Below are 67,267 nucleotides of genomic sequence, written 5' to 3' on the forward strand. Positions count from 1 at the left end.
TTCTGCTCATTTTGTTATTTTGAAGATGATCTCAATTCGTAAACCGTTTATGACACGTTACACCTATCGAGTGTTGGAACTAAAGCAAATGCTTGTATTCATTAACCATGCTGATTATCACTTGGCAGAACTATGAGAGTTAAGCGTAATGACTGTTTAATCTTATAATCGTAGAATGAACAAAAGCATAAAATTATAATTTTTATAGCAATGCGTGTCAGAAAAAAATAATGACTTTTGATCGGCCAATCAAACAAAATAAAGAATAGTATGTAACTTTTGCTTGATAAATGACTAATTATTAAATTTAGCAAGGAAAATCTATTATAAATGAATTATTATAAAATTATGTTTATTTTTTATCATTTAAAATTGGAAAAATTGGTTGTTCACTTATTTGTCACTCTAAAACCTTCAAATTTGAAAAATAGAATTTCAAAATTAAAAATTGTAATAATGTCATTCTAAATTTCATTAATTTTTGATTTTGTCACTTTAAATAATTAATAATTAAAATATCCTTCCTTCTTCTCCTCCCTTCTCTTCTTCTCCACTCGCCATGGCTACCACTCCAGGAGGTCACACACACTGCTTGAAAGAACCAAATTACGTTTTGGTGAATGTGGTATGTGTTCACTGACATGCTCAATGACATCAACTATCTCTTCAACTTTAGGCTGGTTTATAATCTCTGGACTGCACCGCATTTCATCAAGAAAAGTGGCAGTTGACATGATGGTGGCATAAAGATCCTGTTTAATAAACATAATGTTAATGCAAAAAAACTGGAATTGCTTTGACAAACTTTAAGAAGCTAGTGTTGCTGTATTATTTTTCAAGCAAAATTGGCTTTATTACTGATGGATTAAAGCATGATTGAAATCATATTGTGCAAAGTTCTCTCCATATTAGACTACTAAGCATTGAATAATGTACTCATTTTGTCAGTATAATTTTTCAAACAAAAGGAGGAGAAGAAGAAGACACCTTATACCCACATTCCCAACAGGATAATAAAATCCTTGCTAAATTTAAAGCTTGAGATTTCGCAAAAGATGGTCGAATAGATTCAAACATTTGAGACAACCAAACTAGTTACTACTTGGCAACTTGACGGAACCCCCATTCCTTCGATCTAAGGAGTAGAGGAATAGAACAGAGAAAAAGATCCGAAAAACCTGAAAATTAAAGAAGAAGAAATTAATTACTTGTTTCCCGTTACCCGGTCATTTTTTTTAATACCAAAAGTTTCGATTTTTTACACAACTGCCCAGAGTTTCGTTTTTATTTATTTTTTATTTTTTTATTTCTACCAAGACTGCTTGACACAGAGGCGGTCTAGATCTCTAGTGGACCGCCTGGGGCTGGGCGATCCACTGGAGACCTGACCGCCCACTGCCCAGGCGGTCCACTATGGATCCAATACTCAACCCGTGAAGCGTCTCCATCTCTCTCACAGCTTTGTTCGTCTCTGCGCCAGAAAAAAAAGAGCGAAAAAAGAGAGCGAACCCTAGGCGTCCTGTCCCGCGCTCGGCTCCGCCTGGCTGGCTCCGGCCTCTCCCTTGGTCTCTCTCTCCTTGGCACCCCGCCTCCACCCTCCCTCTGCCTCGCTCGCCCACTGCCTCCTCAGCCTCCCCCGCTGCCTCCTCGGCCTCCCCCGCCGCCTCCTCGGCCTCCCCCGCCGCCTCGCTGTCTCGCTCCTCACTTGAATGTGAGTTTTTTTTTTTTTTTTTTTTTTTTCCGATTAGAATTTAGGATTAGGGTTTATTTGTTAAATGTGATTTAATTGTTGAATTGGTTGAATTCCTGATTTATTGGTTGAATTATGTGTTTATTGGTTGAATTATGGATATATTGGTTGAATTGCAGGTTTATTGGTTGAATTACGGATTTAGGATTATTAATAAAAAATTAGGGTTATTAACAAAAATTTCTCAAATTGCTTGAATTTCACAAATTGCTTGAAATTGGTCGATTAAATTGCAATTGAATTGTGTAATTGTTGAATTACGGGTTTATTTGTTGAATTGCTTCAATGTGCGAATTTTTTTTTCGATTCGATTAGGGTTTAGGGTTAAATGCTATTATTCTGTTGAATTGTGTAATTGTTGAATTGCGGCATGTATAATTGTTGAAATGCGGGTTTATTTGTTGAATTGTGTAATTGTTAAATGTGATTAAATTGTTAAATTGTGTAATTGTTAAATTCTTGAATTGCTTGAATGTGATATTTTTTTCCGATTCGATTAGGGTTTGGGAATAGGGTTTTTAGTTAAAGGCTATTAATTTGTTGAATGGCATCAATTGCGGGTTTATTGGTTGAATTGCTGGATTTTGCGCTTGAATTGGTTTTAGATTTTCAATTGCTTAAAATAATTGCTGAATTGCGGGTTTAGGGTTTCAATTGGTTAAATTAAGGTTTGAATTTGGTTGAAAATATTTAGAAATTATTTGAAATTACGAATAAATTTCGATCGATTAATATATTTGTTTTTGTAAATGTAGTATGCCCAGGCGGAGATAGTGGGGAGTACGACCTGCTCCTGAAGCGGGTCCAGATGCAGTGGATCTGGCTGTAGCGGGCCCGTCCTCAACCCCTTCGATTGGAGAGGACCCATCGGTTGAGGATATGACTGGAGCAGGATTTGAGGATCTGATTGGAGCGGGTCCGTCGTCTGTCCCATCACATGATCCTGACACATTTAGTCCTCTTTTATGGACTCATCATATTAAGCACCGTGTGTCATTGGCATCTATTGAGGTTCATGGTTATTATACGTAATGTAAATAGTACTAAAAAAAAGAACACGATTTGAGTCTCACAATTGATAATAAATACAGGACGATGTGATACTTATGGTGAGGCACCGCACATCTGAGATTCCATACGTTCCACATCCAATAATGGAGGAGTACATCATGAACCTTGGGTTATATCATATTGCCATCATGCCGCAGAGTACGATCGATCAGTCTATGATGCATGGTCTAGCGGAGAGATGGCAACCGAAGCCCCATACTTTTCATCTCCCGGTTGGGGAGATGACAGTCACCCTTAGTGATGTGAGCGCCTTATGGGGTTTACGTATCGATGGCGACCCCATAGGGCAAGTTCCTGATTGTATACAACACGAGGACCGAAGTAACTAATGTCTGCCTCTTCAAAAACTGTGGTATCGTTGAATGTGGCAACCGGATGCCTATTCCCCCGACCTCTAATCGGAAATTTGTCTTCCCTGGGTAAACATGGTTCATCTGCATCACCATCTGATAAGTCATTAAATTCCCAAATCCCTTGGTATTCATCCCCCGTTTCCATTTCTTTTTCTGATATGGCATCAATCCCATCAACATCAATCTCAGTATCATGTCGATTGATGGGAAACTGTACCGGTTCTGACTCTGGTATGGTTGGATATCTGTGTTGGGTTTTGACGGTTCAAACTCATTTATTTGCTTAAGGTGCAGAAAGAGTAAAACAATAATTTTTACATCTAACTTAAGCTACGGATTAAATGAATCAAGAAGATCCGTTTAATCCTATTTACAGATCTACTCCATAATTGATTTTCTAAAGCTTTAAATCTATTTACCAATTAAATAGATTAATATAACAATTTATACCTTGTTTCCAAATCACAGTTGGAATGCAGACCGAGCAAGAAGAGCTACACCAGGGAAGAAATAGACTCGTGAATTCTGAATGCAGACCGTCGTTAGAAATAGGCATTCTGAATTAACATAAATTCTGAATGCAGACTGAGCGAGAAAAGCTAAACCCTAAACCCTAAACCACACCATCTGCTGCACAGGAAATTGTGGTAAAAAGTTGAAAATTTTGTGAGACCAAGTGCTTCATTCGGTCTGAAGGAAAGGGAAAACTGGAGACTGAATGGAGCATTCGGTCCTTATGGTTTTTCAGAAAACAGAAGTACTCATGCTGATTTCATAAAAAATGATTTGTTAATTATGGTTTATAAAAAAATTTCCAATCAGTAGGAATTTGGTCAAAGGTTGGCCTTGGTACATACAACCGTACAATGCTTCCCACAGCTGTAGCCAGAGATAGGCGCATAGCTACATCTATATATATTTAACACGGGTTTACATCGTCTAAAGTAACTACAGTTTCAAGTTTAGATCCAGACTGTCAGATCTGGTTTGACACGAATATTCAAGGTCTGGTGTTTGATTGGACGGTCCAGATCTCAATTCAAAATTTATGTTAATTCAGATGATCTGGATTTGATTGGGTTTCACTCGTGAGTCGTGACCAACTGATGACTTGACGCTGTGCCTACCGTGTGATGGTTGATCGCGTCAGTTTCCAGTTTCCCAGGAAATAAATAAAAAAAAAATGATTAGGTTCTCGTATCACTTCACAATTCACACCTTCTCAGATTTTGACTCAGGTCAGGTGGGCAAAATGTAGGCTGTCTTTTCCAAAATTTAAAACCAATTCATCTCTGCAGACTGCAATACTGTTTGTGGGTCCCGGATATTGCGAAGAAAAATTAGTCACATTTTGACTGGTTTTGTGCGACATAATTTGTGTTTCTCGTGACATGTTTTCATTCATCGAAAATAACATGTTACAACACATCATATAAACTGACCCAATCAAACTTATCCAACAATATTTCTTAAATTTAATTTATTTTGCAATAGTTACTTCTTTAATTTTTCATCAACTTTTTATTTTCCATTTTTCTATAAACTAATTGTTGGTGGCATTTATTCCTTTTGTAACGCCTTGTTTTTAATACTTACTACATTTTTATTTTCTACAATTTTTTGGCATTACTTTTGGTACAAATTATAATATCATATACAAATGATATAGTGCAGCGCATTTTTGTCTTAAGAGCAGTGCTCTAGTCCACAATATATTCAAAGAAATATTTTAAGAATTGATTTTATCTTATAATAATTCTAATTTAAAACTGAAAATTTAAATTCGTGTGTCATCCATCTTTTATGTATCGCTTCGCAGTTGTCTAAAGAAATATGAATTACGTTAGATTAATTATACAACTGATATAAATATTATCTCAAAAGAATTCTTTTGCACTATAAAATTTCACATCCTTGTGCAAAAGTAGAGTACAAAAGGATTACTGTTTTTTTTTTTATTCATAGCATTAAAAAAAAATTAATCGATGGCGTCATTTCCGAGACGTGTCGGAAAAAAAACACGTGTAATGATCTTTGTGGCTCACCAATCTCAATGATTCATCCCTTTTTTTTGTTTTGTTTTACTGAGCCGCTTATGCAGTGCTGCAGAAGCCTGTTGCGCAGAGGAAAGGGACGGGAGACAGAGGAAGAGAAACGCGCTCGTGTTACTCCGTCTACACTCTAAATCGGGAATACAAATTTCACAGTTTTGTAAGTTGATTTCTCCCTGCTACAATGCCGTCTCCCTTCCTTTCCTCTCTGATCTCCTCATTTCTGGAACGAGTAAACGAGGCGGACAGCTCCGGTCTGAGAGCGTCTCCCCTCTCTTCTCTTTAATGAGAGATTTCTACATCCAATTGGAGCACACTCTTAGTGACATCATTTTGAAAAATGTAAAAAAAAATAGCACGATCGCACGGAATCATTGCGGCTCACCAACTGCAACGATTTATTCAGACTCAATTTTCTATTTTACCGAGTCGCTACTATTAGGGATGTCAATGGCACCCATTTGTCTGTTTACTTGATCCGTCCGATCCGTATCGTATCCGAAAACATGAGTAAGAGTAAGATTTTTTTTTTCGTTAGCTTTTCGGGTTGTACAAAGATGATATATGATACAATAAAGTTTTGTATTTTATTAAATTTTCATAATATAAATTAGTTGTATTCATTATTATTATTTTTTCTTATTTTCAAAAATATTATATCAAAAACAAAAATTAAATGTTAATGTCACTTTTTATCCGTTTACCCAATTCATACTGTATTCGAAAAGACGAATAAGAGTAAAGATTTTTTTTTTCCGTTATCATAACAGACACAGGTATAAAAATGCCTCCACCCAATTCGTATCGTGACACCCCTAGCTACTGTTCTTAGCTAGCGGCTCCGTTTTTTTTTACGAGAAAGAACATGAGGATCCATCCATGCTTGGATTTGGGTTCGCTGTCGGATATGAGCATCTCTTCACCTGAACCTGATGATGTCAAAAGTTGTCCGAGTGAGGATGATGTGTTCAACTTCAATGGAGGACTCGAGGCGGGCCCATCTACGACCCAGTTTGGCAATAGTAGACCTGATGTCGGCCCCTCAAACCCGTTTGACTACTGCAGTACAACTGCAACTGGTTTGGGTGGCTGGTTGCTGGCTGCAGATTGGTTTGATGATAAATGATATGTTCTGGTTTGTGATATGAAATGTCATTTTAGAATCAAACAGTATCTAGGGACAAAGCATGGTTTTAACTCTTAATTAGCTAATGTGTTTTTGAGAAGAAAATTTGTTAGCTTTCCTGTTTGATGAAATGTTTATCCTTTTTACTGCTTTTATTTTTGTTTTTATTTGAAAGGACTTGGGTTTTTAATTTTCATGTTTGTTGGAGCTTTTGAATATCGTTGAAGTTAGGATTGTTTGGATATGAGAGATCAAATTTCCATATTTCTAGTTCAGTATTAAAAAAGAAAAATTCAAGTTACTGATTTGAACTACTGGTTGACATAGCAGAGAGTAGATCAGACGACATTTCTTTCTTTCTAATTAATAGGAAACAACAAATGAAATGGAGGTTTGTTATATGTTACACAGCCCATATCGAGCCCAGTTTATTTTTAATGGGCCAATACAGAAGTAAATTTATAAAATACTAATTTTATCTTTACTAAAAGTATAAAAAAAATGTAGTCTTGTTAAGAAAAATATCGGTCTTAAATTTGATCAGTTTTTTAGAGTAAATAGTTCATTTTTTTAATACGCACTTATACACAGTGACATTTAGGTATACCATTGTGTATGCATCAGCAATAGAGAAATGAACCATTTATCCTTATAAACTAATCAATTATAAGACCAATATATCTTTTTAAACAAGCTATTCTTTTATAGAGTTAATTTTCTATATACTCTTCAAAACTTCTTCAGTTTTCTATTTGCTCTTACCCTCTTTATTATATCTAATATATCCCTTAACTTTGTTTATTATTTTCCATTTACCCACATAGATAATTAGCCAACATTAAGTATTGTAAGAATGTAAATTTTTGGAAAGCTATATTAAACGCATCTTTTGCAATTTTGAGAGCTGATAGTTTTCTCTAAATATCAGCTTTGTCCTTTCTATTTCTCTCTCACTCAATTAATAAAATAAGTTAATCAAGAAAAGTTATCCTTCCCCTCCAAAATATTGCACGTACCTCATAACTTGTCCTAATTAACTAAATTTGTTGCGGATTTCTCAGTCAGTGCTGGCATTTACTAATTTTAGTTGCATTGGGTTAAAACTACTAATTGATAGCATCAAACAACATATATACTTTGTTATTTCCAATTTTAGTTTAGTCGGTCATCTTTGTGCTTAGACGGGATGTTCAGAAAATATTTAAAACCCTTGTTTAATTTGTACATGAATACATCAGGTCAGCTTGGTTCCTTACAACCCGAACCACCTCGACGATTTGGTGAAGTTGACAGAGCGAGGTGTGGTCGACACTTTTCTGTGCCATCAGGATTGCAGGCCACGACTACCCTCAATCTGACTGCAGCTGATTCTGATAATGATACTAATTTAAATCTCTGACAATGCCAAAATCATCGTCTAGAAGTGGATCAATACCCCAATCCAGTACTGAAAGATCGTTCTTTACAATTCCCATTGTTTCCTATTAATGAATTTGTAATCTTAAGGCAGCTGGCAAGGATTCCAAAACTTATGCATGCCTTTTTTTTTCATTATTGCAAGGGGTGTCAATGGCACCCTTTTATCTGTTGATCCGACCCATATCGTATCCAAAAACACAGACAAGGGTAAGATTTTTTTTTTTCGTTAACTTATCGGGTACATGTAAGGGTAACGATTATTTTTCGTTATCTTACAAGTTGTCGTATAATATCATTTTTTACATAAAATTATATATATAGAGATATATATTGTGTATAAAGATGATACATGATACGATACAGTTTTGTATTTTATTAAATTTTCATAATACAAATTAGTTATATTCATTATTATTTTTTTATTATTTTGAAAAATATTTTATCAAAAACACAAATTAAGATGTCAATGACAAATTTTATTATCTGTTTACCCGATTCGTATCGTAGTCAAAAGGACAGATAAGGGTAAAGATTTTTTTTATTGTTATCATTATGGGTACAAGTATGAAAATGCCTCCATCCGACCCGTACCGTATCCGTTTGACACTCCTAATTATCCATTGACACTCCTTATTATTTTAGCTGTATATTCCCAAACTTGTAATGTGTTTTCATGTAAAGTGGTCATGCTGATTACTGAAAAATGAAAAATATAAAATATTATTGCTATTGTGTTAATGTTTCAATTGCAATCATCCATTAACAATGTATCTAAGAAGAAGAGCACAATCAGCCTGAGCAATATGCATATCGAATCTATACTTGTAACAAATAAAGTTACTTTTCTGGGCTTTGTACAGTTTTATTACATAAATTGGCTCCTAATAAAGAGTTAATTAAATTGGCTCTTCAAGAATTAAAAAGAATATTAAAAAACGGAAGCAAAGGCATTTATCACATAAATGATAGAGTTTCTTACAATTCTAATCCTTAATTTATACACAGACTATGTTGTATGGATACATGTATGGGTATCGTATCGGATACGACAATACAATAATTTTTAAAAATCCGGGTATGATACACCTATTATACATATATATTTTATTATTAATTTAACTATATTATATATTCAACACTTCATTATATAAATTAAATATAAAAAATCCCAAACACAATAACCCAAATATACATTAAATAACCCTAGGTACTATGCTTTAACAACAAAAATAAGGGTTTTTGTTGCTGAGTTTTTTTTAGCTTAGGGTTCCTGCACGATTCACGGAGCGAGAGCCGAGAGCACTGCTCGAAAACAAAACTGCGCTACACTATATCTTCAGTATTCCATTAAAATTTGCTGCAAATAAAATTTTACTAGTGTGACTATCACACCTCAATACCATAAATATAAGTATATCTTTTTTTTCTTTCCAAAAAGGTGCATAGGCATTGTTAGTATATCTTTCTTTTCGGTAAGGTGTCTAGGACAACGATTATTGCATGTACATGTATATATTATATATTCAACACTTGTATTATATAAATTAAATATAAAAATTTCTGAGTACAATAACTCAAATATACATTAAATATTCCTAGCTACTATATTTTAACAACAAAAATGAGTGAAAAATGAGTTAAAAATGAGTTGGTGCAGTGATAAGGGTGTTTGTGATGAGTTTTTTAGCGGTCCATGCGCGGTTCACGGAGCGAGAGCTCTTCTCTAAAACAAAACTGCGTTGCACTATATCTTCAGTATGCCATTAAAATTTGCAGCAAATAATTTACTAGTGTGACTATCATACCTCAATACCATCAATATAGGTATATCTTTTTTTTCTTTTCAAAAAGGTGCGTAGGCATTGTTAGTGTATCTTTCTTTCCGGAAAGGTGTCTAAGACAACGATTATTGCATGTACATACGTCCACGTGTCTGCTGAAAACTGAAGTACTATGACGTGGCAACATCCAGTTATTTAAACAAGCCAGCCATCAAAGAAAATACAACACTAGCATTTCCCCATTTCTGTCAAAAAAATTTCAACAAGTCGCTTCCTCATACAAGTCATGGCACTCAATCCCAACAATTCCAACAAAAAATGTCGTGTGTTCTTGATCCCTCAAATGTCGAGAGGCCACCTCATCCCGATGACAGACTTCGCAAAGCTCCTTGCGGCGGCCCATCCCGATGTAGAACCCACCATGGTCGTAACACCGGGCAACGCGGCGCTAATCAATGCGTCACTCGGCCAAGTGCAAATTCTTACCTATCCCTTCCCATCTGAAAGCATAAAGAGCACTGCTGAGACTATGGGAGTCGGTTCAAAGGAGGAGACCATGCTGATTAATAAATTGTCATTGTTGATTCGACCAGCTCAAGAAGAGCTTCTCAGTAAATACAAGCCAGATGTTGTGGTGTCAGATGCTTTGTTTTACTGGGCCCCTAGTGTTGCTGCTCAATTTGGAATCCCTTACATTGTTTTCTTTCCTTGTGGCGCCTTTCCTCTTGTTGTTTTTAAGCGCATTTACGATATGCAACAAAGTATGAGCATTGATACCGACCATATAACAGTGTCAGATCTGCCAGGCCCAAAAATAGAGATGCCAGTTCGTGAGTTACCAAATTACCGCATCGGGCATGATGAGGAGATAAACAAAATTTTTGATAGCCTGTTTGGATCTTGGCCCGATGTTTTCGGCATCGTGTTCAATACTTTTCGTGCGCTTGAAAGCGAGTACTGCAAGGAGTATGAAAGGGTTCAAATGAAAAGAGCCTATTTTATAGGTCCAGTCTCCTTTTGCAACACTAGCAATGTAGATGGACTTATCCATCGTGGAGGCGAGGGAGATGTTGGTTGCTTGAGGTGGCTTGATGGCAAGGAGGATGGATCAGTTGTTTTTGTAAGCTTTGGCAGCCAGTGCTACTTCAAATCTGAACAACTTCATGAATTGGCAATTGGTTTAGAACATTCTAGAAGGAATTTTCTTTGGGTTGTTAGAGGAAATAACATGGAGGAGTGGATGCCTGATGGATGGGAGGATAGGATAGCTGGAAGGGGATTTGTGGTGAAGGGATGGGCCCCTCAGGTGGCGATCCTGGCGCATCCGGCAACTGGTGCCTTCATGACTCACTGTGGATGGAATTCAGTTCTGGAAGGCCTCTCTGCAGGCATACCAATGCTGACTTGGCCATTTGCAGCTGAGGAATTTATCAATGAAAAACTATTGGTGGAAGTGATAGGTTGTGCCGCTAAGGTGTGGGATGGAGGAAAGAGAAGCACTAGAGAGGAAGAGCATGAACTCGTACCAGGAAGTGTGATAGCTCATGCTGTGTTTAAATTCATGGAACCAGCTGGAGGTGAATATGTGGCAATGCGTTCCAAAGCACAGAATGTTGCGGTCTCGGCGCTGGCTGCAGTGCAAGAGGGTGGGAGTTCTCATGGTGACATAAGGGATCTGGTTAATAATCTGTTTGGATTAATTGGAAGTAAGTGATGCAAAATTGTTAAGATCAAGTGTTTAATTATTAAGAAATTAATAATGTTTGTGTGACTCTGCAACTGGTAACAGCTAATTAATTAATAAAATCTTGTCCTTTCAATACAATATTTTTCCATTGATCCGTAAATTCAATTATTTCTTTGTGGTAGTCTTATGTACAGCATCTAACATTAGCTCCATTCACACTCTTTAAATATGATAATCATGCTATTTATAAATTTTTGTTGACTTTCACAATTTTGTTCGGAGTAAGATTTGCATCTTACTGTTTTAAGCATATTGATTGTGCCATTCCAAGGAAATTAAGTGCAATCGAACTTTGTAAACTAGATGAGGAGAGATCAAGTTACAACAAGTTATCACAACTATTTTATATATTTTTAAGATCCAAATCGTTGATCCAAATTGTTAGATGCGATCTCTACAATGAAATGTGTTTGGAGACCAAATTTTATATTTTTTGAAATTTTTTTACTATTTATTAAGATGGGTACAAAAACTAGTCAAATTCATACCATTGAATTTTGTACCCGTCTTAATAAATAGTAAAAAAATTTCAAAAAATATAAAATTTGGTCTCCAAGCACATTTTATTGTAGAGATCACATCTAATGGTTTGGATCAACGATTTGGACCTTGAAAATGTAAAAAATAGTTGTGGTAACTTGTTGTAACTGGATCCCTCCTCAAATTATATTCATGCATTTATGTTACTATTTGTACCATGTCTAGTTTGCAAATTTCAATACAGACACACCAATGTACAAACAGTAAAATTAAATAGAATCTTCTCTTTTCTTTTTGAAAAATAGTGGAGAAATCCACCAATTTCATATAGAAACCAAAAATATCTGATAAGGTACCTAAAATAAATATCAAAATCATATATCATAAGTCTTACATAAATCCATCTAAGCTCATACAAATAACTAGGGGTGGAACCAAGGCAGGGGCCAGCCCCAGCCTGAGCCCCCTTGGCCCAGAAAATATACAGAGCCCTCTTTAATAATTCAGTGTGTTCGAAGTGGATGTCCATAGAGATGATGTAGAAAATATAGAGAGCCCCCTTTAATAATTAGTTAGGCCCATATAATATATAGACTGTCTTCCTCCACGCCGCGCCAAAGCAATAGTTAAAGCCCCCCTTATCCTGAAAAACTAGTATAGGCCCCCTATCGATCATTTCTAGTTCCACCACTGCAAATAACATCCATCATAACCAAAAGAGCAACACAACAAAAAGACATCTACCAAATATCATAACAACAGACAACAAAATGCAACAAAGTACTTAAGCAATTTCATCCCAATTCATCTCCTCTTCATCATTCAGTTCTTCTCCAGCATTGGATTTGGAAGGTTGCCAGCTCCAGAATCTATAGTAATTTTCTCGGTCGAATCCACTCTGGCTATGGATAATAGAATATCCACTACCTGTGTTTTATCCGAGCTGCTTTCCTCCTCCATAATGAGATTTGGTAGATCCTAACATGAGAGGAAAGTATAAGACTTAATTTAAGATATGAGTTATCTTTTCTAGATTGACACCAAAAAGAACATAATGAAATAGTTTTGGTACCAATAGCCTTGATAGAGAGGGGAATCTTCTCTTTTCAATCGAGCCGTTCAGCCAATAACAAAAGTAACAAACTACTTTTTGCCAAACAAAAATAACAAAGTTGCACAAAACTAAAGTTGTGCTCAGTCAAAATTTTGCCAGGAGTAGGTAAACATTTATGAAAGAACATATATAGTTGTAAAAAAAAAAATTGAGTTACCAAATTAGGGCAAGAGAGATGAATTAGAATTTTTAATGCTACTATATGGAGTAAAACATGAAAATATGGAGCAAAACATGAAAAAATGTTACTGTATGGACAATTTCACAATTTTTAATGCAGTTCAAAGATTGTTAGTGTAGAAGTACCTTATAAACAGCACCGAATCCACCTTTACCCAGCTATTGGATTCGTCAAAGTTTACTGTGGCAGCCTCCAGTGTAGAAAGACCAATAAGAAATTATTCAATGTTTTCTTTATTCAGCTAAGAGTTGACCATTTCTGGAAACAATGAAAAACAATCAATGAATTCCAGTTATGTTATAAAATCTAACAAGATAAAGAGTGGTACAGTTATGTAATAATAAATGATTTTGTCAACTAAATTTATAACTTGCCAGATAGAAATGTTTTTCTTCCATGAGATCGCTTCTTATATAAACAAAAGCAAAATATTGCTAATAATAATACAGCAGCTACCACAGGAATAGTGATGGCAAGAATTGTAATATTGTTTTTCTACTTAATACCTGCATATTATTAAAATAATTGCTTCAAAAATTGGAAGGGGGAAGCATACTGACACCACACTTATCATGAATATAAGTTATCAGGGCATTGCTAGAGACAATTTGACAAATATGTCCACCTAATTTCCAAATTACAGCTTTAAGGCCTGTGAGGATAAAAGGACAAAATGACAAAAGGATTTATCCATATACAAATCTACTCAGGATAAAAGGATTTATTGTTAACTACATCTTGATCCCTGTGAAGATGAAATGAATATTATGAACTTCAATTCTTATTAAATTCTGACAACCAGAGAAAATATATTTTCAAGATGGAGTCAGTTTGAATTATATATCCAAGCAAATTTGATTTTCAAATTTAAGCCTGTTTCTTAAAACAATCAACTATTTTTATTTCAGTACCAGTTGAAGTTGATGTGACAAAGTATATAAAATGCATGGTTTGTGCTACAAATCAAAGTCTTGTTTTCTGTCAATACATGGTTTCGGAAATTTCCATTTCTGTGCAACTCATTACCTATCCAAATTGTCCTCCGCCGGAGCAGCATACAAATTAAGCGGTGAGTTCTCCGTGCACTCCTCCTCCGCTGCCGGCGCAATATACAACTTGTGTTCCAGAAATTATATTAGAGGGGGGGGGGGGATGGTGTAAGTGAGGGACTAAACTAAGGTTGTGCTCCAGAAATAAGAGTTTTTCAATTACACAACTGGTACTAAAAAAGAGTAGTATATTTCAGTGCTGTCTAAGATATACTGACAAACTTGGCCCATGTGAAGAAATGGAGGAGCAATGAGAAGATGCTTCATAAGTTCGTGACACAAGTTCTTTCTTGCTTCACCTCCAGTCAGAGATTACTAATCTCCATTTTGTTAGTTCAAACAAAAACCAAATGAAAAATACTATAAATCTTCTGAAGTTCTCTTTTGGTTAAAAGGCCCGGAGGCATGTCATTGAAATATCCGTTATGTTACAGTACAACATTTGCAAATTTACAGTACACCATCTATAATAATATCGCTGAATTCCTAAGCAGAAGAAATTCCACAACTGGTACACCTAACCGGTATTAAGTATTCATGGAGCAATGCAATGAAAAGATTCTTGTAATCCCAACAGGAATGAAACCCAAAGAAGCAATGCCCAAAGGAAAATCCTTGCCAGTCGAATGTGAACCAAGATCTCCTAGAAAAAGATTTCCAGCTTAGCCGAATATGAACCGAGGCATCCATACCAGTCCTAAAATCGGTACAGAAGCCCAAAAATAGCAAATGCCCTGAAATCTTGCTATACTAATACATACCATTAGCCATTAGCTATCCTAATAAAAAATAGTAGCCTATTGTTGATTTAAATTTGGGAAATAAGAGAAATACTAAGAAAGGTCATAAACATGCTTATAAATGGAAATTAAATGAGTTCAACTATAAAAACATAAGATGCCAAAAACGTCAAGCTTAAATTTCGAAATCCCTTTCCACTTAAGATTTCTCAATTTGATTATCGTCGGGCTTAAAAAAAAAATTGATAGATTCAACATCTTGTCAAAGCATTATACAAAACATAGAAGAAAGTATGATTTTTAAAATTATATTTCAAAGTGATAGATAAGTCATATCGGTCAATTGGATTAAATTCTCATATCAGAAAATCAACAATAATCTATACTCCATAGCATGATTATCATATTTAAAGATACTGTACATAAGACTACCACTAAGAAATAATTCAATTTACGGATTAATGGAAAAATATTGTATTGAAAGGAGAAGATTTTATTAATTAATTAGCTGCTACCAGCTGCAGAGTCACACAAAAACAATTGATTTCTTAATAATTTAACACTTGATCTTAACAGTTTTGCATCACTTATTTCCAATTAATCCAAAAAGATCATTAACCAGATCCTTGATGTCACCATGAGAACTCCCACCCTCTTGCACTGCAGCCAGTGCCGAGAGTGCAACATTCTGTGCTTTGGAATGCATTGCTACATATTCACCTCCAGCTGGATCCATGAATTTAAACACAGCATGAGCTATCGCACTTCCTGGTACGAGTTCATGCTCTTCCTCTCTAGTGCTTCTCTTTCCTCCATCCCACACCTTAGCGGCACAACCTATCACTTCCACCAATAGTTTTTCATTGATAAATTCCTCAGCTGCAAATGGCCAAGTCAGCATTGGTATGCCTGCAGAGAGGCCTTCCAGAACTGAATTCCATCCACAGTGAGTCATGAAGGCACCAGTCGCCGGATGCGCCAGGATTGCCACCTGAGGGGCCCATCCCTTCACCACAAATCCCCTTCCAGCTATCCTATCCTCCCATCCATCAGGCATCCACTCCTCCATGTTATGTCCTCTAACAACCCAAAGAAAATTCCTTCTAGAATGTTCTAAACCAATTGCCAATTCATGAAGCTGTTCAGATTTGAAGTAGCACTGGCTGCCAAAGCTTACAAAAACAACTGATCCATCCTCCTTGCCATCAAGCCACCTCAAGCAACCAACATCTCCCTCGCCTCCACGATGGATAAGTCCATCTACATTGCTAGTATTGTAAAAGGACACTGGACCTATAAAATAGGCTCTTTTTGTTTGAACCCTTTCATACTCCTTGCAGTACTCGCTTTCGAGCGCACAAAATGTATTCAACACAATACCGAAAACATCGGGCCAAGATCCAAACAGGCTATCAAAAATTTTGTTTGTCTCCTCATCATGCCCGATGCTGTAATTTGGTAACTCACAAACCGGCATCTCTATTTTTGGGCCTGGTAGATCTGACACTGTTAAATGGTCGGCATCAACGCTCATACTTTGTTGCATATCGTAAATACGCTTAAAAACAACAAGAGGAAAGGCACCGCAAGTAAAGAAAACAATGCAAGGGATTCCAAATTGAGCAGCAACACTAGGGGCCCAGTAAAACATAGCATCTGACACCACAACATCTGGCTTGTATTTACTGAGAAGCTCTTCCAGAGTTGGTCGAATCAACAGTGACGATTTATTGATCAGCATGGTCTCCTCCTTTGAACCGACTCCCATAGTCTCACTGTGGAGTGAGGGGGGTGTCCGATGGGCATCGGACCAAATAGGGTTCGATGAGGGGTTTAAACCGTCGGATCTGCTTTAAGATTCGCACTCGCAATTTCGCGTCTGCTTTAAAATCCGTACACACGAATCTTAAAGCAGATCCGACGGTTTAAACCCCTCATCGAACCCTATTTGTGTCCGATGCCCATCGGAAACCCCCCTCTCCCCTCACTGTGAACAATGATCTTTGTGCTTTCAGATGGGAAGGGATAGGTAAGAATTTGCACTTGGTCAAGTGAAGCGTTGATTAGCACCGCGTTGCCCGGTGTTACAACCATGGTGGGTTCTACATCAGGATGGGCCGCCGCAAGGAGCTTTGCGAAGTCTGTCATCGGGATGAGGTGGCCTCTCGACATTTGAGGGATCAAGAACACACGACATTTTTTGTTGGAATTGTTGGGATTGAGTGCCATATGACTTGTATGAGGAAGAAGCGACTTGTCGAAATTTAGATGATTTGACAGAAATGGGGAAATGCTTTCTGTTGTATATTTATTTTCTTTGATGGCTGGCTTGTTTAAATAACTGGATCAATGTTGCCACGTCATAGTACTTCAGTTTACGTGGACGTATGTACATGCAATAATCGTTGTCTGAGACACCTTTCCGGAAAGAAAGATCTAGTAAATTATTTGCTGCAAATTTTAATGGCATACTGAAGATATAGTGCAACGCAGTTTCGTTTTAGAGAAGAGCTCTCGCTCCGTGAACCGCGCATGGACCGCTAAAAAACTCAGCAACAAACACCCTTATCACTGCACCAACTCATTTTTGTTGTTAAAACATAGTAGCTAGGAATATTTAATGTTTATTTGAGTTATTGTACTCAGAAATTTTTATATTTAATTTATATAATACAAGTGTTGAATAAATAATATAATTAAAATATATATATATATATATATATATAGAGAGAGAGAGAGAGAGGCTAATATGCATTCGGTTGCATATGGACCGAAGTGCTACCGGTTCAAATTTGATTTTTCAAAATCCAAACGGTCAATCTGAACCGTTCATCTTGTTGTCCATATTAATATGTGCTTGGAGACCATATTTTATATTTTTCTGAATTTTTTTACTATTTATTAAGTATTTTACAAAATTGTTGATCCAACGGTAGCTTAACAAAACAGTAAAATCAGCAGCTACCGTTGGATCAACAATTTTGTAAAATACTTAATAAATAGTAAAAAAATTCAGAAAAATATAAAATTTGGTCTCCAAGCACATATTAATATGGACAACAAGATGAACGGTTCAGATTGACCGTTTGGATTTTGAAAAATCAAATTTGGACCGGTAGCACTTCGGTCCATATGCAACCGAATGCATATTAATTAGCCACTCTCTCTCTCTATATATATATATAGAGAGATGGGCTATGGTGCATTGCAATGCATAGGCCCCTTGTGCATTGGACCATAAATCATCGATTCGAAGTCTAAATGACCGATCCAAGCCGTTCATCTTATTCTCCATATTAATATGTGCTTGGAGACCAAATTTTACATTTTTTTTGAATTTTTTAACTATTTTTTTAGATTGATTGAAAATCTGAAAATCCTGATGAACAGTAAAAACAGTAAAAATTTCTGGACCATCAGATCAGCGATTTTCAAAGTGGCTTAATAAATAGTAAAAAAATTTCAAAAAATGTAAAATTTGGTCTCCAAGCACATATTACTATGGAGAACAAGATGAACGGTTTGGATCGGTCATTTGGACTTTGAATCGATGATTTATGGTCCAATGCACAAGAGGGGCCTATGCATTGCAATGCACCATAGCCCATCTCTCTCTCTCTATATATATATAGAGAGAGAGAGTGGCTAATATCAAAACGTTTGCACCAACTCTCCCGTGCAACCAAGTCAGTTTCCGATTTTTAAAGTCCAAATGATAAATCTAATCTAAACCGTTAGATGTGTTCTACATATTAAAATCTGCTTGGAGACCAAATTTATATTTTTTGAAATTTTTTTACTATTTATTAAGCCACTTTGAAAATCGCTGATCCAACGGTGGCTGTTTGGAACAGTAAAATCAGAAGCCACCGTTGGATCAGTGATTTTCAAAGTGGCTTAATAAATAGTAAAAAAATTCCAAAAAATGTAAAATTTGGTCTCCAAGCAGATTTTAATATGTAGAACACATCTAACGGTTTAGATTTATCATTTGGACTTTAAAAATCGAAAACTGACTTGGTTGCACGGGAGGGTTGGTGCAAACGTTTTGATATTAGCCACTCTCTCTCTCTATATATATATATAGATGAGTTACGGTGAGTTGTGAAATAAAATGCGTTTCTACTTCATGTCGTATTTTCATTTTGAAAGTCCAAACGACCGATCTGAATCGTTAGATGTGATCTCCATATTGAAATGTGCTTGGAGACCGAATTTTACATTTTTTGGAATTTTTTTACTATTTATTAAATAATTTTGAAAACTGCTATTTTGCTGTAAACAGTAAAAATTTCTGAACCATCGGATCAGCGATTTTCAAAATTGCTTAATAAATAGTACAAAAATTTCAAAAAATGTAAAATTTGATCTCCAAACACATTTCAATATGGAGATCATGTTGAGCGGTTCGGATTGGTCGTTTGGATTTTCAAATCGCAAAATATGTGTAAAGTAAAATAGTCGCTTTACTTCGCAACTCACCATAGCTCATCTCTCTCTCTATATATATATATATATAATAGAAATAACATATCTAATTTTTTTTTAAATTACCGTATTACTGTATCCATATCATATCCAATACAATACCTGTATATCCATGCAACATGGTATGAGTATAAAGGATTAGAATTGTAAGGAACTTTATCATTTATGTAATAAATACCTTTCTTCCGTTTTTATTCTTTTTAATTCCTGAAGAGCCAATTTAACTCTTTATTAGGAGCCAATTTATGAAATAAAACTGTACAAGGCCTAGAAAAGTAACTTTATTTGTTACAGCTTACAAGTATAGATTCGATATAAATATTGCTCAAGCTGATTGTGCTCTTCTTCTTAGATACATAGCTAATGGATGATTGCAATTGAAACATTAACACAATAGCAATAATATATATATATATATATATATATATATATATATATATATATATATACAAGGCCTAAAAAAAAAGGCATGCATAAGTTTTGGAATCCTTGCCAGCTGCCTTAAGATTACAAATTCATTAATAGGCAACAATGGAATTGTAAGGAATGATCTTCCAGTGCTGGATTGGGGGTATTGATCCACTTCTAGACGACGATTTTGGCATTGTCAGAGATTTAAATTAGTATCATTATCAGAATCTGCGGCAGTCAGATTGAGGGTAGTCGTGTCTGCAATCCAGATGCCACAGAAAACTGTCGACCACACCTCTGTCCACTTCACCAAATCATCGAGGTGGTTCAGGTTGTAAGGAACTAAGCTGACCTCACGTATTCATGTACAAATTAAACAAGGGTTTTAAATATTTTCTAAACATTTTCTCAAATATATATATATATATATATATATTCTGAACATCCCGTCTAAGCGCAGAGATGACCGATTAAACTAAAAAAGGAAATAACAAAGTATGTTGTTGGAAGCTATCAATTAGTAGTTTTAACCCAATACAACAAAAATTAGTACATGCCAGCACTGACTAAGAAATTCAACAAGTAAAATACCTTTTGAGTCGTCCATTCAAACTCCGGAACTCTGTGGTCAATCCTAATTAATTGAATCTGCAGTTATGGAAGCTTAATTACACCTCTTCTCAGAACACAGTACACTATTTGAGAAAGTTTGTATTAATATCTTTTGTACTTACAAAAGCTCCCAATTAAACCATAGAGTGCTGTTATTGAGCGGGCCATCGTGTCCAATCTAATGAGGCAATGCACACATTCCAGCTTGTGCCTTCCATTCACGATCTAGAACAAAACGTTTACAAGCATTTAATAGCCCCTTACTGGTAGTGGTTTATAAATATTGTCGTTGTACGAGTATAATACATATCTTAAGAACTCAACCATTTGATTGAGAGAGAGAGAGATTATCCAGAGTTCCACAGCACATGTTTCTCTCGTCAATATGTTTAGCTTCTAAACCGATGAACCATGCACCGAGTGATACATCCTCTCTGACTCCCATCAACGGAGCTATTAAATGCCGATAAACCATGCACCTACACATTTATCAAACAAATACAAAGTGGTACAAATCTCACATGTTAGGTCAAGTAGAGTGCAATAATCAATGAATTTATATAAATCAAACTGAAAATAGGATTAATAGTACAATAATATACTGCTCTGGATCAACGATATAGCACCGATGATACCATTGACACCATAGTAACATGGTACGCGTATAATTCGTTATTTTTGATGTTTCCGAACCGAACACCGAATAAAACACATAAAAACGTATTATAAGTTTTATTTGCCAATAAAAACGAATTATTCGCAAATAAAGGGCGGAAAAAATATTATTTATTATTATTATTATTATTCTTTTTTTGCTTCCTTGTGGTACCGAATTATTCCAGAGTCACGAATTTTTGACCTCTATGCACTCAAGCAACCAAGAATCTGGAAATATTCAATACAAGGCAAAAAAAAGGGCACATAAAAAGTTTCTGACGTAGGACCTTTCTTAAAGCATATGCTGCTTAATAACCCAATGAAAAAGTTTCTGAAGAGATTCATTGAGTATTCAAGAAATGCTGTTGAGGCATATGCTACTAGGAGATTAATACCCAATGAAAATTTTCTGAAGTGATTCGTAAAATTAAACATCCGATCAAAAGAAAAGAAAGATTAATCGATTAACCTTGAAGTCATGGCACGGATTGCACCCCATGATTTGGATCGTACTATGGAGAGCAGACCGCATGTAACAAAACGAAGAGCTTGGGTTTCCTTCTGCATGGCATGATTGCCTTCTTCTCTTGTCTCTCCTTCGTCCGTACCTCTTCCATTTACCAATTTCCACAATGTACAATGGCTCTGGAACCCTAGGTCCAAAGCACGTCCAACTTGCTTTCGTTGAGAGACAAATTCGTTAGATATAAGTTTAACAAAGAACCCTAGTGATAGAGATGTTAACATGAAGAGAAAATAGAGGCAAATTAATTGTAAAGAAACATTTCTAAATAAGAAATTGCCACATCATATTAGTATCGGAATAATTTCTGAATTGTAGATGCCCTTAGTATCCGTATCTAGTAAATTATCAAGTTTTAAGCACTATCTTTTGAGTTATTTGGCTATCCAATAAATGCCCAAAACAAAACTGCAAATCTGCAACATAACAGGACTTTAAAAAAAACCAATCAAATAAAATTATTTCCAGTTTCTGTTCAGGGTGGTACCATCTTTGCCAACTAAATACCGTTACTAAAATTACCAAAACAATACAAAACTCACCATTGAAAATTATATATAATACCAGAAAAAGCTTTTGCAAAAATTATTGTAGGTATATATACCTCATTAGCGTTCCTGATTACTGAAACCATTGTCAAGCTTCCACCAAGGTTTACTCTTTGCCTTCTCCTCTCCAGTATTCTCAGTAGTCAAAAGCTCTTCCTTGTCATCTCGCCTTGGATCATATCTCCATTCCAACCTCTCCAGTAACTCTTTCTCCTTCCACCGGGCAACCACCTTAGGCCCCTCCTCTTTGACCTTCCCACCCAAAACCTCCCTCCAACAAAACCCCACATCTCCATGCCTTTTAATACCGTTATCTCCTTTCAATTCTCCAATTACCACACTCCTCACACCCTTTCGCCTCAACTTAATTAAAACCCTCACAAATTCTAAATCATCTGACACAATAACAACAAATTTAACTCGTTTCTGATTCTCCAATTCTCTACAAAGGTGCACAGTCTTATCTCCTCCCACTAAAACCCTAAACCCAGCCCGCTTTACCTCATCAATAGCATTCTCGCACTGACCAAACAGTTCTCTGTGCGCCTTCTCATATCTGGATAGATTTAACGAGAGTTGGCCGGATAAGATGCATAGGCGGCGACCAGTGGCAGACTCAAGACGTTGCAATCGTCTCTCATGCTCTGGTGAGTGAACAGCTGTGAAGTGGTGGGTCAGGGTTTGATGCGAGGGGAAGGCACGGCCGCACAATCGACAGTGGAAGGGAGGCTGGAGAGGTGGCGAGGGGGGAATGCGATGGGATGGGGAGGAGAAGGCGATGGAAGGAGAAAGGAGATGGCCGAATGAAGCTGCGGCAAGGCGTAGGCGCACAGAAATGTCGTACAGAGAGAGGCGGCGATAGGTGGAGGCGGGTGGTATGGATTTGAGATCCCAGAAAAGAGCGACGGAGGAAAGGGAAGGGGAGGTGGAGGTAGAGAGGGTTTTGCGAGAGAGGTGGTGAAAGAGACACACAGAATTGATGTGGGGGGATATTTTCATGGCCGACTGGGAAAGTGTATCTTTTTTTTTTCCTACCTATTTTCTATTGTTTGGAATTTGGATGTACTCAACGGGCTGAACAGAACTAGTGAAAAATCACAGGAAAACAATATTGTTGGATCTATTTAAGTTCAACAATTGAGGTATGAAACAAGATATGGACCATAGCCCATAGGTCCATAATATGGGTTTAATTTTTATTTTTTATGCTATGGGTAAGTAAATTAATTGAGGTATGAAATCACATACGGTAAACGGTACCATGGTATGAGTTTATTTTTTATTTTTTATGCTATGGAAAAATATATTGGTTGTTGTGCACTTTCATATTTTCGACTGTATAAGGAGAATTTTTTGAGCGTTTTAGATAATAAAAACATATCGTATATGTGAACATTATTATATAAGGTATTAAAAAAATTTAATTCATATTAGAAAAATTTAGAACATGAATTATATTTTTCAGAATATGTCGAGCGGGTGCACACACGTGGTAGATTTTTATTACTAGAGAGTGAAACAAATTTGTGATGGATGGATCATAAACTTTCAGAAACTGATTAGGAACTAATAATTTTGCGGGCCAACAACGCAGCTTTTTTTCAACGGTTTAATTTGCAAAAAAAAAAAGAAAAAAAAAAAAAAGAGTGAAATTGGGATCAACAATTTAAAAAGTTACTCTTCCGAATTTTATAATATTATTTTCTGACACCAAATCAAAAGCAAGATAAAAAAGAAAAAGAAAAAAAAGACTATTAACTAATTCTCGACACAGCTTTATTTATTGTCATCGCAGCACATATAAGTGCGTGCGACATTTTGTCACCAAAGCACATGGGTGATGTTTGATTGAGGCCTTAATTGCTAAGATTAAGGAGATATAACTTAATTATTATATAGATCGATTTAAATTATTTATGTTTGATTGAAGTCATGACTTGAATTATTTCTTATTTAGTTAGAATTTGTGGTTTAATCATAGCTTAAATTGATTATTTTTGTCTCCTTTCTATACTGTTATATTTAAAAATTATATTTTAAATAGAATAACTAATTTACATAATATGAGATAAAATGTCATCCTGTTAAAAATTTAAAGGTATCAACATGTAACTTAAAAAAAATTGACAATTAAATTAAAATAAATCGTAGTATTAATTAATTTATATTCCAAAAATAATACTAAATTGGCAATCAAACTAAATTCAAATTGACTTGGTCAACTAAGAAAATAAGTAAATAACAGTAAATAAATTACTTACACTCAACTGATAAATAAAAATTATCAACTATAATAAAAAACCTACTTTATATTCTCAAAAAGGAGGAATTAAACTTATTAGAATCTTTATCCCCTCAGTTTATCTAACGGTACAATTAGGACCGGATATAAGAGTACAATTAGAAAATATAAACTGTTCTTTAACTATGGCACAAATCTCATAATACTTTTTAATTCTGCAAATACATTTACAAAAGACATCGTTCTTTGTTCCGATTTTTTTATATATATCCAAAAATTAAATCAAATTACAAAAAATAACCGAAGCACCGTTGAATTTCGATTATTACCCAATCCGGTTATCCAATAACCGGATTTGATAGAAATGTTCGGTTATCCACTCTCCGGACTCAAAATGCACAAATCCGGTTAATGGTTAACCGGATTTGTGCATTTTGCTTTTTTTTTTTTTTTTTTTTTAAAACAGAAATTTTTTATTTATTTTTTGTATTAAAATATTAGAAATATTGAATATATTTCTTTGAAAATAGATAGAATACAATATAATTTGATTTATTAGAAAGACTGCAACAAATAACCCGGATCAATATTTTTCAGATCGGATTTTTCGCGGCTGTAAGAAAAATTAATATATTTCTTTATGTGTTATTGGAAAAAAATAAAAATAATTAGATTCTGAGTTATTGATCCCGGTTCAAAAGTCACTTCTACGTAATTCAGAAAATATTGTGATCCTTCTAGTACATTTAATTTATAAAAAGTTGTATCTATTTTTGAAAAAAATCAAAAACTTTAATTTATTTAATTATTATTTTTCAAAAAGAATTCTCAAAATAGATATAACTTTTTATAAATTAAATGTACTAGAAAGGTCACAATATTTTCTGGATTACCTAGAAGTGACTTTTGAACCGGGATCAATAACTCAGAATCTAATTATTTTTATTTTTTTCTAATAACACATAAAGAAATATATTAATTTTTCTTACAGCCGCGAAAAATCCGATCTGAAAAATATTGATCCGGGTTATTTGTTGCAGTCTTTCTAATAAATCAAATTATATTGTATTCTATCTATTTTTAAAGAAATATATTCAATATTTATAATATTTTAATACAAAAAATAAATAAAAAATAAAAAATTTCTGTTTTAAAAAAAAAAAAAAAAAAGCAAAATGCACAAATCCGGTTAACCATTAACCGGATTTGTGCATTTTGAGTCCGGGGAGTGGATAACCGAACATTTCTATCAAATCCGGTTATTGGATAACCGGATTGGGTAATAATCGAAATTCAACGGTGCTTCGGTTATTTTTTGTAATTTGATTTAATTTTTGGATATATATAAAAAAATCGATTCTTTGTTACTTCTATACTGAGGGATGCCTCAACTTAAGCCATCTCTCAAATTACTTTAGACATTTGACAATACCCGGGCGGGTCAAACCCGGTCCAGTCCGCTCGTGCCCGTTACCCGACCGAACCGTGCCCGGATATGCACGGGTACACGGGTTCGGGTATGAAAAGGATCGGACCCGGTTTTTTAGGCAAAAACCCGCGTGAACCTGGACCAAATTGAACCCGTGCCTGTCCGGACCGGTCTGTGAACCCGTGCCCGTTGTACTCGTGCCCGTGTACCCGTGTACCCTATACCCGTTGTACCCGTTTTTTTTTTTATTTCAAAATTTTTCAAATTCCCCCCCCCCGCCCCAACGGTACAAAACCCGGACCGGCCGGATCCTACCCGTGCCCGTACTCGTCCTTACCCGGATTTGACATTTTAAAAAAAAAAAATTTTAATTTCATTCCCACCCAATCAAACCTTTATAAATATACATCCATCTCCCTCAATATTTTCACATCTAATTCTCTCATTCTCTCAATATTTTCATCTCTCAATCTCAATCTCAATATTTTTATTATTCTCAATTTTATATTTATTGTTAAAAAAAAATAGTTGTAAATTTAATTCATTCTACAAATACGCAAACGAAATTACGAAGTTTGGCACATCCCGCAAGATTTTCTCGCGAGATTTAAAGGTTACATTTATTTCATGTTAGATTAATTTATTTTTATAGAGTAATTTAAAATTTAAATTTAATGTTATATTTATTTTTTGTTAGATTTATTTTTGTAGAAAAATTTAGAATTTAAATTGAATGTTAGATTTAGTTTATGCTAGATTTATTAAATGTGAAGTAATTAGATTTGTTTGATTTATTTTATGTTAGTTTTGTTAGATATGTTAAGTAATTAGATTTGTTAGATTTATTTTATGTTAGATTTGTTAGATTTATTCAATATGTTAGATTTATTTAGTTTATGTTAGATTTGTTAGATTTATTCAATATGTTAGATTTATTTAGTTTATGTTAGATTTGTTAGATGTAAAATAATTATATTTGTTTTGAATATGTTAGATTTTATTTTTGAAATTCGGATTTATTTTTAATAGGTTAAAAAAATATGTTAGATTTATTTTTTTGAAAGGTTAGATTCATTTTTGTGAATATGTGAAGTAATTAGATTTGTTTTGAATAGGTTAGATTGCTAAAAATGTTAGATTTATTTTTTGAATATGTTAATTAGATTTATTTTTGAATATGTTATATTTCATTTTTTTTAATTCGGATTTATTTTTAATAGGTTAAATAAATAGGTTAGATTTATTTTTTGAATATGTTAAGTAACTTTATTTAATTTTGAATAATTTAGATTTTATTTTTCAAATTTGAATTTATTTTTAAATAGGTTAAAAAAATAGGTTAGATTTTATTTTTCAAATTGGGATTTATTTTTGTATAGGGTAGATTTATTTTAAAATTCGGATTTATTTTGATTTTAAATGTTATATTCATTTTTAAATATGTTAGATTTTATTTATAATGTTAGATTTATTTTTGAATAGATTAGATAATTAGAAATCTTTGAATGTTAGAAATATTTTTGAATATGGTTAGAATATTAGATTAAAATTTGTTGAATGTTAAAATTTAAATATGTTATATTAGATTTATTTTGAATATGTTAGATTTATTTTTGAAAATGTTAGATTTATTTTTAAATAGATTAGATTTATTTTTGAAAATGTTAGATTTTTTTAAATTCGAATTTATTTTGATTTTGAATGTTAGATTTATTTTTAAATAAGTTAGATTTATTTTAAAAATGTTAGATTTATTTTGAATATGTTATATTTATTTTTAAACAGGTTAGATTTATTTTTAAAAAACAGAAATAAAAAACAGAGAAAAATATGCTGTTTCGGCCTCTGTTCCTGGCCGGAACAGTCCGTTTTGGCCTTTGCAGAAAATACAGCTTTTCTACAAACATCAAAACAGCCAGTTTTGGCCAGGAACAGAGGCCGAAACAGCATATTTGTCTCTGTTTTTTTATGTCTATTTTTAAAAATGCTTAGTGAATTTTTAATGTGTTAGGTGTATTTTAAAAATGCTAGATTTATTTTTAATGTGTTAGATGTATTTTAAAAATGCTAGATTTATTTTTTATTTATAATGTTAGATTTATGTTATGAATTCAAATGTATGTTAGAATTATTTTTCATATGTGATTACTTAGTTTTGTCTCTGAAATTCAAATGTAATATGTTAGATTTATGTTAAGTAATTAGATTTATTTTTTGAATAGGTTAGATTTTATTTTTAAATTCAGATTTATTTTGAATAGGTTAAATAAATAGATTAGATATATTTTTTGAATATGTTAAGTAATTTACATTTATTTTTTTTGAATAGGTTTAAAAAATGACAACTCCTCATCGCGATTCGGTGGAAGAATCCATCGCGAGAATGTGGGCTGAAATTTTTGGCCCCGATATGCCACCACCTAATTATCGACATAATTTTCTTGATAGTTCCTCCCAAATGCCACCACCTAATTATCCACAAAATTATCAAAGAAGGGACCAAATGCTACAACCAAATTATCAATAACCCCCCAAATTAGTGCACCGTATTATACTTTAAACGATCCAAACATTTTCATTCCACAAGAAACACATCAATCGACACCATCGCATGCATATGGAGGCACTTCTTTTGTATCATCGAGTCAATTCATTGCCCCTATTTCAGGTACTCCTTCAACAAGTGTCCCTGAAATTCAAGAAGAAGATGTCCCTCCTTCGACAAGTCCCCCCCCCCCCCCCCACAAGAACCAGCAGGAAAGAAGATTGGAAGAGCTCCCGAATACAATCAGTTGTGGTTCAGCTGGTATAAAGTGATCAAAGATGAGGATGGGTTTTTGCAAACCCTTGAATGTAAGGTAAAAAATTACAAGAGACCTTATTTTGTGTATAAACAAACTAGTGGTATGACCAGCTTTAAAAGACATGTCGAAATGCACAAAAGAAAGGGTGAGGTTCCAAGTGAAAATGCTGGACCGGGACAAATCCAAACCCTTGTGAACCCGGATGGTACCAGAACCAACTCAAAATATGATGAATCAAGAATTCTTAGTGAATTGGCCCAATACATTACCCACAAAGAACAACCAATAAGTATGGGTGGTTGCATGAGTTTTGCCCGGTTGGTCATTTGGGGTTGTGGTTAACCAATGTACAAGAGGATCCATCATAGAAAGATGGTTAGTGAAATAAAAAACCAGTTTTTCAATACAAAAAATGAGCTACGAGCTACATTTGCATATCAAAACAATAAGGTCTCAATTACCTCTGATATATGAACTGCGGTAAACATGGACTCGGGTACTCTTGTGTTACCGGGCATTGGATCGATGATCAATAGGTTTTACAAAAAAAGATATTAAGTTTTCAAGTGTTGGATTTCCCGCACACTACAAATGTAATTTTCAAATCCATTATTGAGATTTTACAAGAGTATAATTTTAAGAGGGATATGGATAACAAGATTTTTTCTATCTTATTCGATAATGCTAGCAACAATATAGCTTTAATTGAGATTTTTAAATTGTTACTAAACCCAATTATGAATGGTGCAATGTTTCACCAAAAGTGTGCTTGCCACATACTTAACCTCGTCGTGAAAGCGGGCCTTAAAACAGAAGCTGTAAACCTATTGATAATTAAATTTAAGGATGCTCTCAACCACATCGTTTCAAACCAAGAAAGAAAATAATGGTTTGCGTTGATGTGTGTCAACTATGGATTGAGCAAGTTGAGAGTACCTTGGGATATAGATACCGGTTGGAACTCTACCTATAGGTTTTTGAATCGATGCCTTCCTTACTCAGCTGTCATAGGGGAGTTTTTGAGAAGCTCCACCCCTGAGGGAATGGTATTGGAACCCACCAACAGGGAATAGGAGCAACTAGAAAGGCTTAGAAATTTTCTAGGAACCTTTTTTACAGCAATCGTCCAACTATCCTATTTGTACTCACCGACGTCATTTGAGTTGCTCAAACATCTCTATAGCATCTCCAAGGTGCATCGTGAATTGGAAGAAGCTGAAACCTACGATAAATCTCTCACGCCGGTCGTAGATGCCATGAAACAAAAATTTCTAAAATATTGGGAAGATGTATCCCTCCTGGCCATTATCACAAGCTGCCTCAACCCGGCATACGAGAAGTATTACACGATCAGAATCCTTGAAATGTACAAAAAGAATCTACATTTAGACAACATTGGAGTGGAGGCATATGTGAATTCGAAGTTCGATGAGATGTTTAACTTATACAACTCAAGAATGGGTGACAATCAAAACCCGTCTTCATCCCGTGCTGTCGCTAAGTAAGAATATAAATATGCATGTGTTTTTAATCTTTATTATTTATAATATCTACATTATTTGTCCACTAATTTTTTTTATTTTTAATAGTTCCACTTTGAGGAGCACTAGCAGTGGTGGATTGTTAGCAGATTTCCAGTCGGAGAGTGAACCGCACACATCCACAAACGAGTTATTGAGCTATATGTCGATGCTCAACGAAAATGAACACGTTGACATCATGGCATGGTGGAGGAGGAATGCAAGGGCCTATCCAACGCTGGCGATGATGGCCCGCGATGTATTTGCCGTGCCTGTGTCAACCATCCCTTTTGAAAGTTGTTTTAGTTCTGCGAACATGATCCTCTCCAATAAACACAGTAAGTTGGGTGCACATGTTTTTGAGAGACTTGTGTGCTTGAAAAATTAGATTGATGCTGAAAATCACAAACAACATCGAGATCAACAATCATCATCATTCGAAGTCAACACTGAAGAAAGCAGTATCGAGCCGCGACCCGGGGCTAATTCAGATTCAGACAATGAGGAAGAGAGCGAACAATGGTATATGAATCCAAATTTCTAGATAAGTAGTGTCGGTATAAATTTCTAACCTCTTTTAATCTTTATGGTTATTTTTTAAATTATAATTTTTAAACATTTCAATTAGTTTTTAAATTATTCATTTTAAAGAAGAATTACTAACAAAAAAAAAGTTAGAACTCCGCCTATGTTATTTTATATAGCCGGTTCCAAGCCCAAAATAAAGGAGGATGGTAACTTTTATTTTTTAATCTATTGTTTTAAAATAATTAATAATTATTTTTAAAGTAATTGATTTAAGAAATTTTTGATTTATATTTTATTGTTTTAAAGTAATTGATTTAAGATATTTTTTATTTATATTTTATATAACCTATTAAAAATAAATGAACGTTTAGAAAATATATTATCAATTTAAAAGGACATTTAAAAAATATATTATCAATTTAAAATGTAAACTAAAAATTTTGAGATATAAATAAATTATGAAACTATATAATTAGAATGAGAATTAAAAAAAATAAAATGACTAGTGCAAAGAAATAAATAAATAGATTTGTACTTAGCCGAATAAATATACAAATTTTCGCACGAATAATTTTTATATATAAGTTATAAATTTTATTTATTTAGGAATTATAAAGATGTGACTTGATAATTTTATGTATATACACACACACACACACTATTTGATATTGAACTATTCAGATTTTAAAAGTCGAATTATAAACACGTAATAATATTCGTATGCATTGTAATATTTTGCGAACCTTTGATTCGAAATTGGGACGAAAACATATTGTTAACAAATTAAATGAGTACATATTGAATTCTGGATTGTTTGAATCTTTGGATGCAACTCAACACTAATCTCGAAGCACCTAAAACTAGCCAAAAAAAAAGAAAAAAAGGAAAAAAACCCGGACTGGCCTACCCGTGAACCCGGACCACCCTGCCCCTGAACCCGAGACGGGCACGGGTTTGAAACGGACAGGGTAGTGTTTTTGAAAAAAAAAATCTATGAACCCGTACCTATTGTACCTGTGCTTGTTCTACTCGTCGCCGGCCATGGATTATACTCAAATTTGCCCGGCCCATTTGCAAACCACTAATTTACTTAAATTTAATTATACAAATCTAAAATCAACGACCCGATTTTGAACGGATGGCTTATGGAAAACCTAAAGCAACTAACTATTCAATAGTTAATGTCTCTAGTCTTCACGAAACAAATGCTTAAATTAAGAAATGGCAGGGGCCGCGCGAACGCGTACTGTTACACTTAGGGGCACCTCTAATTGCTCAAAAACTGAAATTAAATTGCAATTGAAAGTAAAAAGATGAGTTTTAGAGAAATTTGACACGCGGGGTGATAACGGAGTTCGGCAAAACAAAGGCCTACGTCTCCGGGGCTTCGCAACCTTGTGAGGTGCGCTTTTCTATTACCAAATACGAAAGGATTACAACTTGTGAACCGTTGAGCCCTTACACACCAAGCGGGAAGTCAAACGGCCAACTCAAAGAGATGAAAACAAGGTCTCGATTGTCTAGGAACACAAGAGAAACACTCAATAGATCACTCTAACCTAATCTATATCAAGATTAGTGAAGTAGGTTTGAAGTTGCTTGAGGGATTTTGAAGTTTTAAGCTCTCACAACAATGGAGTAGGCTAAGCTCTCAGAAAATCGCTTTTAAAATGATTAGGGTCGGCTAAGATATTTGGGAAGAGATCCTATCACTCTATTTATAGTGTCAGCTCAAAAATGAGCTGTTTGAAATAAAACGTTACCAATGTTTTATAAAACGTTACAACGTTTAATTCAAATGCGATTTTAGGGGTTTAATTCTCTGACAGCTTAGTAAAACGTTACCAACATTTTATAAAACGTTACAACGTTTTAACCTGTAAAAACTTGATCAAAATAGAAGTTATTTGAAGCTTAAATGTACTTAAAACGTTACAACGTTTTATAAATGTTACAACGTTTCTAGTTGGTACTGAACAGCTGTGCTTCAGTAGTTATGACGTTTGTAAAACGTCACAACGTTTGTATAACGTTATAATGCTGTAACATAGTTTCTTCTTTTGATCAGTTTATTGTTTCAGACCAATGTAAAACGTTACAACGTTTTGAAAAACGTTACCAACGTTTTATCCCATTTTAATCAATCTCACACATACTTTACCAAGTTTCTGATTTTACAATTTGTATTCTTGATAAAAGTCTTCGTGATTTTTTCAGTCCAAGCATATTATACTGCAGTTCTTACTCTTCTTGGACCTACATAATATCAAAATAGAAGAAATCGTAAAATTCAATAATTGTATGTTTTTGCAAATTAGTCAAATAGACGTAAAAGATTATTGTACGAACAACAATCTCCCCCTTTTGGCGATTTGCAAAAATATACAATGTGAGTAAGTGCATAAATCAAAAATTTTCAAAAATTAGTTTACCCAATTTTGATTTTGCATGTTAAGCCCATTTGTACCAATTTCTCCCCCTTTTTGGAAATCGACGAAAGGGTGAAAAATTAGCACTAATTTAAAGTGCTCTCCCTCAAATTATGCACTATAACAACAATAATTTACAAACAGAATAAGATTGAGTGCATAACTCTAACATGCATGACACTTCAATTACAATTCACCACATCAAATTATGCATATCAATATGCATAAACCATGCATATAAAACATTTCAATTCATGCAATCCAAGCAATTCAATACAACTTGTCAAGGCTCCAAGATATCCAATTGGACATATTCAAACAATTTTGCAATTTTGCAATATATCCCCTAACTAGTTAGCAATTCATACACCACATTTAAAACATCTACATCTCATACATATTCACACCAAATTTCCAATAACGAAATTCAAGCAATTCATGCAATTCATGCAATTCAACTAAATTAAACTAGTTCAAAGCAATACTTCACCAATTCAACAATTTAAACTAACAATTCAACAATTCAAGTTAAACATGCAACTAACAAACAATTCATGCAACCAACAAACAATTCATGCAATTAAGCATATTAACCAAATTAGCAAGTTTTTAGTTTTTTTTTTTAAAAATTGTCCGATCACTCGTCATTCATGGGGTCGTTTGGTGCATCGGGCACTTGTTCTTCTTCTTCACCTGCATTTTCAAGATCCTCTTCCTCATCTTCCAGATCTTCTTCCTCAACAAGATTCTCACGTGCTCGTGCCGGGCTTCCCGAGGGACCATATTGCTTGATAAAGCGATTCAAGAGACTGGATTGTGCTTCATCAAGCACATTGAGAGCTCGAGCATGTGCTCGCAGTTGTTTCCTTATCTTCATTTGCCCCTTTTCCAGATTATCGAACCTCCTTAGCGTTGCTTGATGATTTTGTTGAATCTCAAGGCTTTGAGCATGCATTTGTTGGCATAACCACAACATTTGTGCTTCTTGGCCTTGTGGAGGAACGAACGCACTCGCTTGTTGAACAAATGCACCCGCTTGTGGCATGTACTGTGGTTGAGGTTGAGGTTGAACCTGGGCCACTTCTTCTTCCGGATCCCAATATTGATTGGGTAAGGCTTCCGGATGGTTTATCCACTTGTTGATGTCTCTTGCATCAGGTTCGTAGCGCCTCAGACCCGAGGATGAATGACCATGAACCCACCCGATTTTGGTTAGGTGATCAACCAAATTAGTCGGGAAGGAGACTTCTGCTTCTTCAGGTATTTGAATACCATTGAGGCGGATGATTTTGTGAATGAGATGGGCATAGGGTAGAGAATGGACCGTGGTTGAAAATGCACCACTTATATGACGAAGAAAGATGTAGGGTATGTTGATGCTCTTTCCATCCAATTGAATAAGGTGACGAAGAAAGTACATGGGTCCCCACTCAAGATTGGTTTTGATTGTGACTTTGGGCATGAGAATGTTGTTGATGAAGAGGAAGAGTAACCGATGTAGGGATGGAAGGTGAGAAACATAGATTGCTGCTCCGGCTATGTTGGTTCGGTCAAACCATTTCTTATACTCACTTGAGGTACCATCGGCATAAAAAGGCCAACTCCTCAAGGGATAGGTTTCCTCCCCGTCATTCTGAACCCCAAGCCATTGAGCCACATTACCCAGAGAAAGTGCAATTTCTTGCCCGCCTACCCAAGAAGTGATCATGAAGGTTCATCTTGGGTTTTGATGTTTGCATAGAATGTGCGGGTTAGAAGATGGGTGTACGGTTCATTACAACTCACAATAGGTTCCCAACCCCAATGATTCACATAGTCAATTATCTTGTCATCTTCGGGTTGGGAGAAGGTAACCGTTGATTTGTCAAACCGGTAGCAATCGGTTATTTTCCTATTCATGAAAGACCCCACATAATTCTCATAGGCAACAATATCCCGAAACAGGTATCTATTTGACCGGTGAATTGTCCAGTTCGGTTCTAGGTTTCCCCCACTGTTTTGACCACCCTCCGGGTCCACACGGGGTCTTTTCTTACTACCCTTAGGAATAGCAGTTTTCTTTGGAGCCATTGGATTGAGTTTAAAGTGAAAGTTTACCGATTAAGAAGAGAAGCATGAAACCGAGAAGAGACGAACCCAAGAAGTGCAGTGGTGAAGCTGGATCGTCAATCCAACGGTCGGATCACCGGATTTGCGCCTAGGGTTTTGGTTAGGGTTTTGAAGAGAGAGAGATAGAGAGAGAGAAATGAGATTTTGTGAGTGGATTTGAGTAGAGAGAAGAGAGGAGAAGAGAAATCACAAAAAAATTATCGATTTTGTGATGTCGGTTAGCCTTGCAAGGAGAAGAATAGAGAGCGGCGGAGGAGGAAGAAAAGAGAAAAAGAGGAAGTAAGGGGTGCTTTGGAGAGAATAAGAAGGAAGGGACGGGTCCGGATCCAATATAACCCCTTTTTGCTATAAAACGTTACCAACGTTTGACAATCGTTACCAACGTTTGTTCAAAATACTGTGTTTTTTACCTAAAACGTTATGACGTTTGTGTAATGTTTGTGTAACGTTTTTGTGAAGCTTTCGGACTTTTGAAGTCTCACAAACCGTTACCAACGTTTGTAAAACGTTACAACGTTTTTATTTGTAATTTTTGTAATTTTGATCCATTTGTCAGATAACCGTTGTAACGCTTTATAAACGTTACCAACGTTTTGAATGAAACTTTTACAATGTTAGTCCCTTGTCAGATAAACGTTGCAATGTTTAAGAAACGTTATGTAACGTTTTTGTGAAGCCCTCGGACTTTTTGAAGTTTCATAAAACGTTACCAACGTTTCCCAATCGTTACAACACTTATATAGTGTAGTTTATCTCAAAATTTTGGCTAAGTATCAGAAGCAAAACGTTACAACGGTTTACTCAGTTTTTGTTAGAATATGAGCCTGATCTGTCTAAATCGTTACAATGGTTTCAAAAACGTTGTGTAACGTTTTTATGGTGCTCTCGGACTTTTGGAGTTTCATAAAAACGTTACCAACGTTTTCAAAAACGTTACCAACGTTTTCAAAAACGTTATAACGTTTTCAAAAACGTTACCAACGTTTTCAAAAACGTTATAACGTTTTGTTCCTGCAGAACAGTCTTTAAATGTACTATTTTGATTGCAATGAATTATTTTGAAATAAGTTATGAATATGTCTATTCTCTAAGTTCAAGCATGCCTAATTTAAATCTTAATTCATTGTGTTGTTGAGTATTTAGGGGTTTTGTGAATATATCGGTAATTTGTTCTTTGGTGTCGATATGTATGAGTTCAATTTCACCTTTTTCTATATGATCCCTAATAAAATGATGCCTTATCTCTATGTGCTTGGTTCTAGAATGAAGGACCGGATTTTTGGATATCATAATGGCACTAGTATTGTCACACATAATTGGAACGCTGCGGAAGCGAATTTCATAATCATTTAGGGATTGAATCATCCAAAGAATTTGTGTGCAACAACTACCGGCCGCTACATACTCGGCTTCCATTGTGGAAAGGGCAACCGAGGTTTGTTTGCGACTCGACCAAGATACAAGTGAACCACCAAGAAATTGGCATGTACCACTTGTGCTTTTTCTATCCATACGATCCCCGGCAAAGTCGGCATCGGCATATCCTATCAAGTCTAAATCTGATTGTTTGCCATACCATAATCCCAAATTTAAACTACCCTTGGTATATTTGAGAATTCTTTTAACGGCTTTCAAGTGCAATTCTTTGGGATTTGCTTGATACCTAGCACATAGACATACCGCAAACATTATATCGGGTCTACTAGCGGTTAAATAAAGTAGGCTACTTATCATAGCTCGGTATTGAGTGATGTCCACCGATGTACCATTTGAATCTGAGTCAAGATTTGCATTCGTAGCCATTGGAGTTTTGCTTGTATTGCTTTCGATCATCCCAAATTTCTTGATCAACTCCTTCGAATACTTGGTTTGGCTCACAAAAGTGTCATCCATGAGTTGCTTGATTTGAAGTCCCAAGAAGAAATTCAATTCACCCATCATGCTCATCTCGAATTCACTACTCATAAGAGAAGAAAATTCCTCGGCAAGTGCCGCATTAGGTGAACCAAAAATTATGCCATCTACATAAATTTGCACCACCAAAAGTGATCAATCTCTTTTCTTAGTGAAGAGAGTTGTATCATTATTGCCTCTAATGAATTTATTGTCAATTAGAAAGGAACTTAATCTACCATACCATGCCCTAAGAGCTTGTTTGAGTCCATAGAGTGCTTTAGTGAGTCTATACACATGATTAGGAAATGTTGAATCAACAAAGCCTTGAGGTTGATTAACATACACCTCCTCATCTATGAATCCATTAAAGAATGCACTTTTAACATCCATTTGAAATAATTTGAAATTTTTGTTTGAGGCATATGCTAAAAGCATTCTAATGGATTCAAGACGAGCTACGGGTGCAAATGTTTCTTCAAAGTCAATACCCTCTTGTTTTTTGTACCCTTGAGCTACCAACCTAGCTTTGTTGCGAATTACATTTCCATCTTCATCCTTCTTATTTCTAAAGACCCATTTGGTTCCAATAATCATTCTATTATTTGGCTTAGGTACAAGTTCCCAAACTTTGTTCCTTTCAAATTGAGCAAGTTCTTCTTGCATGGAACAAATCTAACTAGGGTCTAAATTTGCATCTTTGAAATTTTTAGGTTCAATATGAAATACAAATGCACAATGACCAATCATTTGATTTAATTCGGATCTTGTTTTAACCCTTTCTCTGGGATCCCCAATTACATTAGAAAGAGGATGAGAAGATACTTCCCTTAAGTCTTGGGGAATTTGATACTCAATTCGTGAAGGTTGTATCTCTTCGGTTTGCATTCCTTCAACTATTGGATCCATCTCATTATTGGTTGCATCTTCAATTATTTGATCCGTTTCAATATTGTTGGTTGTATCCATTTCGGGTTGAGTTTGCTCGGGTTGATTCTCAATTGTGTCGGTTCTTGTCTCAACTTCATCTTGATCAAGAATTGGCACTTCAACACCTACAATCTCAATACCTTTCTCGACCTTTTGATTAGCACTTTCATCAAATTTAACATGCACAGATTCAATTACAATTCTTTGAGATGGAATGTAAATTCTATAGGCTTTACTTGAATTTAAGTATCCAACAAATATTCCCTCAATTGATTTAGAATCAAATTTTGTTACTTTGGGAGATTCATCGAGAACAAAGCATTTTGAACCAAATACTCTAAAGTGAGATATCTTAGGCTTGTATCCTTTCCATAGCTCATATGGTATTTTATTCAATATGGTCCTTATGCTTACGCGATTTACCACGTAGCATGTTGTATTTACCGCCTCGGCCCACAAGTGTTTGGGTAAGGAGTATTCATTTAGCATGGTTCGGGCAAGCTCAACTAAGGTTCGGTTCTTCCTCTCAACTACCCCATTTTGTTGAGGTGTGCGAGGAGCCGAATACTCATGTTTATATCCCCTTTTAGAGCAAAGTTGATCAAATTTTGTATTTTCAAATTCCCCCCCATGGTCGCTTCTAATCCTAATGATTTTTGACCCCTTTTCATTTTCAATACGTTTGCAAAATTCAATGAAGTTGCTAATTGCTTCATCCTTGTGTTGTAGGAACAAAACCCAAGTAAAGCAACTATAGTCATCTACAATTACATATCCATATTTCTTCTTTGCTAAACTTGGTACACTTATTGGTCCAAATAAGTCCATATGTAATAATTGCAAAGGTTGATCGGTTGAAACCATATCCTTGGATTTAAAGCTACTTTTGGTTTGTTTACCTTAGACACATGCCTCACATAATCCTTCAAGTTCTAGTTTATGTGTTGGTAAACCACGCACAAGATCTAATTTCACTAATTTTCTAATGGTATCAATTGAAACATGACCTAATCTACGATGCCATAACCATGATCCATTAGATATGGCACTTAGACATGTTTCACCGGAATCAAAGTGAGTAAAATACAAGTAATAAACATTTTTCTTTCGTTTACTAGAATAGATTAGAGTATCATCCGAAGACCTAACTATGTGACAAGCATTAGCATCAAATTTGGTATAATATCCCGAATCACATAGCTTACTTACATTAAGTAAGTTGTAGTCTAATCCATCAACAAGGTATACATTTGATATGGTCAAGTGTTGGTTACCGATTGAGCCTATACCAATAATAGAGCTCTTTATTTGATTATTACCAAAGGTAACCATACCTCCATCATATGGTTCTAAGAATTTAAAATTAGATTTGTCACCGGTCATATGGTGTGAGCATCCACTATCAATGATCCAAGCACTTTCCTTTTGAGATGAAATCAAACACACCTACAAAGTATATATTAGTTATTATTGAGTTAGTAACTAACATATACCTCGTTTTTAATCTCCCCCTTTATGTTTGGCAATTATAACTCTTTTAGGGGAGATTAAGTGTGAACCTAAGCTAGTATAGCTTTAGGAACCCAAACACCATTATGTTTGTTGTTTACATTCCTAAATCTACATTCTAAGGAAGTGTGACCAAATTTGCAACAATAGTTGCACATTGTAGTTGATTGCTTTTGTGTAGTAGAACCTTGTTTGAGAATGAATTGGTACTTCATTTCATGCAAACTACTCTTATTACTACCATGTGACCTATTTGCAACTTTAAATGCAACACTCTTGGTTTTGTTAGAATCAAATCTATTGTGATGTTGGGGAACATCTCTAGCTAAACCATTTCTTTGAGTTTGGTTTTGTAAAGCAATTTTATTTTTGAATTCATAAAACCATCCATCGGGTCCTTTGAAATATATTTTGTTTGACCCTTTTGGATTAAGAGTGTTCCTATCACTATCTTTAGAAGCATTTTTGTTCTTGGAAATTCTTTTATTGTACTTGTACCTAAACGCATAATTTGGTGACTTTTGATTTTGTTTAGCATTTGAGGCATGAAAAGACTTCAATTTTGATGACTCCTTGTTCAAAGGAGTTAAACCCTTTTTAGTAAAAAATTGATAAGTTGAATATTGTTCACAATTAAACTTTAGTTTGGCATTTGAAATACTTGAAGTTTGATAATGTTCCCCTTTTCTTTTAGGGCCTTGCATGTGATTAGATTTAAGTGAGGATTTACCCTTCTCAAATCCAAGACCAACTCTATCATTTTTATAATAGGATTGATCATGTATCAACTTGCTCACATAATAGGGATCTAGACTAGTGACTTTTGATAATTCACTAGGAGATCTCAATGCCCGAATTTCGGTTTCTAAGGTTTGAACTTTAACTTTTAAAATGCCTATTTCACCTAAATGTGATGCTTTTAACTTTTTATTTTCAAGTTCTAACATGTCATTTTTAGCAATTAATTTTTGAATAATACATTCCTTCTCAACCAAGGTTCTATTGGACTCATCAAGGAGTGATTTCAACCTAGAATCATTATCATCGTGCATTAGAATTTCATTTTTGAAAGTGCTTGCATCATTGGTGTCTAACCGATTTGTACTCAAGTCATTATTGGTCTCGTTTGTGATTATACAATTTTCAATATCAATTTCACCACTATATTCTTCACCACCTTATTTATAAATTCAAGTTCGGTCTCATAACCATCAAGACTAAAGGTTGAATGTACCTAACTAGCGAAGTTTGTTGAGGTGTTGACTCCATCATCTCGCTCCTTTGCATTCCTTGATTTAACAAGCTCCATGAGAAAGTTGATGGTTGTTTCATCGGTGGTGTTCTTGCTAGCTATAATTGAATCTATGTCAATTTTCGAGGGATCTTCATCTACACTTGCCATCAATGCAAGGTTGATCTCCTCTTCATTCTCCGATTCCGTATCGGATTGTTCCGTCTCACTATCCGAGAACAAAGCTTGCATAGCTTTGGCTTTCTTCTTCTTGTACCCATCATACTTTTGTCTTGGTTTTCGATCTTGTTGTGTTTCGCCATCCGTGTTCTTCAATTGTGGAAATAGCTTGAAGCATGTTTGAATGGAATGCCCCTCTCTATGGCAAGCGAAACACATTACCCTTTTGTTCTTCTCTTCTCGTTCCTTGTTGTATTTTCTTTCAAAGTCAAGCATTCCTTGAAACATCTTGGATAAGAGAAGGGCATCCTTGGATGTTTCATGATCAATTTTGTTGATAAATTGATCATTTGAAAGACGGGTGTTTGAGGAGCTTGGAAAGTTACGGTTTTGTGCCGGAAAAGCTACGGTTTTGGATTTTGAGCTTTGCTTCAAATCACCGGATTGTCGACGTTTTTCTTCAAAACTCCTAAAATGAGCATAGAGGTCATCCGGTGTGAATGTGTCGTGCGTGCCTTGGATTGCCTCTAAAGCACTCACCAACCCGGACCATCTATCCCTCATGAGCATCACCCTCAATAGCTTTCCTACAATTTTATTGTTAGAAAGTGGTTCTCCTAATTCGGTAAACTCATTTTGGATATGCATAAGTCTATTATACATATCCTCAATGCTTTCACCATCTTCAACCTTAAAGGTTTCAAATTTTGCTTCTAAACTGGTTATTTTGGTTCGTTTCATTTGGGTATTTCCTTCATACCGGTTTACAAGAGCATCCCACATTTCTTTTGCACTTGATGCACTCCCAAAGAGTGAGGCTACTGATTCACTAACCAAATTGAATATGGCATTGGTTGCTAGGTCATTGTCTTTTTTGGTTTGTTTGGAATCGACGGTCTCAATTTTGGCATCGGTTGAACCCTCGGTAGCAACATTTGTGTATGTTGGTGTTGTTGGGTTTTGTGGAACGGTTCAAACCCATTAGTTTAGCTTAACAGCGGAAGTGTGTAAAACAAAAATTTTACGGTTAAGTTAAGCTAAAAATTAAACGAGGTATGTCAGGAAACCTTCCAAGGCGGTCCACCTTCACTATTCCTTCGGCATCAAAACCTCATTTAATTCATTTACAGATCTACTCCATAATTGATTTTCTAAAGCATTAAATCTATTTACAAATTAAATAGATTAATATAACAATTTATACCTTGATTCCAAATCTCAGTTGGAATGCAGACCGAGCGAGTAGAGCCTCACCAGGGATGGAATCGACTCGCAGTATCACACGTGTGATACCTCTATTGGTTATCCACCAGGACTAACCGGAGAGCGATTTATTTCTTTTGCCAGAAATACCGTAAACCGCGGAATTATGCAAAAACACTATTCACCAAAACCATAATCGAGGAAGAGAGAAATACCGATTAACGATGTAATCAGATTAACACGTGAAAATAGTTGGTCTTTCTCTCTACCCCTACCCCTCTATTTATAGAGTTTTGAGGAGGTTCGCAAAATACCGAAATACCCCTAAAAACAAATCTATTTACCAAAAGCCCTTGACACCTCATCATTTTATCATGTGAAATGACCAAAATACCCTTGCCACCTCACATGACACATGTCAACACATGGGAAGTCGGCACTAAGGTAAAAAGACCATTTTACCCTTGGCCCATTAAGGCATGAATAGTGTTGGGCTTTGATTTTGGGCTTTGACTTTGGTCTTTTAATTTTAATTAAGGCTTTGATTATTTTGGGCTTTTAAATCCATAATTCAAATCCATAATTAACAAATTAAAATCCAAATCAAATATATATAATTGTCATATACAATAATATTTCTTTTCGGTTGTTGTTCGGTAACTTTTATACAACGTAACGTGTACGTTTATAAATTAACCGTTGTTTCTGCTTGTCATTCTAAATGACATTTATAATTTAATTATATCACGTAGAATTAATTATAACCATCTTAATATTAATTATAATCAATTTATAATCAATCAGTAAGATTCTCCGAGTAGCTCCTATATGGTGTGACCCAATAGGATCTGTGTTATGTGGGTAAACAGAGTTAAAACTGTTTTAACTTCTATAATCATGGGTGGCGTCTGGCAACACATCATGACCATCCAATTACACAGATGATGCTGTACTGTACAATATCACGATCCAGTAAACTATTTACTTGTGTCTGTTCTTCTGTCTCATAGCTATCAGATCAGTTTCAAGGTAGATGTGTGTCATCCTTGTTAACTGTATCTTTTCTTGATCTTGAGTAGATTATCAAATATAATTACTATTGTAATTATACCGCATGCAGATAATCTAACTCTATCAAGGGGCCCAGTGATGCTATAGCTCATATAGAGATACGAGGGACAAATAGTATTCTTGGCAGACTATCTCTTCCTCAGTTAAGCTATACATATGAAAATGCTACCGTTATGGCTGCTTTTTACGGACAGCGTTAGATAACACTTACTCATATATATTTCTTAGTGGGAACGATAAATACCTCATACTGTAGAACTTTGACACTGAATGAAAACATTAATGACACGAACACAATTCTATTTAATGTTTCATTCGGGGTCTGTCAAATACCATGTTCCTATAACATGTATCTATGTGATTAAAATGACATCTCGTGTCAGGTGGTTTGTAAAACTTAACCATCTTTTAATTCACATACTAACCTTATAGCGGTAATTAGTGTTCCTGCTAATTACCTTGGTTAGTGACCTTTTAAGATTAAGAGTATATATTATCTATATTATGGAGTTTCACAATTTCAGTCATGAACTCGAAATGATCCATAAATGCAATAATACTCAAGGCAACAAAATGATATAAACATTCAATTCATGAACAAAGCTTTATGACAATTTATCGTATTATTGACTTCTAGATTATTACAAACTAACAGGTGTATACCCATTTTCAACCACATACCACACCTCAAGGATATTCAAGTAATTAATCATGGTTTTCTTCCAATGCATGAAATTTTTGGTAGTAGTACCAAAAATTAGGTGTTCTTTCACGGATCTATAGGGTGCCATTTGTCAAGTTGATCTAATCTCCAATTAAGTGTGTCTTAATTCGAGTAACTTGCTCTGATACCACTTTGTTACACTTAGGGGCACCTCTAATTGCTCAAAAACTGAAATTAAATTGCAATTGAAAGTAAAGAGATGAGTTTTAGAGAAATTTGACACGCGGGGTGATAACGGAGTTCGGCAAAACAAAGGCCTACGTCTCCGGGGCTTCGCAACCTTGTGAGGTGCGCCTTTCTATTACCCAATACGAAAGGATTACAACTTGTGAACCGTTGAGCCCTTACACACCAAGCGGGAAGTCAAACAGCCAACTCAAAGAGATGAGAACAAGGTCTCGGTTGTCTAGGAACACAAGAGAAACACTCAATAGATCACTCTAACCTAATCTATATCAAGATTAGTGAAGTAGGTTTGAGGTTGCTTGAGGGATTTTGAAGTTTTAAGCTCTCACAACAATGGAGTAGGCTAAGCCCTCAGAAAATCGCTTTTAAAATGATTAGGGTCGGCTAAGATATTTGGGAAGAGATCCCATCACTCTATTTATAGTGTCAGCTCAAAAATGAGCTGTTTGAAATAAAACGTTACAACGTTTAATTCAAATGCGATTTTAGGGTTTTAATTCTCTGACAGCTTAGTAAAACGTTACCAACGTTTTAACCTGTAAAAACTTGATCAAAATAGAAGTTATTTGAAGCTTAAATGTACTTAAAACGTTACAACGTTTTATAAACGTTACAACGTTTCTAGTTGGTACTGAACAGCTGTGCTTCAGTAGTTATGACGTTTGTAAAATGTCACAACGTTATAATGCTGTAACATAGTTTCTTCTTTTGATCAGTTTATTGTTTCAGACCAATGTAAAACGTTACAACGTTTTGAAAAACATTACAACGTTTTGAAAAACGTTACCAACGTTTTATCCCATTTTAATCAATCTCACACATACTTTACCAAGTTTCTGATTTTACAATTTGTATTCTTGATAAAAGTCTTCGTGATTTCTTCAGTCCAAGCATATTATACTGTAGTTCTTACTCTTCTTGGACCTATATAATCTCAAAATAGAAGAAATCGTAAAATTCAATAATTGTATGTTTTTGCAAATTAGTCAAATAGACGTAAAAGATTATTGTACGAACAACACGTACCCCCTCTACAACAAATTACGACGTCCACTCTGTCACTTGGGCACAGTGTTTTAAAATGCGATTTTGTTCATGCATGCGAAAGGCCACTACATACCGCATATGCGGATTTTCATGCAGATTTATATATGCGGATTTTAAAATAAAAATTCACGTATATATATATAGAGAGAGAGAGTGTGTGTGTGACTAATGTGGATTCGTATGCATACGGTCCAAATTTAAAATTTCAAAATCTAAAACGTCGATCCGAACCGTTCATCTTGTTCTCCATATTAATATGTGCTTGGAGACCAAATTTTACATTTTTCTGAATTTTTTTACTATTTATTAAGTCACTTTGAAAATTGCTGATCCAACGGCGGCTGCTGATCCGCATGGGAGGACTGCATGGCCGCATATTCGGACCGCATGGCCACATTTTTAATCCACATATGCATTTTTTTTATTCCGCATGGCCGCATATTCGAACCGCATATGCGGCCGCATGCTCAAAACCGCATGGGATGACTGCATGACTGTTCTAAGCGCGGCTGCCGACCGCATATGCATATGCGGCCCATGCGGCCGCATTTTAAAACACTGCTTGGGCAGATGGTAGGACAGGGCTCCCACCAAGTGCAATGTGGGCCCCTAACCTAGGACATGAACCTTATTGATCGCTCATGGATCCCGTCCAGGTAAGTACCTTTATACGCTGCACCCCTCCCCTCTTTTAAAACTCCTGCTCCGCTCCCACATTTACTAACTCAGGCTTGTGGGACTAAACGGGCGAGCGGATGACACTACTGTGAATCTGAATGCGCTCTTTTCAGCGTCTGTATGACTGTATCTATTATCTGCTACGGTTCAATCATCTACACCGTCTATTGAAATGAACGGCTTGGATTGGATTGTTTATTTCTCCCTGCTGCCAGCCCCGTTGCTTCAAAGTTCAAACGAACACTTAATTTGATCTCGCTCTCTATTATTTCTTTCTTCTTTTCCTGTTTCTTTTCTCATCAGTATTAACCAGATCGAGGTCTCTGAAATACTCGAAGTTCTCTAAAATTGTACCGTTTATTGCTAGTACAATAAGCCTGGTTCTAGAAAATTTCCTTCTCAAATTTTATCATTGTACTGGTGTGGTACCTTTGAATTTGATTACCTATATGCGCCAGTGTATACTTTGATTTGAAGTTACTCTTTTTGTGTATTCGAATTGAAGCTGTTTCAGATTAATTTGATCATGTATTCATTACAACGATAAATATTTTCATAATTTTATTTTGTATAATTTTTAATCTATTAAGTATTTTTTATTTTTTTGTTAAACTAAAAATTGTTGTTACCGAATTTTGTTTCCATAACATAAAAAAGAAACATATACCATTCCATGGTCCGTATCTCATTTCATACACCAACCACTGATTTTATCCAATTGTATATTTTTTCAAGCGATTTGCCAATGATTTGGACCTGCATATACCCAATTGTATATTTTCCAAGCGATTTTAAAAATCAAAGTAGACCAACTTTTATATATATTTTTTAATTTTAGATGATAAATATTTTTTTTTAAAAAAGGCAAAAATTGCCCATTTCATTGCTGAAATATAATAATTACAAAGACCAGTTTTTATCTATTTAGCCTAATGAGTTCATTATCACTCTTTACAAAACAAAATGAGTAACATGCAATAAAACCACCAAAGCTTGCTATTAGCAAGGCAACAAAAATATGCTAAATTTGCTAAAAACTAAGCCACAAAATATTTGGGCTAAGGCTAAGTATAACTAGACGACAAAATTGGTGAAGCATCTTCAGTTTCCACTACGGTAACACGTTGGCAGCAGCAAAACCTTGCTGGCTAAAGACCTCTACATCCGAAAGGAAAGGTACTAGCTCCAGTGGCATGTACTGGTTCAAAGGAATGGCATCTTCTATGATCGGGATCCACTCTCCAACAGCATTCTTGACTTTCTTGCTCATGTTTCCTGCCCAATAAGAACAAAGAGATTTAATTAGTAAAATCAGATGTCTAGCACTTTTAATAGCACAATCATTGAAACAAACCTCATTCCTATGTTTCCACAAACTCCAACTAACTGCACTAAGGATAATTAAGAAACCTGTTCTATCTATGACATCGAGAGAATAAGCAAATGCAAGTATACTATCCCAAGTTGTCCATGATTGCATTATCAATTGAGTTTTTCCTAACCAAAACCAAATTTGTTGAGCTAATGTACAAGTGATAAAGAGATGGTCAATCGATTCATTGTGTAAACAAAACTGACATTTGGGATCTCCAACCCACCCTTTAATGGCTAAATTATCTTTGGTTAAGATGGTATTATGCGAAACTAGCCACATGAATACTCTGATTTTTGGTGGTACCGGCAAGTTCCACCATATCATGGCATTTTTTGGTTGATATCCACCAAAGTTAAGAATTTTATAAATCGAATGAGTTGAAAACTTCCCTGAGACTTCCCATTTCCACTCAATTTTGTCGTGTGAGTAAGTGAAGGAAGTGGAGCTGATTAGATGTAGTAATTCTGTCCATTCCTGAAAATCTATTCCTACTAAAGAAGTTCTAAATTTCACTAATCGCCCTTGAGAGTGTACCACATCAGCTAAGAGTATGTTTGGGTTTGTACATTGAGTAAACAAAGTGTAATACCTAGTAGCTAGTGTGCAGTTTTGATACCATTGGTAAACCCAGAACCTAATTTGCGAATTTACCCCTGGTTCATAAGATATCCCCATTTCCCCTACATGATTAACTTTCAACATAGCAGTCCAAAAGGCAGAATTTAAAGGATGGTGATTGGTCATATACTTATGTATTAGAAGGGTTTTCCAAAGTCCATTGTATTCAAAATTTTTCAATTTCCACCACCATTTGAGTAGAAGGGATATGTTCATTTGTCTTAGATCGAGAATTCCTAAACCACCAACCTGTTTAGCTAAATTTGAGGTGTACCAGTCTATGAGAATATATTTTTTCTTTTTAGAATTACCTTGCCATAAGAAGCGTCTTCTAATCTTATCTATTTGTTTGATTACCGTAAGAAGAATCCTATAGACTGAGAGTGCATATAAAGGAACAACTGTAAGGACTGAGTTTACTAAGGTTAAACGACCTCCTATGGATAGCAAGCTTCCTTGCCATTGTTGCAGCTTACTTTCTACTTTATTTACTAGAAAAGACCAGTCAACTACTTTCAATTTTTTATAGTGTAAGGGCAGTCCTAGATATTTAATAGGAAAAGTTCCTTCGTGACATCTAAATAAATGTTGAAGAGGTTGTGTATCATCTACATTTAACGAATACAATTCAGTTTTATCGTAATTCATTTTAATCCCAGAGATAGCCTCAAAAGCTAACATAGCCCACCATGCTGCTTCCACATTCTCTTCCTGAGCTTCAAGGAAGAGAATAGTATCGTCGGCATAGTGGCAATTTGTGATTGCTAGATTATCTAAACACGGTGGACCTAAACCTTTAAGTACTTGTGCTTGTCTACCTTTTGTAAATATCCTACTAAGTGTATCTGCAGCTAAGATATATAAAAATGGAGACAACGGATCCCCTTGTCTAACTCCCCTTTTGCAATAAAAATATTCAGTTAGTTCCCCATTTATAGTTAGGCAGGATTGAGAACTATACAGCCATTGAGTGATCCATTGTATCCATCTAGTTCCAAAATTCCTACTATGTAACAATTATATTAAATAATCCCAATGTATCTTATCGTACGCTTTCTCAAAATCTACTTTTATCACTACCCCTGGTTGTTTAAGAGTATGGCATGAGTGTAAAATTTCCTGGCTAAGAACCATGTTATCTAAGATATACCTATTCTTAATAAATGCAGCTTGACTATGATCTATCAGTCTATCCATAATGAGTTCTAGTCTAATGGTAAGTAACTTGGAAAGAATCTTAAAACTACAATTAACTAAACTAATTGGCCTAAATTTCTTAATAAGTGTAGCATCTTTTTCCTTAGGTATGAGACAAATGCAAGACTTATTAATTTTGTGTAAGTTAAGGGAATTTTCATAAAAGTAATGACTAAGAAGCATCAAATCAGATTTAACAATGTCCCAAAAGAATTGGTAAAACTTAAAGGTAAAGTCATCGGGACCTGGAGCCCCGTTTGGTTCAGATGCAAAAACAGCATTTTTTAGTTCCTCTTCAGTGAAAGGCCGTTCTAAATCCCATTTGTCTAAAGTTGTTAATTGCTCATCTATGTTCCAGAAATCAGGTCCTAACGAGCCGAATCTATAACCTTTAGATCCTAGTAAGTCTTTATAGTAATCTACTACATGAGTCTTTATGTCTACCATGTTGTTATTAAGAACACCATTAATTTCTAAGCTATTAATTCGATTTTTCTTAGCTCTATGTGTTGCTATAGTGTGAAAAAATTTAGTGTTTGCATCTCCTTCTTCCAACCAATTTTGTTTTGATCGAAGTTTCCAATATTCTTCCTCTTCTTGGAGGATTGCCTCTAATTTATTAGTGAAAAACAGCCACTGCTCTAACTCTTGTGAGGACAGTTCTTTTTGTTCCTTTAAAATTTCTAATTCATGTAATGCTTGGGATATGAGTGTTTTTTCTTTTTTCTTTGCCCCATAAAAATTCTTTGCCCAACCCTTTATTTTTCGTCTAATTTTTTTCAATTTTCGGTTCCAGCTATCAGCAACATCAGGAAGTTTAATAGGCGTTTCATTCCACCACTTTATTAATAATTGGACCAAATCCTCATGGGCTAGCCAACTAGGATCAAATCTAAAAATTGGTGGTGAAGGAGTTGTTGTGTGTGTCTTAACTAAAATAGGGCAATGATCTGACCCAGTACTTGCAATATCCCTGATTTGACTAGAAGCATATATCTGATCCCAACTAACCGAAGTAAAAATCCTATCTAAAAGAGCAAATCTGGTACCATTAGACCAAGTATATCTCCTATGACTAAGTTTTTGTTCTACAAGTCTATGATCACTAACGAAATCATTAAAATGCCTACTTAGAGCTACATCAAAGTTTGTCCCAGATTTGTCCTCTTTTTTCCTAATCGCATTAAAATCCCCACAAATAAACCAGATATCTATACTATTATCTCTAATAGAAGTCAACTCGTCCCAAAAACTTTGTTTAAGATGCCTAAGAACTGGGCCATAAACTATAGTGAATTGCCATATCTTATTATCTAATTTATTTTCTAATACTACATCTATACAAAAAGTGTGTAGAGAGTAACTAATAATTCTGACTTTATTACTATCACATCCAAACAAAATTCCACCCGACCTTCCTATTGAAGGTAACCATTTCCATATGTCAATTCTAGAAGAGATTCCTTTTAGACATCTATTAGAAAAGTCTTCTTTCTTAGTTTCTTGTACAGCTACTATATCTATTTTATTATCTGCAATTAAATCTCGAAGAATGTGTTTAGTTCTAGTAGAATTTAAACCTCTACAATTCCAATTTATTATATTCATTGATTAACTATCTAAGGACTCAACATCAGAAGTACCTACTTTGCCTAAATCAGATTCGGGAGTATTGACCAGATCTACCAAACTAAGTGTAGCACTATGTTGAGTGTCTCTAGTGACACCAAGTAGCTGTCTTATTACTACTTCAAACTTACATCTATCCATATGTTGTATGCTAGAGACAATAGTTTGACTATCCTCTAAAGAGTTCCCTAATCGGATCTGATACACTTGAAAAAGATTAATTACTTGCTCTACTGTAAGCCTAGAATATGGAAAGCTAGAAATTAAAGTCATACCTGTTGAGCTGCTGCTACCTTCACCTTGCTTGCGTTTCTGCGCCTTTTTCATGACAGAATCAGTGTCGCCTTTCGCATGCATCCTTAGACTTCTCCTCGGTTCTCCAGCCCCGGTATCAGGTGTGCGGGAGCTTGGCACAGTCAGTGGCACAGCGGTGGCTGAATCTGATAAATCATCTTAAAAAAGTGATCTTTAATATTTTTTTTAGATATGTACAACATATTCCAACATATACAAAAAAGGTCCAGAACTGTTAACCATGGCGAGCACATTCAACTAACCAGGAGCAACCACAATTACCAAAACAATTCCAAGGCACTACTTTAATTTCAAGCCGCTGTCTTGCATAGGGATGACTCTCAAATAAGTTCAGACAATTGTTGGTAAATAGTCATTCTGCTAAGTATTTAATTCAAAGTAAATATTTATAAATGATGTTCATTCACTGTAATTTTTATAAAAAATATATTTATTTTGTCGAAGCTAAGTGAGGCATTCTGCTAACTATTTGATTCAAATTTATGTATTTTACCTAGTGGTTTGCTAACGGGTTATCCGTGACCCGTTCCGGGTAACCCGTTAGGGGTAACGGGTAGGGCGGGTAGACGGGTAGGACGGGTACGGGTACAACCCGCAACGGGTAGACGGGTAGTTTTCCCAAAACCTCTACCCTACCTGTTTATTACCCGTACCCGTTGCGGGTTGACGGGTACGGGCGGGTTTTTTTTTTTTCTGAATTTTTATGCTTTGAGATTCGTGCCAAGTTAAAGGACATATCCCGGGGTCCGTTTAGATATAGGGGTCTGTTTTGAGATTCATGCCAAATTAAAATTGACGACTCAGATCTCATTCTACTCAGTCAGGTATTGCACATTTGCACTGGATCTGAATTCTATAGGGGTGCCGCCAAAAAAATTTTGAAATTCAAATTTTGTAACGGGTCAGGTACGGGTACGGGTATGCGGGTAGACGGGTACGGGTAGGCGGGTACGGGTTGGCGGGTAGACGGGTACGGGTACAACGGGTTTTTTCAAAATTATGTTGTCCGGTCCGTTTATTACCCGTACCCGTCTACCCGTCTACCCGTTTATACCCGGGCAACGGGTACGGGTACCACGGGCAACGGGTACGGGTACCACGGGTAACGGGTACGGGCCGGGCAAAACGGGTTTAGCAAACCTCTAATTTTACCTCTATGTGATGCCCTCTGGTAAATGGTACAGGGCCAAGACCAGATATTTTGTGCTGAAAACTGTGCAGTTATTCATGTAGCAAGTCAAGGCAGTTAAATGAAAATAAAAATCATAAAGAATTTTCGATTTCGATCATTTCATGCATAGATAGCAACACACAAAAAAGGAAAAAAGAAAGAAAAATAAGTAGTGGGCGTTGTGGCGTTTATTCATCTACAGTTCTACACTGATATGAAAAATGAGGAGGGTTCAAATACCTCTATTTTTTATGCCTCCACAATGCCTTTATTTTTTAAAACTTTAGTAACATAAAATTTTAAACTTAAAAGTCAAAATAAAACTGTTATATGTGATCTATGTTATTTTCTCTATGTGCTCATAAAAAATTATCACATTTCAATTTTGTTTTTATGTGAATCAATAAGTTGAAAAATCAACGTTTAAAAATTATCCACATTAGTACGTTTTTTACAAGCTCTTGATGACAATCAAGATAAAATTGAAATGTGATAATTTTTTACACGTGCATAGATAAAATGATGTAGATCACATCTAATGGTTTTATTTTGATTTTAAGTTTTAAATTTTGACTTATTAAAGTCTTTGAAAAATGGAGGTATGGTGGAGGCACAGAGGCCATTTGAATCCTCCTCCTGACAAATATAGAAGATACTATGTGGTTATTTTGTTACTTATAAAAGTGTGGCAAACAATATAAATGAATTTTTTTATAAAAGTAGTGGGTAAATTCACCGATCGATTTATATGAAAATCACTTTGATCATACCTAAAACACAGTCGGTATTGCATCAGTTCATATAGAAAACAACATCTAAAACTTACCATCGAAACCTGCATAATACTACACTTGCACCCTAGAGCCAACTACACAAAAAACAACAGTTTAGTCACACAAATGCCAAAATACAACCAAAAACCAAAACAAATTAACATCACAACAAATCACTCAAGTTGACTCCAGTTCAAAGATTCTTCTTCATCCAAGTCTCTTTCAGATATTGGATTTAGGAGATTAATTGTCAGCCTCAAAATGCCCCTTTGTATCTCCAAAAATACTCCTAGTATATTCCTTCACCTTTGCCATAGCCAGTAGGATCTCCGCTGCCATTGTCACATCCTTGTTTTCCTCTTCCTCTTCCATTACCTGATCTGGTAATTCCTTGACATCAGAGGGAAATAATACAAATGAATTAATGAGATCGATGTAAAGAAACACTGATATCTTCATTGAATGTGAAGCAGCAAAAGGTAAATACCTGGTCAAAAGGTAGCCCAAGTAATTATATTTATTTAAAGCTGAATTTTTTTTTCTTACCACCCTAATAAATCAGAATTAAATCATTACCACCCGAATTAAAAAATATATAAGAAGAATATGCAAAAAGAAAAGCAGTCTTAATTCATTTACATGACATAACTAATAAATTACATCCCAGGAAAAAGGACATCCTTAGTACGTAAGGCAACACAACCAGTTTATGCAAACTCTTCATTTCCAGTACTGGCAACATCTAATAAATCTTGCCCAAAGATCCCAAATAATTAAAGAGTTCATGCAATTTTGTAAATTGAAGGACAATAAATTGAACCTACCTCAGCCCCCCCCCCCCCCCCCCCCCCCCCCCCCCCCCCCTCTATTCACTATCCAGTGTAAAGTTGGATTGACATAATTAACCAACAAAATATGGAACAAAATTTCTCAATCTTTAAGTTGTATTCATATTCCTAACGCTTAAGTCTCTACAAATAAGCAGCTAAACAAATAGGAGGGCATAAATAACTAAAAAGAAGCTGAAACATCCAATGTTATTAATAGTTCTATGTTGTATATGCCCCGAAAGAAAAGAAGCAATCAGATGCAAGGTGGCCCTGTGAACTTGTTTATTGTTGTGTTCAATCCAGCCCCTCTATCAGTTCCTGTCCCAATTCATTCTCAATTAATGTTGCAGTCAATGGTAAGTTTGACTCTAATATGTCCAAAAATTGACAAGAAACCAAAACTAGCAAGAAAAAGCTTTACTCTTGGATCATCACTAAGCTTTTGAGCTATATTAGGATAGTTTTATGAATATCAATTTTGTACCTTAGAAATTTGTATATATCCAATTTAAAATGGAGATAAATGTGCGGGCCACGTTGCATTTTTTTAGTATAGTAATGATAAATGAACAATTGAGGGGTTCACTCTGAAATGAAGATAATGGGGAAGGGGGTAATTGTATTGCTTGGAGAAAGTCCGTGATAGTGTAATTGCCAATATTAAGGATTAGAATTGAACCTGTGAAGTTTATGGAATTGCAGATTATTTAAGGATCACTTGCGTAATAGCTCCAAGATAAAGGAGAAACTTTTTTGTTTTATGCTTACTTGTCATACACTTCTCCTTTGTAGTTGTGTCCAGATCAGAAGGTGGTTTGATTATCATGACCACATTTGAATTGTAAGTTCTACTCATACATCTCTCTCTACATGTTGATGGTTCTTTGACATGGTGTGTTAGTGGAGCGACATATGGTTGGAATTATTGTTCTTAGAGATAAATGAAGTTTGAAATATATTTTCTTGTGTCTCTTCTCAATTGCAGTGTGGAGCACTTGGGAAACATTGGAATTGATTACTTCCAGACTTTAATATATTGGAGGAGAAATTTTTGCCGCAAAGAAAGAGTAAGATAGTTGACCTTTTCTTCAGAGAGAAAAATATTATGGCTGGTATGTGTACTTGGTAGTTGAGTTTCCGTCAATATGGCGTAATTGTATTTCAACTTCATATTTCTTTTTCATATTTAATTCGCTGTTTAAATTAAATAATTTCCAATTTGAGAAGGCATGTCCTCCTACTACATAATCATTTTGATATTCACTGGTACCTGTATAAGCATGCTTACCTATATATTGCTTATGTGGTACTAAAACAGGCAATCTGATCCGCTGGATAGTGCCGGCATGTTTGTTGGAGGTTTCATACCAGGTGAGTTTATCATAGGAGCTCTTGGTTGTGTCTATGCTCCTCAGGTAAATAATAATATTTACCTTTTTCTTGCCTTGTTGAAATGTTACATGTCATACATACCTCTCCAGTCTTCTGATTGGATTGATAATATCCATCTGTTAGTAGGTGGTATGTTAAATCACAGTTCAATACTTCTAAGCACATTTTTATATGCTTGGTTGAATGCAATTTTGCCCTTTACTGTACTGTGGTCCTCCTTAAATTATAAAAGGAAACCACAAAAATCTGGAAATAATTACCAGAGGAAGATTTTAAGTGGCTTTGCTTGTGGAATTGTTTTTGCTTTAAAAATATAACTATGTTGCATGTGCAGCACGTGCATATATATATTACACAAAATCACAACAAACTTTTTAAAATACATGGGGAAATCCCTTAACGGTGGTTTAATAGTTTCCCTGATACATATTTACAGTTCGGATATTACAATTAACAGGCAATTAAGAAAGAAGAATATATTTGTTTTGAGGGATTATCGCAGTTATGTAATATTTGTTGTGATAATTGTATGAACACTAATATAGTGCCACATGCAACTCTAATATATTATTGTCATTCAATTATTTCAAGTGGCTATGCAAATCGACTTACTGTTCAAGGCCCATTTTAATACAATAATCTTTGACTATTCTTCTTCTATTTATGTTTTTTGTATTAGTATCTTTCTAAGAAAAATGAATTTGGTGATGTGGTCTCTTATTAGATGATGCACTGGTACGTGGCTGGTTTAGATTAATGTGATGATTCTGTTTTTGCTTTTATCTTATTTTTTCTTGTTCAATTTTAGAAATGGAATGAAACAGCAATTCTATATAGATTTGAAAAGTTAAAACTAAAATATTTGATGTGATGAAGGGAATGATTCTTGAAGTTTAATATTGATTTGATGTGATGAAGAATTTTAGAACATAATATTGAGATGATTTTTGGATCACAAAAATAGTATCAATTAAATGGGGGAAAGGTAAATAACAAAAAAAAAATTCAAAAAACTAACAGAAGAGTATCAACGATCGGTGAAATCAGTCGCTGATGCCTTTAGATGATGCCAGCAAAAACCAACAACGAGAAAAAAAATCGATCGCTGAAAAGTCACCAGCGACCGGGATGACGTCATTCAGCGACCGACGATGTGAGCATCAACGGGTCTATCTGCTGTAGTGATATCAATTTGTTAGGTTTTCTAGAGTTTGAAAAGAGGAAGAGAGCAAGAAACAACTCAAAATGATTTGTATTAGACTTTATTTTCTCTTTTATAAAGAGTTTATACATATGCAATAACATAAACATAGAAATTCAATTAGTGGGAATAACAATTTGGGTCAAAACATATATAACAGGAACAGGAGAAACCATATAGTTAACAGTACCGAGTTCCTTTCCTCAGAGACATGAATCATCTTTTGGTACAACATGTCATATATCATCATTCCTCCACTTCATCTACAAGTAGACACGCATGAATTTTAAAAATGGAGCACATGTATTTTATAGCGGATCGGACTGTAATTGAGTCCATTGAAAAAAAAGTAGGTCCAATACCCTCTCAATTCCTCTAGGATGGTGTCAGATCTGCACGGGTTTGTTCCAACCATGGTCTCCCATTGCTGCCTCATCGGTGGAACCATGGTCCCGGCTTCTGTGTGACCTCTAGATTTCACAAGAACCGGTCCAGAATGCCGTAGAACAGAGAGATGACCATAAGAGATGGTCCATTATTTTGACAAATAAAAAGATTCCCAAACAAAGCGGTGGATTCCAACGCATAAAAGCCAGACGAATAATAAAGCAATAACACTCACATCACATATTCACATGACATAAATGCGCACGAGGACTAAACACCGTAAAAAACAAAGCATGGACCTCACGGAGTACCAGACAAAACAACAGAGTTCGATCTATATCCAAACGATGCATTATCAAAAGTATCCACTGTTTATAGACATTCAAGAATGATTCAATATAATTTCTAACCCCTGCATGCCTCAAAACACAAGGATGTTGAATATTTTCCCGAATTTTTTTTGTTACCATCTTTGAAAAAATAATAACCACAATTCACATGATTTTTTGAAAATTTTCATTTTTCTTCGATACGCAGCTAACAATGCAGGACGCAGCTATAAGTGTGCACCTAATTGAACTGTGCAGCTATTAGCTGTAGAAGGGATTGTGAGACAACCAGAAACATAGTTATTAGACTAAAGATTTTTATCCCCTATCTTCTATCCTCCATTTATCCCCCATCTAACTACCTTGCTATAACTAACTTATTAACTATCAAAATTAATAATTTATATGCAAGAACAAATTTGCCAACTCGGAAGGTCATCTGGAGAGATATTTAGATAAAGATAGACCAGGAATGGGTAACTGTACGAACGAGACAGGTTACCTCTGACCAAGATAAGGTCCACTTCTAGAGGCATTAAATTGTTGGTTTTGTTATCGATCCCCAGTCTGAGCCAGTCAGATTCATCCTTTCATTATTTTGTTTTTAACATTATATATATACTGACATTATTCCCAGCCCATAATTCTCAATTTTTTTATTAATATAAATTATCATAAAATAATATAAAATATTAGATGAATTATATTCATATTTCGATTTCATAGAAAAAACATAAATTTTGTCTAGTTCCTTTATAATATCATATGTATTTATAAGAAAAAGACGAAGAAGAACTAAAAGAATTTTAAAGGATTTGAATTTTTTTTTAAAATGTAACAGATAGCATAGTAAAATCATAAAATTTTATCAAATTTTGTTTGCATCATTGTGTTGAATTAATAATATAATTAAAATAATAAAAAATAATATGTATAATAGCTATATTGTATTCTAAATTTTGAAAATTACCGTATTGTCGTATCCGTATCGTATCTGATACGATATCCGTACTCGCATCAATGTAACATAGTCTATAACATAAATATTAGTACATAAATGCACATGTGTAAATACTTTTCATATTACGTATTAATACAATCAAGTATCAAATAGAGTAATTTGTAAAAAATATTAAATTAAGATACTTTTTAACGTAACAATTCATACTTTAGTTATAAGTATGAATACTTACAGTACTTAAGATTAATACTTTCAAACGTCATCTAGTGCCACAAGGGGAAAAAAAAGATAGAGAATATGTTAATACAAACACTTGATACACGAACTATTCACACTTGCATGATGAGGTATGAATACTTGCAATATTTGAAATTAATACTTTCATACATTATCCCGTGTCATATGAAAATAACAATAAAAATTTCATAGATTATGTTAGTTACTAACACTTGACATATGAACTATTTACATGTAACATTCTGTAAAATAAAAATGTGAAATTTATAAGTAACAATAATATACGAACATTTGAATAACAGTTTTTTTTTTTTAGGAAAATACATAACGTGTAACAGAATAAATTTTACTAATCCGAAGTAATCACCAGTAATTATAAATATTTTGAAAATATGTATTTGACTGTATACAATCATAATCGAAATACTTGAAACTATTATTTTCAATACATATTAGAAAGGTAATTAAAATTAGAAAATGCCAACGTTGCATAATTATTAAATTTATTTATCAATTCAGGAAACTTAATTAATAATTTAATTATAAGAATTGTTTATGAAGTTTCTTTTTCAAACAATTTTGGATTAATTATAAATTAAGTAACTTTGAGGGTTTATTTTATAAAATATGTAAACTCAAAAGAAAAAAAAAACGAAACACAGTGACCGTGGCATTTGAGACACGCGGCTATCATGCATTCATCTCCATCCTCTAATCGATTTTTCCAAAATCACTTCAAGGAGTTAATTTGGTCTCTCTCTCGGAAGAAAAAAGAAAAAAGAAAAGAAGAGAAATAAAAGAGAGAAAATGAAAAGAAGGTATTGTAAAAAAATTTCAATACTGATGGATAGTCAAAATCCATTCCTTGAAGATGATTAGGCGCATTCAATTGTAATCAAAATCGAATTTCTGGATCGCTAGTTATAAGGCATGTATAGATTCTGCAAAGCGAGAGTTGACGAACTGTCGGATCAAATTTCACAATTGATCGCTCTATTTCCCTACATTATCAGGTGCGGGGTTACTGGACTTGTTTGATATTACATTTTTAAGAATTAAATTGTTATTCCTTTGTCATGTCGAATGATTGTTTGCTGCATTATTTGAGATACGTGAATCATGTGCATATCCCAATCAAATTATAACTGAATTTTGTGTGATATTGTTGACCTATCATTTTGTACGGTTTACCGTTTGTATGATTCTCCTATTCTGAATTATGATTGAGTCACCACAAGTTTATGTTTATGGAAATCTGTTGAGCTCTGCAAAGTCTAGGAGCTATAGACTAGACTTTGGTTACGGAATCCTTATGCGCATATGGTGAACGGCCCTCGCTAATCCCAGTACCGGTTGGGAGGGGGAAATCTGATTCTGATTCTGACGGTGATTATGGGTGACTATAAATAGACGTCTGATTGATGTCATATCCAGTCTGGGACCGGAATGACAGGTTTGTTTAATGTGTTGAGAATTACCGATTCTGAGTTTATTGCATACGAAATATTATCTGACTATGAACCAGACTTTAATTAACGGTATAAGCCTAAGCACATCAGATGAGGGTCAGTGGATGGTATTGAGTACCGGCAGGTGTGGGTTTAGCGTGGCCACCTGTGTGACAAGTTGGTGGATCATCTGTTTGTGCTACCAGACCTAATAATCTGAGTTTAAGCCAAATATATCTCTGTTGAGCTTCATTTGAGATTCTGTGAGTTGAGATTCGATTGAATACTGTGATTAAGCATTTGCATTCACTTATATATAAACTGAACTGTTAATGTTAAGTTGCAAGGATTTAATTCTAGATATGGATTGATTGCAAGTCCAGTGGCCTGATTGTGGCAAATTCGCACTGGGAGATAATATTTATATTATTTCTCACCCCCACCCTTTGGGTTATTTTCAGGTTTATTACACGGATACGGAGAGACGGTTTTGGATTGCATCTGACAGCATAACCACATAATACTGAGGTTTTGGGTTGTTATAACTGACAGGATGCGGGAGACATTTCTAAAATATATAGTTTGCCGTATTATGTCAGATAATTTCATAAATATTGGGATTGTGGTTAATATGTAATGGTGTTATTGGTAATGCATATAAAAGATCCACTGCCTTACGTATATGTTTTAATAAATATACGTGGCAGGCTGTTATACCCGATTTGGGGTGTGACATTACACTTGCATAATGATGTATAAATACTTACAATACTTGATACTAATACTTTCAGACGTCATCCAGTGCTATATGAAATTTTTTTAATAAAATATGTTCGGTACAAACACTTCAGACATGAATTATTTACACTTGCATTACGAGGTATGAATACTTGCACGGCGAGGTATGAATACTTACTTGACAAGATATAAATACTTACACGATAAGGTATTCACGACGATTCATGAATACTTGCACGACGAGATATGAATACTTGCACGACGAGATATGAATACTTGCACGACGAGTTATGAATACTTGCACGACGAACAACCCGAAAGTACGTCATCATGGATCTCATTTGAAAGAGAAAATTGCATAGAAGACATTCATGGTTTTAGACTTGCAAATTTTTTCACAGATCATCAGAAATATTGACGAAATTGAATGAAGAAAAAAAAAATCCACCTCTAAAAATTTGTAAAAGATGAGTGTGTAATGTGTTCATTTTTTTTTTTTTTGAAATACTTGATATCTTAGGTATGAATACTTAATATATATATATTAACACTTGCACACATAGGTATCCATATTTGCACGCATCAGTTATAAAATCTATCAAATATTATGTAATATCCCAAGTAATTAATGATGTCCAGTTAATTAGTGTTCCCCACAGATATTTATTGACATCCCTAGTTATTATTTGCAAATAATTGTCAATACGACAATACAAGAAATTTTATTGCTTAGTCTGACGACATTTACAGAAGCTTTAATAATTCATACACTAGTTGTGGCATTAGCATTTTTATTTGCAAATCCTTCTGTTTAATTTTGGCAATAGTTCAAAAAAAGAAGTTACTTAGATCGTCTTATCATTTCGGATGCGCAGATTAGGTATGTCCCTCTTTGAGAATTTTTTTTCCGTTCATAAAACTTGAACTCATTGGATCCATGTGGATTCCACATGTGCACGCATTCAGATCCTCTCAGGTACCTGACGAGTACTGTTCAATAAAATTAGTGGATTTGGACCGATTTTTTAACCATGCATGAATATTAAAGAGAACCCTACAACTTAATTAAATAAGCACTGAATTGAATTTAATCCGTATGAGAATAAATATTGACCGCAAAAATTGTGGGCCCCACATTATAGTACCTGAGAAAGATACTCATTTCCTTCAGAAAATTTTTAAATATACCATTTCTAAAAAAAAAAGCCAAAAAATTACTGATTTTGAAAAATTAAAAAATTGACAGGGCTGCATCCAGTCTAGGGATGCGAAGCCCAGGGGCCGCTTTCTGAGAATGCGAAGCCCAGGGGCCGCTTTCTGAGAATGCGAAGCCCAGGGACCGCTTTCTGAGAATGCGGACCCCAAAAAACCTATATAAGCGGCCGCTAGTCTCATTTTTTTTATTCCTTCAAGCTACATTCCAATTCCTTTGAACTCGGGTGAGTTTTCTTCTTCTTTTCTATTTTTAATTTTTAGTTTAGAGTAGTAATTAGGTGTAGAATTAGATGTGGGATTATGATTTATGATTAGGATTAGGGTTTAGGATATAGATAACTTTAGATTTGTAACCAAAATTAAATTAGATAAATACCAAATTGTAATTAGTATTTTACCAATATGAATAATGAACTGTATTTAGGGTTATTTTACCAAAATTAATAGGTTGTTACCAATTAAATTAAATTAGACCAATACCAAACCATAGTTATGGTTATTTTACCAAAATTAATTATTTGTTATCACTTAAATTAAATCAGACTAATACCAAATTGTAATTAGTATTTTATAAAAATTAATACCGAACTGTATTCAATTAGACCAATACCCAAATTGATTTAGACCAATACTCAAACTGTGATTAGGTTAATTTTACCAAAATTAATTGCAAATCCAAATAGGAAAAAAAATTATAATATACAGCATGACATCTAGGAGAGATAAACTGTCTTCTAATAGGGATGTACCTTATTCCAGTAGAGGTACATACCATATACCCACTCCGTATGAGATGTCCCAGTATGTGGATACGGCGTTGGCATATGTTCCGGGTATCCGGTACAACACTGACAAGGTGAGTGACTTTTTTTGGTACAACACTGACATATGTTCCGGGTATCCGGTACAACACCGTATTCTTGAGGCTACCACTGGGGTAAGTTTTATATTATTAATAAAATTATAACCTTTTTTCTATGAATATTTGAATGATCTCACCTTCATTTTTTTTAATGCAGGGTTTGGATGCAATCACGGTACGTCACAACAAAATGTGGCTAAAGTACTAGTCGGCGTATGTAGGGACATTGCATGCGAAAGGATTGTATCAGTTATCCCAGATGGCCGAGGAGAATGACGACGATGGATTATCGTCCGGGCTCATTGAGCCATGGCGTCCTGAGATCCACACCTTTCATCTCTCCCATGCTGAGATGACGGTCACTCTATAGGACGTCAGCTGTCTATGGAGTATGACTATTATCAGGGAGCCTGTGATGGGTGTTAAGTATGGGGATTTCAAGTCCTTGTGCTTAGAGTTGCTGGGGTTACCTCACGAGCAGCTCTAGAAAGAGAAGAAGAAAGGTGACAGATTTAAGGTCTCCCTCAGTACCATCAGCTTGCAGAAGATGAGGGCCGCCTTCAAGGAGTTTCCGCCTTCTAGTAGTTGTCCAAATCAGGTATATAAATTTTATCTTATTTATTTAAAAAATTAAGTTTTCTTCTAAAAATGTTCTAATTAAAATAAATAACAGGCCACCATTGATCAGCATCTGCGTACATACATTATAGAGATGTTCACTTGCAAGCTGTTGCCTGATTCACACGGAGATCAGGTGTGGATATGTTACCTTTAGTTTCTACGTGATTTGCCCAATAGGGCAAGTACAATTGGGGGGCTGCAACTCTAGCGTGTTTATATAGGTAACTTGAAAGTATTATTATAGTTTTTAAATATTTTGAGTGTTCTATATTTCAATACCAGCACTATATCTGTTCTTAACACTAACATTGTACATGGGTCTTAATAGTGTCTGTCTAAAGAACAACAAGACCTTTATTGGACCATGCATGTTGTTATAGCATTGGTCCTACGCACATTTGATTGTTGGCTGTCCAACCATAACTAACAAGACAGATGTGCCGAATTGGGGTGAGCCCGAGCCAGACACATGCGATGCATACGCCACCAAGTACTGCTATCAGAAGACTTGGGTTGAGTCAATGCATGGCTCCACACTCGACATCACATTTTGGAGACAAGAGATCGAGCGTCTCAGAGACAATCCAGAGTATGTGACCTGGGAGCCTTATAGAGAATATGTAAGTCTTATTTTATTTTAAATTTGATCTAAATAAATTACCAAATTTTGACACTTGGATTCATGTAAGATTTAAAATTTGTAAATTCAACTCGAGGTAGATGGGGTACTTCAGACCTATGTTGAGGTGTTGCCTGAGTGATGTTGGCAATAGGAGCATTACTGGTGTGTAGAGATGTTGCTCATATGTTTTCAGGTACCGTATTTTAAATTTACTTTATTATAGATAACCCTACTAACCCTACTAAATTTCATATGTTTTCACTACCCCGGACGGGTCTGTTGTTCTAGCAATAATCTTTTTCGTCTATTTAACTAATTTGCAAAAACATACAATTATTGAATTTTACAATTTCTTCTATTTTAGAGTTATGTAGGATCAAGACAATTGACATTGCTATGAAGATTGCTTGAAGTGAAGAAATCATGAAGACACTTATCAAGAATTTAAATTGTAAAATCATAAACTTGGTAAAGTGTGTTTGATGTTGTTTCAATAGAATACAAACGTTGGAAATATTTGTAAAACGTTATAACGATTCAGCCAGTAAGAAAACTCTGAGAAACAGCTTAATCAAACTCAGAAGGAATCACAAACGTTGGTAACATTTGTCAATCATTACAACGATTTAATTAATTCAGCATTATAAGGTTTGACAAACGTTGTAACGATTTAAGTAAATTCAACATCCAAGAATTCCTGTTTTTGATCAAGTTTTTATAATGCAAAACGTTACATAACGTTTTACTGAGCTCTCAGGAAACTAAAACCCTAAATCACATTTTGAACTAAAACGTTGGTAACATTTTAAGTCAAGTAGCTCATTTTTAAACTGTCTCTATAAATAGGACTTTGGGCTTTCTTCCCAAAGTATCTCAGCCGACCATAATATTCTAAAACGCGATTTTCTGAGAGCTTAAAACTTCAAAATTTCTCAAACAACCTCAAACCCACTTCACTAATCTTGAGTTAGATTAGGTTAGAGTGATTTATTAAGTGTTTCTCTTAAGTTTCTAAAGTTTGAGACCTTGTTCTCATCTCTAGTTGGTCGATTGACTTCCTGCTTGGATTGTAAGGGCTCAACGGTTCATAAGTTGTAATCCTTTCGTATTGGATAATAGAAATACACACCTAGAAGAGGTTGCGAAGCCCTGGAGACGTAGGCATTTGTTTTGCCGAACTCCGTTAACATCTCGCGTGTCAAATTTCTCTAAACTCATCTATTTACTTTCAATCGCATTTATTTTCAGTTTTTGAGCAATTAGCGGTGCACTTAGTTTAACAAAGTGGTATCAGAGCAAGTTACTCAAATTAAGATACATTTAATTGGAGTTAGATCAACTTGACAAATGACATCTTATAGATCCGTAAAGGAACCCCTAATTTTTGGTAATACCACCAAAAATTTCATGCATTGGAAGAAAACCATGATTAATTACTTGAACATTCTTGAGATATGGTATATGGTTGACAAGGGGTATACACCAACATTCATTACCGTTAATACCGATAGTGCCAATGACATTAAAATAGAGACTACCGAATCCAAACAAACCAAGAAAGACAATGATCTTGCAACCAATGCCATATTTAACTTGGTTAGTGAATCGGTTGCCTCAATCTTTGGTAGTTGCTCAACCGCAAAAGAAATGTGGGATGCCCTTATAAACCAGTATGAGGGAAATATCCAAATTAAATGAACCAAAATAACCGGTTTAGAAGCCAAATTTGAAACCTTTAAGGTTGAAGATAGTGAAAGCATTGATGATATGTATAATAGACTTATGCATATCCAAAATGAATTTACCGAATTGGGAGAACCACTTTCTAACAATAAAATTATAGGGAAGCTATTGAGGGTGATGCTCATGAGGGATAGATGGTCCCGATTGGTGAGTGTCCTTGAAACAATCTAAGACACACATTATTCATTCACATCGGATGACCTCTATGCACACTTCCGAAGCTTTGAAGAAAAACTTCGACAATCCGGAGAGCTAAAGAAAAATTCCAAATAAAAAATCGTAGCTTTTTTGGCACAAAACCGTAACTTTCCTAACTCCTCAAATACTCGTCTATCAAATGATCAATTCATCAACAAAATTGATCATGAATCATCCAAAGATGCCCTTCTCTTATCCAAAATGTTTGAAGGCATGCCTGATTTTGAAAGAAAATACAACAAGGAACGTGAAGAGAAAAGTAAAAGAGTAATGTGTTTGCATGCCATAAAAAGGGGAACACCATCCAAACATGCTTCAAACTATTTTCACAATTGAAGAACACGGATGGTGAAGGGCAACAAGATAGAAGGCCAAGACAAAAATATGAAGGATTCAAAGGCAAGAAGAAGGCCAAAGCAATGCAAGCCTTGTTTTCAGATGATAGCGAGGTGGAGCAATCCGACACGGAGTCGGAAAATGAACAAGAGACCAACCTCGCATTGATGGCAAGTGTAGATGAAGGTCCCTCGACAATTGATGTCGACTCAATCATCTCAAGCAAGAACATCACCAACAAGACCACCATCGAATTTCTTAAGGACCTTATCAAATCAAGGAACACCAACAAGGAAGATGATGAAATCAAAGCCTCAACTAACTTCACTAATGAGGTACATTTAAATTTTGGTCTTGATAGTATTGAGACTGAAGATTAATTAACCGATGAGGAAGAAGGTGGTGAATGGTATAATGGTTCAATTGACTTGCATACCTATAAGTTAGAAACTAATGATACAAGCACTTTCACCAATGAAATTCTAATGCATTATGATGATGAATTTAGGTTGCAATTTCTCCTTAATGAGTCCAATAGAACATTGATTGAAAGAGAAGATATTATTCAAAAAATAATTGCTAAAAATGACATGTTAGAATGTAAAGCTAGAAATTTGAGAGCATCACACATAGGTGAGTTAAGTATTTTAAAAGTTAAAATTTAAACTTTAAAAACCAAAAATAGGACATTAAGGCCTCCTAGTGATCTTTTAAATATCACTACTTTAGATCTTTATTACGTGGATAATTTGATAAATGACCAATTGTACCGCAAAATGGATACAAGAAGGGTCAATCCTCATTTGCATCCAACCACTCACAAAGTCCAAAAGAAAAATGGAAACATACTCCAACTTCAAACACTAAAAATTTTAAGTTTAAGTTCAATTGTGATCAATACTCATCAATTTTTTACCAAAAATGGTAAAACTCCTTTGAGAAATGAGACACCCAAAGTGAAGCATTCTCATACCTCAAATGCTAAACAAGATCAAAAGTCATCAAATTATGCATTTAGGTACAAGTATAATCATAAAAAATTATAAAAACAAAAACAATTTTCAAAATAGTGATAGAAGCACATTCAATTCAAAAGGTGATACAAAACTTATTTTCAAGGACCGGATGGATGGTTTTATGAAATTAAAATAAAAATGCTTCACAAAATCAAACTCAAAGAAGAAGTTCGGTAAGAGATGTTCATCAACATCAAAATCAATCTAACAAACCTAAAAATACTTCAACTAGAGTCACA

The 67,267-nt window shown here is 34.9% G+C and overlaps 5 protein-coding genes across 17 annotated transcripts in view; 2 read left to right on the top strand and 3 right to left on the bottom strand.

Moving 5' to 3' along the window:
- LOC144546562 (auxin response factor 15-like) overlaps window positions 1-16 on the top strand; it is a 5,789-nt gene extending 5,773 nt beyond the window's left edge. For both annotated transcript variants that reach the window (XM_078295095.1, XM_078295097.1), the window contains one exon: window positions 1-16. This exon is cut by the window's left edge. The gene's annotated coding sequence lies outside the window, so the exon portion shown is untranslated.
- A 9,811-nt stretch (window positions 17-9,827) lies between these two features.
- On the top strand, window positions 9,828-11,322 carry LOC144546919 (UDP-glucose flavonoid 3-O-glucosyltransferase 7-like). The gene has a single exon (XM_078295509.1). The coding sequence runs from the start codon at window positions 9,838-9,840 to the stop codon at window positions 11,263-11,265; it is 1,428 nt and encodes a 475-aa protein (XP_078151635.1). The 5' UTR covers window positions 9,828-9,837; the 3' UTR covers window positions 11,266-11,322.
- Window positions 11,323-15,445: 4,123 nt separating this feature from the next.
- Window positions 15,446-16,630, bottom strand: LOC144546616 (UDP-glucose flavonoid 3-O-glucosyltransferase 7-like). Its single transcript, XM_078295156.1, has one exon. It carries the CDS (start codon window positions 16,628-16,630, stop codon window positions 15,446-15,448), a length of 1,185 nt encoding a protein of 394 aa, XP_078151282.1.
- Window positions 16,631-19,791: 3,161 nt separating this feature from the next.
- Window positions 19,792-23,123, bottom strand: LOC144546994 (uncharacterized). Of its 12 annotated transcripts, XR_013508944.1 has the most exons (6): window positions 22,158-23,123; window positions 21,500-21,708; window positions 20,698-20,852; window positions 20,496-20,598; window positions 20,353-20,409; window positions 19,792-20,113 (listed from the first exon to the last, which is right to left on the bottom strand). XR_013508944.1 is itself a non-coding variant. In XM_078295595.1 (2 exons), the coding sequence occupies exon 1, from the start codon at window positions 23,098-23,100 to the stop codon at window positions 22,162-22,164; it is 939 nt and encodes a 312-aa protein (XP_078151721.1). In that variant the 5' UTR covers window positions 23,101-23,123; the 3' UTR covers window positions 19,793-20,113; window positions 22,158-22,161. The 12 variants fall into 12 exon arrangements, 2 of the variants coding, with proteins under 2 accessions (XP_078151721.1, XP_078151720.1); XR_013508940.1 differs by having other exon boundaries at window positions 20,353-20,598; XR_013508947.1 differs by having other exon boundaries at window positions 19,792-20,108; window positions 20,496-20,852.
- Window positions 23,124-46,829: 23,706 nt separating this feature from the next.
- On the bottom strand, window positions 46,830-53,351 carry LOC144546617 (uncharacterized). Its single transcript, XM_078295157.1, has 5 exons — window positions 53,199-53,351; window positions 52,946-52,987; window positions 51,161-51,185; window positions 50,909-51,073; window positions 46,830-47,089 (listed from the first exon to the last, which is right to left on the bottom strand). The coding sequence occupies exons 1-5, from the start codon at window positions 53,349-53,351 to the stop codon at window positions 46,926-46,928; spliced, it is 549 nt and encodes a 182-aa protein (XP_078151283.1). The 3' UTR covers window positions 46,830-46,925.
- Between the last annotated feature and the right edge of the window lie 13,916 nt (window positions 53,352-67,267).

The sequence above is a fragment of the Carex rostrata genome, chromosome 30 (assembly GCF_964058835.1).
Source record: "Carex rostrata chromosome 30, lpCarRost1.2, whole genome shotgun sequence".
NCBI lineage: Eukaryota > Viridiplantae > Streptophyta > Magnoliopsida > Poales > Cyperaceae > Carex > Carex rostrata.

Excerpts from the sequence above, each read along its gene's own strand:
- LOC144546919 (XM_078295509.1), top strand. The coding sequence starts at position 9,838 with ATGGCACTCAATCCCAACAATTCCAACAAAAAATGTCGTGTGTTCTTG.
- LOC144546616 (XM_078295156.1), bottom strand. The coding sequence starts at position 16,630 with ATGGGAGTCGGTTCAAAGGAGGAGACCATGCTGATCAATAAATCGTCA.
- LOC144546994 (XM_078295595.1), bottom strand. The coding sequence starts at position 23,100 with ATGAAAATATCCCCCCACATCAATTCTGTGTGTCTCTTTCACCACCTC.
- LOC144546617 (XM_078295157.1), bottom strand. The coding sequence starts at position 53,351 with ATGAAGATATCAGTGTTTCTTTACATCGATCTCATTAATTCATTTGTA. Across the intron at positions 51,074-51,160 it reads TGTGCTCGCCATGGTTAACA|ATTCAGCCACCGCTGTGCCA; the intron begins GTTCTGGACCTT and ends ATGATTTATCAG. Across the intron at positions 47,090-50,908 it reads AGGTAGCAGCAGCTCAACAG|GAAACATGAGCAAGAAAGTC; the intron begins GTATGACTTTAA and ends CTTATTGGGCAG.